The 71848-nt window shown below is 44.8% G+C and overlaps 2 protein-coding genes and 1 pseudogene across 6 annotated transcripts; 1 reads left to right on the forward strand and 2 right to left on the reverse strand.

Moving 5' to 3' along the window:
• The first annotated feature begins 9274 nt into the window (after nt 1–9274).
• Nucleotides 9275–56647, forward strand: LOC147454779 (pectin acetylesterase 8-like). 5 transcript variants are annotated; one of them, XM_086516620.1, is made up of 13 exons: nt 9275–9618; nt 10469–10551; nt 10656–10785; nt 52771–52874; nt 52946–53032; nt 53372–53496; nt 53608–53668; nt 53749–53793; nt 54008–54085; nt 54836–54941; nt 55772–55917; nt 56000–56072; nt 56212–56647. In XM_086516620.1, exons 1-13 carry the CDS (start codon nt 9354–9356, stop codon nt 56223–56225), a joined length of 1317 nt encoding a protein of 438 aa, XP_086372746.1. In that variant the 5' UTR covers nt 9275–9353; the 3' UTR covers nt 56226–56647. The 5 variants fall into 5 exon arrangements, with proteins under 5 accessions (XP_086372746.1, XP_086372743.1, XP_086372744.1 ...); XM_086516617.1 differs by having other exon boundaries at nt 9276–9618; nt 56000–56136; nt 56215–56647; XM_086516618.1 differs by having other exon boundaries at nt 9276–9618; nt 56000–56096.
• On the reverse strand, nt 45362–47209 carry LOC147454780 (uncharacterized; annotated as a pseudogene).
• LOC147454781 (uncharacterized) lies at nt 47951–48759 on the reverse strand. The gene has a single exon (XM_086516622.1). It carries the CDS (start codon nt 48749–48751, stop codon nt 47951–47953), a length of 801 nt encoding a protein of 266 aa, XP_086372748.1. The 5' UTR covers nt 48752–48759.
• Nucleotides 56648–71848: the final 15201 nt, after the last annotated feature.

The following is a 71848-nucleotide window of genomic DNA, read 5'->3' on the forward strand; positions in this document are numbered from 1 at the left end:
ATGGATTCTCTTCTTCTTTCTGAATCGGAGAGAGACCTCTTTTGGAAGTCTCACAAGGAGGCTTTGTAGGTGTTCTCTCATCATGGTGGGGAGCTTGGAGAATCCCATGAGCACGGAGCTGCCGTTGCACTTCACTTTGGAGAGATGGATTGCCCATGGCTTGTTGAAGGCTAGAAATCAACATTAATTTCACTCTCTTTACTATTGTCAACCATTCTAACAACTTTTAGGTGTAAACTTTTTAGGTGTACTTTGGCACTTCAAGCCCTAGTTGCTACTCCTCTTTACCCTGTTAGAAAAAGCACTCAAGCTACTGTACCCGTGGCTCGAATACCATTAATTGCAAGGAATAGAAGAGAGGGTCGTTCAACACCAAAACAGCACCAGCTCTTGTCAAGCTTCTAATAGCTCAATAGTGGTTCAGCCATAGGCAAGCCCCGTAGGACTCCACTATTAAGACCATAGCTCTCGACGGTGATGCCCTGTTAGGTGCACGAAGGCAGGCGCACTGCAAGGCTGAAAATTCCCTATTCTACTTACTCACATGCAATTAATAATACCAACCATTTATAGCTAGCTTGAGGACCTCCCTTCTTGAGCAAGAAAAGAGAAACCTTGTGCTCTGATACCAATGTAACATTTAATGGCCTAAAAACTTGTGTGTAGCGGATTAGAATAGATTCCTAATGAGAATTACAAGAGTGCTTGGGTGGAGAGAGCAACAAAAAGTATAACACCTAGCTAGATAGCATGAACAATACTTTCAAAAGAGAGAGAAATTAAGCTATTGACAACAGTTGAGGACCGGATTTACATGGAGCCGGTCCCCCCTCCAAAAGGCTTTGTATTATGGTTTCTTCCATAAAGAGAGACATTGTGCAATACAATTATTTTTGTTCCTTCAAGACTAGCTAGTGCAATGAAGATGAAAGCTTCATGCACTAAGCAAAACACTTATCAAACACAACATCAATTCTCTCCGGTCTCAGACCCAAGACCTCACACACCTTCGAAGATGGTGAGAGCTAGCGGGGTATGAGAGTAGATTGAGAGGAAGAAGGAGTATTCTTACGAGAAAGATGTACATCTCCTCACATAATCACTCGTATTAGCATAGCTTAGCTTAGTAATTGGCATGGTAGAGGAGATGAGCATGCATTGAAGCTTGGCTCTTGGTTGGATTTGCATCGCAAAGCCAATAGTTGTTGGTGTAGGCCTCCCTTCTCACAAGCTTGGAGTAGGTGGTAAGCTTTCCATTAAAGCTTGAGAAGGAGAGAGAGTCTTCTTTACTTCACACATGAGATTGTGTGAGTGTGTGTGTGATAATGCCTTGCAAAAATCAGCCCCCTCTCTCTCTTGGTCGACCCCTCTTGCTGTTTGCTCATGCTACAGTCTCATTGGACCTCCCTAGGGCTAGCCAATGATAATTAAGCAGTATAGCCTTCTGACATCTGTCCCCCTTTCCCCTTTTGTGAGAGCTTTGTGTAATTAATAAATGCAACTAAACTCTCATTGGACCCCTTTGTCTCCTGGCCAATAGGAATCAGGCAAGCCATTGGGCTGTTGAATGCTCATTGGACCCCTTGGGAGACTGTCCAATAGTCTTCTAGAGAGCTTAATTCTCATTGTTTCTTTTATTAAGTGTTTTTAGATTAATTAAACTAGATTTACTCTAGCCTAATTCTCATTGGTCCACCTCCAAGGCCATCCAATAGGAATTGGGTACACCTTGTGGGCATCTAGGCTAGGGAGCTGACATGTGTCCCTCATTTCCTTTGTGTAAAGGAAGCTTGTGTGTGTGTGTGTGTGAGTTTCTCTCTCATCTTCTACTCCCAAGGCTCGTCCCCCTCCTATGTAGGGATTGATAAAGACTTTTGGGACACACACAAAGCATCCAATTCCCCCCATGCTTGACCTTTGGACACAACCTTTGAATTTTGGAACCTTAGCATTTTGGAAGTCTTAATGGGCTGAACCTTAGGGTCTTTTAAGCCCATTGTTGCACATGGCTCTTTTGCAGATGGCCCCCCCTTTGGATCCCTATTTTCCCTCCTTTGGATCCCTACTGTGGCCGGTCTACTAGCTTAACCAATATTCTAGCTTTTTCTCCCCTAGCACTTCCCCATATTAAATGATCAGTTTAACATGAGAAAATCATTTAGGAGAATTAGATATTGATTATTATGACATAACTTATTCAAGTATCCTCTTCTTATTCTTCTTATTCTCAACACACACACACACACACACACACACACACACAATACAAATCCTCAAGTACATCCTTAAAGGCAACAATAGACCATCAAGATGGTCCCACAAAGGTGATACTATCCCAAATCAAACCCATCGTATTCTCCAACTCCTCACTACAGAACATAGCCCAAGATAATAAGAAGCTTGTGCAAAACTTTTGTGCCAATGGTTTTGACAGAGTCAGACTATGGAGGCTAGTAAAGGGATACCTACTCAACCATCAATCAAAGATCCATGATACCTCAACAATCTTACAATTGCCCAATGGTGGACACTAGGTCCCTTTGGAGGTCTAGTGCCCCCTCTGAGACTTCCTACAATACTTCAGTGCGGGAAGGAAGGAGGGCCAATTTTTTCATAGTAGCATAAAAGAACTTCTTGGTGGGACCTTTAGCTTACCTACTTATAAGGGGAATCCTAAAAGGCTTGTTAAAACCCAATAAGGGAAGCCCATCATGGAGGTAAATGGGTTTAGGATATCAAAGGTACCTATGGACAATATCGCATGTGTGGACCACTCCACTACTTTGCACGGTGGTAATACCCCACTATCTTTCACCCCCATCATCCCACTTATCCATAACAATTGAAGAAAACCGATTGCCCCTCGACTATGGACCTACCAACCATATGCTACTTAAAAGCAAAAGCATGGAACCCTCTGAGCCAACGGATAGAGAAAATTCTCCTTGTCCCTTACACTGCCATCTGCTCTCCAGCCATGGCCAACCAAGTCTCTAATATTCTAAACTCTCTCTATGTGGACATCTATAACACGTGCTTTAATCTATTGACACATGCAATCCATAAACAAACCTTAGTGCTCTTGGTTTATGACGGATGTAGGTAACAGGATTGAAACTTGCATAGCCGAGTGTTTTGGATTACTTGAATGGGCAAACAATTAAGTTTTTGTACACATGAGTCTTTTGAATGAAGAGTGGAGAGAGAGAGAGAGAGAGAGAGAGAGAGAGAGAGAGAGAGAGAGAGAGAGAGAGAGAGAGAGAGAGAGAGAGAGAGAGAGGAAGAGAGAGAGTGAAGAAAGCAATGACAATGGTTTTAAAAAAGAGACCGAAAAACAAGTGGCCAGCCTGCAATTTATAGCAGCATGAACAAGCGGCCAGCTTACAATTTATAGCAACGACGTGATTGCGTTGTTATACTCCTCGCCCAGAGAGAGAGAGAGAGAGAGAGAGAGAGAGAGAGAGAGAGAGAGAGAGAGAGAGAGAGAGAGAGAGAGAGATAGACAGAGAGAGAGAGAGAGAGAGAGAGAGAGAGAGAGAGAGAGAGAGAGAGAGAGAGAGAGAGAGAGAGAGAGAGAGAGAGAGAGAGAGAGAGAGACGTGCAGAGGTGACGTAGAGCAGATTGACGCAAGGCAGAGGCAGAGGCAATTGACATGCAGAGGTGACGTAGAGTAGAGGTAATTCTTTTAATTTGTTTGCTTTAATATCGTTTTGCTTTTCCATGCATCGTCATCACTCCAGGTTGGGGAGAGGGAGAGAGGGGACTACTGCTACACAACATAATCACTCCAAGTCGGAGAGAGGGAGAGAGAGAGAGAGGGGACTACTGCTGCACAACATAATTACTCCAGGCCAGGCCTGTTAATATAGAATCTGCAGGCTCAGCCCCTTGCGTGAATCGTCATTAAGAAGCTCGCACAGAGAGAGGACTACTGTTGCACAACATAATCACTCTAGGCTGGGCATGTTAATATAGAATCTGTAGGCTCAACCCTTGCGTGAATCGTCATGAGGCAAGCTCGTCGCACAGAGAGAGGCGACTACTGCTGGACATCGTAATTACTCCCTGCTACACATCGTTTTTGGCTGACTCCAAGCCGGAGAGAAAAAATAAAAGACTGCTGCATTTTGGCTCATTACATGCCAGAGAACACTAGCTCACATCGTTTTGGCTCACTCCAGGCCGTAGAGAGAGAGAGAGAGAGAGAGAGAGAGAGAGAGAGAGAGAGAGAGAGAGAGAGAGAGAGAGAGAGAGAGAGAGAGAGAGAGAGAGAGAGAGAGAGAGAGAGAGAGAGAGAGAGAGAGAGAGAGAGAGAGAGAGAGAGTCTGGGACGGAAGATGCTGATGCGTGCATGTTGGCTCACTCCAGACCATAGAGAGAGAGAGAGGGGGGGGACTGTAGTCTGAGACGCAAGATGCTGATATACACACAAAAATCAAGGTTAAAAAATTCACGCTGCAGTCTGGGACTCAAGATGCTAATATAGACACAAAAACAAGGTAAAAAATTTCACGATGATATTGTTAGTCTAAGGCTCCTGAAAAGGGATGTTGTGTCAACAAAAAAAAATTCACGATGATATTGTTAATCTAAGGCTGCTGAAAAGGGATGCTGTGCCTCTCTCTAGATGCAACCACCTATGTTTGAATTCATCTAGCTCTATGCAAGATGCTGATGCGAAGCAAGGGCCTCTGTCCATATGCAATCACCTACGCATGCATCTTGAAGGAATGTGACTCTACACAAGATGTTGATATGGGCTTAAAAATTTACTATGATATTATTAGTGAGGGACTGTTGTGAAACATTGTTGTGCTTGGCAATGTCTTGATCGATATGTATGCCAAACGTGGTGTGCTTTGTAAACCAGAAAAAGTTCTTGAGAACCCTTTATCCAGAATGCCGTCTCTTGCAGTGCATTGATTGCGGGATATGCCACAGAGAGAGAGAGAGAGAGAGAGAGAGAGAGAGAGAGAGAGAGAGAGAGAGAGAGAGAGAGAGAGAGAGAGAGATACAAGCCTTGTCTAAGCCAATGTTTGGGTTTTTTCTATTAAAAAAAGAGATCTAAGGCCGTAATCACCTACGCGTGCATCTGAAAGGCATGCGCATTGTGTACGCAAGATGCTGATATAGACACACAAATTCTCAATGATATTGTTAGTTTGAGGCTACTAAAAAGAGATGTTGTGCTCGGCACTGCCTTGGTCGCCGTGTATGCCAAACATGGTGCACTTGAGAAAGAACAAAAAAGTGTTTGAGGAGCTTTTTATCTGGAATGTTTTCTCTTGGAGTGCATTGATTGTAGGATCCGTGTAACAGGAGTAGGCCAAAAAGCTCAAGGCTATTTTCAGTGGATGCAAAGCAAGGGCCTCTCTCTAGATGCAATCACATACGCATGCATCTTGACCAAGGCACTAGGATTCATACCGATATTCGCGATAGTGGGTAGCTTGAAACCAATGCATAATTGGAAAAATGTTGGTCAGTATGTATGTCAAGTGTTGTCAGTGTGCAACAAGTCTTTGACAAGCTTACTGTATGGGACATCGTCTTGTGGAACGCATTGATTGCAGGATACTCAATAGAGATGCAATCACCTATGCATGCATCTTGAAGGCATGTGGCTCTACCCAAGATGTTGATATGGGCTTAAATATTTGCTATGATATTGTTAGCCAAGGGCTGTTCCAAAAATTGTCGTGCTTGGCAATGCCTTGCTCCACACACACACATTTTCTCTCGCAACACCCCCAAGCAAGTAGCAATAAAGGCTAGACAAGCAAAATTGGAGAGCAAGAGACTGAGTCTTTCTTTTGTGAGCTCACTTAAAGACTGTGCTAAGGAGAAGTTATGTACCAAGGCAGTAGCATTCCTACTGATATTTGCGATTGTGGGTTACTTGAAAAGAATGCATACTTGGGGAAAATGTTGGTCAATATGTATGTCAAGTGCGGTGCACCTATCAAGTCTTTGACAAGGTTAGTGTGTGGGATGTCATCTTGTGGAATGCAGTGATCGCAGGATATGCCCAGACAAGGCTAGGAAGCTGTGGGTTGTTTTCAGCTGGTGCGTAGCGAGGGCCTATGTCTAGACTCAATCACCTACGCGTGCATCTTAAAGGCATGCACATTGTGGCTCCACGCAAGATGTTGATATAGACATAAAAATTCACGATGATATTGTTAGTCTAAGGCTGCTGAAAAGGGATGTTATGCCAATCTATTTTCAGTAGAGGGCCTCTCTCCATATGCAATCACCTATGTATGAATTCATGTGGCTCTACGCAAGATGCCGATGCGAAGCGAGGGCCTCTGTCCATATGCAATCACCTACGCATGCATCTTGAAGGAATGTGACTCTACGCAAGATGTTGATATGGGCTTAAATATTTACTCTGATATTATTAGTGAGGGGCTATTGCAAAAGATTGTTGTGCTTGGCAATGCCTTGGTCGATATGTATGCCAAATGTGGTGCACTTTGTAAAGCACAGAAAGTTCTTGAGGACCTTCTATCCAGAATGTTGTCTCTTGGAGTGCATTGATTGCGGGATATGCACAACAAACGTAGGGCCAGAGAGCTCCAGGTTGATTTCAGTGGCGAATGAAAACTGAGGACTCCTCTCGAGGTGCAATCATATACGCGTGCATCTTTAAGGCATGTGGATCTGCAAGATACTGATATGGGCATACAAAATCTTGCTGATATTGTTACTCAAGGGCTGTTGAAAAAGGATATCGTGCATAACAATGCCTTGGTTGACATGTTTGCTAAATGTGGTGCCCTTAAGAGAGCACAAAAGTGCTCCAGGAGCTTTCTGTTTGGAGTGTGGACTCTTGGAATGCACTGATTGAAGGATTTGCCACACAGGGGTAGGGCCAAAAAGCTCCAGTCTGTTTTCAGCAGATGCGAAGCAAGGGCCTCTCTCCAAATGCAATCACTTATGTATGCATCTTGAAAGCATGTGGCTCTATGCAAGATGCTGATGTGTGCACAAAAAAATTCACAATTGTATTGTTAGTTAGAGGCAGCTAGTGAAAAAAGATGTCATACCTCGCACTGCCTCGGTCGATATGTATGCCAAGCATTGATTGTGGGATATGCACAACAAGAGCAAGGCTAGAAATCTCTAGGCTATTTTCAGCGGATGCAAAGTGAAGGACTTTGTCCATATGAAATCACCTACTCGTGCATCATGTGGCTCTATGCAGGATGCCGATATGGGCTTCAAAATTCACTCTATATCGTTAGTCTCGGGTTGTTGCAAAAAAATGTCATGCTTCAAAATGCCTTGGTCGATTTGTACGCCAAATCTGATGTACTTTAGGGAGCACACAAAGTGCTCGAGGACATTCCTGTCTGGAATGTCGTCTCATGGAGTGCAATGATTACGGGATATGTGCAACGAAAGCATGTTGAAGGCATGTGGCTCTACGCAAGATGATGATGTGTGCATAAAAATTCACATTGATATTGTTAGTTAGGAAATGTTGAAAAAAATATCGTTCTTGGCATTGCCTTGGTTGATATGTATGCCAAATTTGGTGCACTTCAGAAAGCACAGAAAGTGCTTGAGGAGATTTCTGTTACATCCTCTCGTGGACTGTATGGATTGAGGAATATGCACAACAAGACCAGGTGAAAAATCTTTACACTGTTTTCAGCCGATGCAAATCGAGGGCCTCTCTCCTGATGCAATCACGCACGTGTGCATCTTGAAAGCATGTGGCTCTATGCAATGTTGGTATTGGCATAAAAATTCATGCTGATATTGTTAGTTAGGAGTCATTGAAAAGATGTCGTGCTTGGCAATGCCTTGATTGACATGTTTGCGAAATGTGGTGCAGCTTAGAGAGCACCAAAACTTCTTGAAAAGCTTCCCGTCTAGTGCTAGAATACACCGATTGCAAGATTTGCCCCACCGGGATAGTTTTTGGTTGATGCGAAACGAAGGCCTCTCTCCTGATTGTAGGACTTGTTCCACAAGGGCGACTCCAGAACCTCCAAACTGTTTTCAACAAATGTGAATTGAGGGCTCTTGGAGAAAGATATCGTGCTTGGGGATCTTGGAGAAAAGATGTCATGCTTGGCCGTGTTTTGATCGACATGTATGCCAGATGGGGTGCCCCAAAGACTGTGAGTTTGTGTCTGTGTATGTGTATGTGTGTGAGCTTATGGACGGACAATCCAGCAGATTCAACCTACCCTAAGACAACAGACATGAAAAGTAATACAGGTAATGGTAGGCATGATAGAAAAACTGAATGTGATAGTCAACATGTTGGCAAAAGTTGGGGAAGGGATGACGATGACACAACACATACTGGTGGGAAGGTGATGCAACAATGCAAGGGAGGTCTAGCAACCGATCCATCCAACATTGTGCTTCAATGTAGATGACCGATAGCAAAGGTAAACTTATATTTCGTGTTTTGATTTCCTCTCTGTGATCTCAAAAGTTCTTAGATTACATCTTGTATACAATAAAGAAATGAATTTATATCATTTTTATTGAAAAGATTTCAGATGAAGGTGGCAAAGATTTGTTATGCCCAACAAAGGGCATACGGACAATACACCAACACATGGCAACGTGGAATGATACATGTTTTTATAAAACATTGGTAATGAGTTCTCCTTGTATAATTATAATATTTTTACAATAAAAAGTCCTTTCGACACCGGAGGAGAAGCATAAGTCCCCCTTTAACATTGGAGGGGATAAAAGTGGCGGAGGAAGGGCACGTTCCCTACGATATCTTTATAAATGTGGAGAACGGTGCCAACTCCACACCATACATACATATGGTTTTTTCTTCTTTTTATGGGCACAAGCATCGCAAATGCATGAAATGCATCTCGTTTCGTTTTTATTATAGTATGGAAATCTTTACATCCATAATCTTTTCATGCAAAATCTCATTTGTGATGTGAGGTCATAGAGTTTTTGGTGAAAGCTTTGAGGAGAGATGTTATGGGATCATCATCACGAGCTATGCCATGCGATAAAATCCACACCACTATCACTTTTTTACTTCTTACCATTTACCATATACATAGTCAAGCAATCAAACATAGCTCATGCGATAAAATCCACACCACTATCACTTTTTTACTTCTTACCATTTACCATATACATAGTCAAGCAATCAAAGCAAACAAGGCAAACTAGTTAATTGTCTTACGCACTCACACACTCACTCTCGCCTCTCCTGAGGAAAAGTTTCAACATTGTCAAAGACCTACCCAGTCTTGAACTCGAGACGCGTTATCAAGAGGGAAATGAGATGATCAATCTGCCACACTTGAGACATGCAAATTGTGAGCAAAAGAGCTTCCGGGTAATCAAAGAAGATGGCGGATCGACGAGGGCTCTCCATTGAGGGCGCCTCAGGGCTGCCAGCAAAGAGGACCTGGAGTTCAGTGGAGTTCGCTCTGGGCTTGCTCGGCTTCATGGTCACCAGTGCTGCTTTTGTGATGATCCTAGACTACAAGCGCATCCAACGATCCAACTCCCTCTGGCCTTCTTTTGAGCAGCCGGATTTCTTCCGCCCTTCCCCAGATGAGCTCTTGTTTGTTCGCAGCACCGTTGTCGAAGACGCAGTTCAGAAAGGAGCAGGCACGTTTTTTTTTTTTTTTCAATCTTGCATTGTGAAAAATTACAATGCAAGATTGAATGAATGTATTCCAGCTTTTCTTATCCAATTAAGTAGCTGGAGCGTTTGCTTTGCTCATTTCTTTTTGCTGGATCAGATCTAGAGTGCCAGCTATTGTGACATTGTTCAAACATGTCTAAACCATCAGCAATGTATTAAGTTTATTATGCAATGCAAGCTACCAACCGTGCAATGTGTGCTGTGTTAGATGGAATAACAACCTTCATAAATGTTCTTTGAACATTCCACATCTTGCAAATTGATAGAGATTCAGGTGGCGGCATATTGTCCAGTGTCTTATGGCTTTGTGTGCGAGGGTGGTGTATGTTGGTTTTACATGGGCTATGTTCAAAAGTCACTTTGCCTCTTACTTGTAACGTCCCTTAGATCTTCTCGAGTCACTTGAGCAAAGCTTCTAGTAGGCACAGAAGTTTTAAAGGCCAGTTTTTCACTGTGGTTCTTTGACAAGGGGTGCTATCAAATGACTGCAGCAAGGTTTTGAGCCCCATCACTTCACATTATGTTTTGTGCTTAGCTCAGGTAGGTCATGATGAGGTACACTCAGTACGTTTCAGTTTCACCCAACCTTTTCTAATGGCAACCCCACTACAACAGATGACAATGCATCTCTTTTTGCTTTCCTCTTTCAGGCATCCATTCTTAGTTAATTGCATGGTTTAATTTTGTCTTGTTCAGTTGCTTTGATGTTTGTACCATGTAAGGGACAAGTGTTGCTTATGAAAAGTTGCGCTTTTTTTGGAATGCAAGTATAAATTTAGTGTTGATCTTGATTTCTCAGCTGTGTCAATGCAGTTTGCTTGGATGGAAGCCCACCTGTTTATCATTTACATAGAGGAAGAGGACTTGGCATCAACAACTGGCTGATACATCTTGAGGTCTTTCATTTTGGCGCATGTTAATCTGACTTTTTAGCATTGCAAGTTTACAGCGATTTGTGCGGTAAGCTATTTTTGGAGAGTAACTCCTCGCTTTGCTTCAGGGAGGAGGATGGTGTTCGACCAGTAATTCTTGCCTTCGGAGGTCTGGAACAAGGTTGGGATCATCACATTACATGGATGAACAGGTTGTTTTTGGTGGCAGCTTAAGTAACTCTCCTTTTAAAAATCCTGGTGAGCATTTGTTTTCAAAATGGCTCAAACTAATCATCATTGATTATTGATTATGTGTTAAAAATGAAATATAGATTACAAACAAAGAACATATGGACTGTATGTTCTCGTGCACTTATGTATCTTGTCCTAACGTTACAGTAATGCAATCTTGTGGCCAATGCTGCGAAAGCAATCTTGCCATTGTTGCAAAAGCAATCTTTTCAAAAGGGAGGGTTGGGTTTGCAGTCTAGATCATTTGTACATATCTTGAGACAACAGGGCACTGTCGTCTTCTTCCTTAGGTCTTGGCATTAAGGACATGCCCGATTTTTTTTTTTCCAGAAATAGATCCTTCTATTAGTTGATAAAACTGCCCATAGGGCTACAACCACCTCTTCAAGAGAGGGCTACAACAACCATGATGGGGAGACTCTCCCAATGAAAAAACAGCTGATGGGAGGAGGGAAGAGCCACACAGGTGGACGGTAGTGCCATCTGAGTACACCCTGGACCATGGTGAAAAAAGGCCCAGGACGCCAGAGTGGAAGGAAAGCCTCTCTGCACTCCCGCATGCGGTCAGAGCTGCCCTGGAGTCTCTCGAGCCCTCCTTTGAGGGTGTGGATAAGCTCTAGCCAGAGATCACGAACAGTCTCTGCTGGTGGTACAGGGCGACCCTCATAGATGCGAAAGCAGCAGGCCTGCCAGATGAACCAGAGTGTCAGGCCACCGATGAGCTCCCAACACTCCTCTCTCTCATTGCACCACTCCTGTGGAGTAAGCTCTGTGGTGGCATGCTAGAGTGTAGGTCGCCCCCCCTGCATCACTATCATCCTACTGGTGGAGGATAGCTCAAACTGAAGTGCCTGGCCCGTGAGGGTGGACCAAGCAGTTGTCCCCCAAGTGTATTGCCGAGCCACGAAAAGAGCAGGCATCAGCCGAAGAACACGAAGCCACACCTGCTGTGCCAAGGGACAGTCCCAAAGATAGTGGCTCTGACTCTCTACAAGATAGTCACAAGCTGCACATACGGCCAAGAGACCACTATGTACAAGCCAACTCCCAACTGTAGCTCTGTGTGCGACCAGCCACTGAAACAAAGCGACTCGCCTCGGCTGTCTGGAGTCCCACAATCTCTCCCAAAAAGCTGCCAAGAACTCAATTGTGAGACCCTCCTCCTGCCAATGAGGTGCTGCAGCAGAGCGAGCCTCTCTGTGCTGCCAGTATGTGACGTCCCAGTCGAACAATGTACTGAAAGAAAGGGACACCTTGGTGGTCTGCAGAGGAGAAGGGGTCCCTCCAAAGTCACTCTACAGGATTCCACTGTACTCGTGCCAGTGGACAACTCTCCCAAGCCCACAGCCTCCAGTGTCCAGTCTCAAGAGTTGTTGGGCCTGGATCGATGACACAAGTCCTCCCACAGATGCCCACCACTCGGATCCTCTAAAAACAGCACTGCCATCTGCGGGGCCTCTACTGCAACTCGCTGTCACCCTGTAACTCGAAAAATAGGAAGGGTACAGTCTCTGAGCAAGCCCGAACTGAGATGAGAACCTCCAGTCGCGTGAAGGCTCCCATCCACGCAGTTGGTACTGCCTCGGAGATGTACTGGCACCTATTCTGCACCCCTCTCATGCCCTGTAGCTGAAAGCCCTGCAGCTCCTCTGACAAGCCTAAAAACTGTAACCAGTCACCTAAAGAGCGTGCTGGACCCATTGCCATGGGACCCTAGGAAACATGAGGCCGACTACCAACCAAGTGGCCTCTCTGAGTGCTAACCATGGGGTTCCAAACAAGGGGCTGTCTCAGACACTCCTCCGTGCAAGTAGGCTAACGCTGCTCCAGGCCTCGCCGCAAATGCTCCCAAAGAACGAAGCAAACTCACAGCGAAGCGGTCCTCCAGTGTCCTGCTCAAGCCAACTTTACGCATCTCTGTGAAGATCCATCTGGTCGAAGGTCGCCAGGGGCCTCCAGCCTGAGGCACCCTAGCACGAAGCCGTTGAAGCAAGAACTTCTTCCAGGGCTCCTCACCTGGAAGAAGTCCTCTGACGATGAACTTCCCAAGAAGGGCTCTGCTCTGATGTGCTGGGTCTATGATCCCAAGCCCTCCTTGAGAACAAGGAAGAGTGATGACTTGCCGAGCCACTTTGGCCCGCGCTATCAGAGTCACGCCCTGACCAAAGAAAGTTCTTGATCAGCCTCTCTACCTGGCTGATACAAGAACTCGAAAAGATCCAGCAAGAAGTGATGTACCACATAGTAGCCAGCAATACCTGGTTGGCCACTACAACTCTGCCAGCTAGAGAAAGTTGTGCGGAGCTCCAATGTAACAACTTTCTCCTGATAGACAGGAGGAGGGGAGCAATTTGCTGCTCGGGAGACAAGTCCAAACCAACCTGACAGCCCAAGTACCGAACTGCAATCCCTGGGGGAATCCACCTGAAACCCTCACTTGGCATCCAATCGGACCTAGGAGCACTACCAACCGAGAAAGCCACTGTCTTTCTCCAGTTGATCAGTGCGCCATATGCACAACAGAAGGTCTCTAGAGCCTGCTCACACCTGTGAAGATTGGCCTCTTGGCCATCCAAGTACAAGGTTGAGTCGTCTGCAAACCCAACGTCCAATAGCTCATCTCCCCGTATAGGAAGTGCTAAGCCCCGTAAACCAACCTGCCGCAACACCAAAAACCTGCTCATCGCCTCAGCATAGAACAGAAAGAGGAAGGGGGCAAGAGGGCAGCCCTGTGTGACTGAACGTATGAGCATGAAACAATCACCTCTACCTTCTGACAAAAGTACCTGACTGTGTGCCCGTCTGTACAAAGCTGACACCCCCTCTGATCCAAGCATCTGAGAAGCCCATCCTGCGTAGAGTGCCCTCCAGAAAGTCCCAGTCAACTTTGTCGTAGGCCTTCTCAAAATCAAGAAGAAGAATCACCAGATCCTCACCATGGAGCCGCGTTAGGGCAGAAGCCTCCCAAAAAGTAAAGATGTTGTCAAGGATACTATGCTCCTCGACAAAACCTGTCTGAGTCCCATGTATAAGGCTCTCTAGAAGTGGCTGAATCCTCAAACTCAGAGCCTTGGCAAGAATTTTGTAGACTGAGTTGAGGATGGTGATGGGGTGCCACTGTTGAATCTCATCCAAGGAGCCACCCTCCTTGGGAATGAGGTAGATCAGGCCCTCACTCATGCTATCAAGCATCTCTCCTATTTGCAACATGTATTGAAAAGCACTACAGAGAGCTGGGCCAAGCAAGTCCCAGTACTCCAAGAAAAAACTGGGAGTCAAGCCATCCTCACCTGGACAGCCTACCACGGGGGAGTGTGTTACAAAGTGATGACGTGGCTGCCCGCTCTGCAGAAAATCAAAAACCCTAATTTGTTGAAACCCTAACCCTAAATGCAGAAAATCAAAAACCCTAATTTGCTAAAATCCTAACCCTAACTACATAAAATCAAAAACCCTAATTTGCTGACGTGGCCTGACACGTGGCAACTCTATAGCAACCCACGATTTGCGGAGGATTTTCCGGAAAGCAGTTACGGCAGTTTTTGGGCATGGGTTTTGGTATTGCTTTTCCACGCAATGGGAAGAGAGAGAAAGCCTCTGCTTTATTTTATTGAGAGAGAGAGAGAGAGAGAGAGAGAGAGAGAGAGAGAGAGAGAGAGAGAGAGAGAGAGATCTGCTTTATTTTTTAGAAAGCTTTTGATTTTCGGGGCTTTGCTTTTGGCAACCCTTGTACCTTTAAATATGTGAGCAGGCCTCTCACAACTTAGAGCATGTGGACGTAGAGTCTTAGTGTGAGCGCCTGCCCGCACTCTTGTACTTTGAACTCAGATTAATATAAAAAGAAATACCGAAAGGGGCACCAGTCTTTGGGGCCAATATCTCTAGGCACGGAACTCTGCCGGGCCAATGTCGGATTAATTGTGAACTGTGAATTGTTTTGAAGTGGTTATTTGGTGCTGTCGCGGTAGATTCTTGACTTGGAGTGTCCAAGTCCGTTATAGTGGTATCAAAGCACGGCCGATTTCTCTTCTACGGGAAATCTGATCCCAAATCTTTTTTCCGTGGCACCTATGGCTTCAGGCAAAGATCAGTCGACTCCCTCTGCATCCGGAGATGCGGGAAGGGATCACAATGAAGATTCAGGGAAGGAGTATGGCCCGCCTCGGCCTACTCAGGCGGAGCGTCGAGAGATGGAGCGTCAACGATTGATCGGCGACGCAACAAAGATGATGCTTAATTTTGCCAAGGACCCGAAAATGGCAAAATATATGAGCAAGACCTCTTTGGAGGAGGTGCACACGTAGTGGCAGAAAACCATAGAACCACCCCGAAAACCCGCTCTCAAGAAACCTCCTACTCCCAAGAAGTACACAGAGAAGGAATTAGAAGAGGTGGTTGATGCACGAATTGCTCAGCTTTTTGATGCGCAAAACAAAGCTAAAAAGCATGGCAAAAAGCAGAAGAAAGGTGCTGACTTCTCGGGTTATTTGGGTCGTCAGTCTACTTTTGAAAAGGCAAGAAAGCAGAAGAAGCGTGTTCGATTTGAAGGAGTACCCAGTTCTTCTTCTTCTGACAGTTCTTCTAGCTCATCTGATTCGAGCGAAGAAGACCGAAAAGGCAAAAAGCGAAGCAAGAAACAACGCTTTGGAAAGGGCAAGAAAAAGGCAAAGAAGTCTAAATCTCGCCCAGTGAGTGACAATTCTACAGAGGACTTGTCTACAGACAGTTCAGACTCTGATGACAACAACTTTTATGCAAAGAAGAAGAATTTTTACAAAGCCAACCAGCATGACTTTCTGGAAGACAAAAGCAAGAAAGTCCGAGAGTTTAAAGAAGGTGGACAGCCAATTAAATTTGACACGTTTTCCGGATATAGAGATGCTTCGAAGGCTTTGTCTTTTGTACAACAGTTTGACATTGCTTTCGCGGGAGGACGTTACTCAAAGCACTCTAAGATTCGGAGAGTTGCCTCTTATTTTAAGGGGAATGCTCGAACTTGGTGGTCCACGCTTCTATTAAGCAAGACTGCGCCAGTTAAATGGCTGAAATTCAAGAGGCTTTTTATTTCTTCTTGGCTGACTCGAGAGTATGAACATGATGTACGAATTGCTTGGAACCATCTTCGGATGACCAAGAAAGATACAGTGGACGCTTATTGCGAGAGATTCTGGAGCTCTTTTCTACCCGCCTCTTCATTTAAGAAGATCTCATTCAAGGAACAGATTGAGCGGTTTAACTTGGGTCTACCTACAGAGATCCGAGATCACTGCTTGGAACAGAAGTCAGCTTCTATTCAGGAGTTGATGAGTCGTGCGAAACGGGGTTTTGCCATCCAGTCTAGCAGTCTGATGTCACAAAGTGATGACGTGGCGAACAACAAAAACCCTAATTTCTGCCAGAAACCCTAAAATTCTTGCAAACCCTAATTTTTGCCAAAAACCCTAATTTTCGGAAATCGCGGAGGCTTTTTTTTTTTTTTTGTGGTGAAAATGATGAGCGACGCAAATTTTGCTTTTTCTCTACAATATGAGAAAGAGAGAGAGAATGCTTTTGCTTTCAAGTTTTGACTCTCTCTGTGAGAGAGAGAGAGCAATTGCTTTTGATTTGAAGCTTTTGGGGCTCTGCTTTTGGGCATCCTTTGTAACCTTTAAATTAGTGGTGAGGGCCTCACTTCTCAGGGCATCTGGACGCAGAGTCTGAGAGTGAAACTATCACAAAACGGGAGCGTACACGAGCACTTAAAAATCTGTAACTCCTTGCTCGGAAAAGCAACCTCCGTACTCAGTCGTCACACGAACACTTGCTGAATTTCCTTTGCAATGACTGCTCCAAATTCTCAGCGCTAACTCCTCCTGCTGCTCCTGGTGTGTGTAAAACTGGAACGCTAACTGCCCTTTTATAGGCCCTTGCACCCGGCGGGAATAGGAGCCGAAAAGCAAAAGCCTGGCATTGCTTTTTTTTGTTATAAGAGGGCTGGTCACTTAAAAGTGACCCGCCACTTTATAAAATAAAGTGGAACTTTTTGAAACTTTAAAAACTCACTCAGTTAGTGAAAACAATGCTACACGAACACATTCCAGGCGTCCCCGGGTGCAGAACACGGGCACAGATGCAATGCAGACACAGACTCCTCGCGGGAAAGCATCTGCCCTCCCGCGAATGTTCCTGCTTTTTGTAAAAAGCTTCATTGAACCCATCTTTATTCTTGTGCTTGCGTACTTACGCGTATTTTCTTACTCAGTTCGGATTTTCTCCTTAGCCTACGGAATGCCCCCTTTCTGATGCACCCGTCACCCATCATGTGATGCATCAGGGGCACTTGTGACCTGGCCCTTTCCACCGAACTTACGGAAACTCCTTCGCGATGTTTTACCGTCACCCATCAAATGACACATCAGAGTTGTCCGTTCTTGATGGCAGTTCCTGTAGCTACAATCTTTTAACAGTTCTTAGTGTACACAATAAAATATCCTAGAAAAAGAAATTAGTCATTAAAAATAAGAAAATAGTCCAATTAGCAACGTCCCTCTGGCTTCTAGACAGTTGACCTCAACTGTAGTGCTTGAACATATACCTCCAGTATCTCGGGATAAGCTGCTAATTCCTCCTGTGTCATCCACTGAGCATCTAGATTCGTATAGTTCTTAAACTTAACCAAATACTTCCATGTTATTTTTCCGGACTTGAGAGGCCGCTCCTGATGACTTACTATCTGCTCCGGTTGGAGTATTTCTTTTGTTTCCTTAACCTCAGGAGGTTCCTCAGCACTAGGCTGACTCGGAGGCGGTCCCACATACGGCCGGAGTAACTGACATGAAAAGCATTATGGATTCTCCAATTAGGCGGTAGCTCTAATCGGAATGTGACATCATTCACTTGCTTAGTGATCTTAAACGGCCCATAATAACGGGTAGAAAGTTTTACCACCTTCCCCTTATGAGACGCTTGTTTCTTAAGTCTTGCCTTCTCAAACTTGAGTAAGACTAACTCCCCGACTGTTAAGTCTAGATTCCTCCTGTGCTTGTCTGCAGCTTTCTTATGCTTTTCCTGAGAGCGTAGAATAGCTCTCCTAACTTGCCCGTAGGCTGTGTCCAAATCCCGGACAAATTCATCTGCTGCAAAGATCTTATCCTTAGTTAAAAGGATCCGTGGAAGCAAAGGCTTACCATAGAGAATCTCAAAAGGTGCTTTCCCCGTCGATGAGTGTGGTATTGTTATACGCATACTCGACAAGAGGCAAATATTTCTCCTAGTCAGATTGCCGGTCTGACACATAAGATTTTAACATATCCAATACTGTGGAATTGGCTATCTCACTTTGCCCGTCCGTTTGAGGATGGTAGGCAGATGAAAAATTCAACTTCGTACCAAGATTATCCATCAAGGCACGCCAAAAATTTCCTGTCATGCGGGGATCTCGATCACTCACAATAGACTTAGGCATTCCATGACGCTTAAAGATCTGTGCCAGAAAAACCCTAGCCATATGATCTGCTTTGATCGTTTTCTTGACTGGTATAAAGTGTGCTTGCTTGCTAAACCTGTCCACAATGGTCCAGATCGTGTCATTTCCAGTCTGAGTTCTAGGGAGGTCCATGATGAAGTCCATGGCAATACTTTCCCAAGGTTCATTAGGCACAGGCAATGGTTGTAGCAACCTAGGCGTCTTATGCCGATCATACTTCACTTTTTGGCAAACCAAGCATTCCCTGACATACTTATCAATGTCTGCTTTAAGGCTAGGCCAAAAGAAATATCTTTCCATTGCTAAGGTCGTAGGGAGAATACCCCGATGACCCGCATAAGGCGAAGCGTGTGCTTCATCCATGATCTTCTTTCTTAATGGTTCCACCACACATATGGCGTGATGGTGGTAGAGATAACCATCCTGAATGGAATAGGGAAACTCATTCTCTCCACGATGTAGCTTTCCCCAAACGGTGGAGAAGTCTGGATCATTCAGATACAAATTCGGTAGTGCTTCTAATTCTTGGTGATACACCGAAGTGATAGCGTTCACCCTTGGCCGCCTAGACAATGCGTCCGCGACCACATTCTTACTCCCAGCCGTGTGAAGGATCTGGAAGTGAAACATAGACAAAAAGTTTGCCCATCTCATCTGCTTCTCAGATAGTTTCCTTTGCATAAGAAAATACCGCAAACTCTGGTGATCAGTCTTGATCACAAAATCCGCTCCTAGAAGATAGTGCTTCCAGTTGGATAAGGCGTGAATCACAGCCGTAAGTTCCTTTTCGTAGATTGATGCATGCAACTCTGCATCCTTAAGCCGTCTGCTTTCGTAGGCCACTGCATGGCCTTCTTGGTTTAACACTGCTCCGATGCAATCGCCTGAAGCATCGCAGTGAACCTCAAATGGTTTCCTTAAGTCAGGCACTATCAAAATAGGTCCATGGCTTAGCAAGTACTTGAGCCGATCAAAAGCTCCTTGTTGTCTCGATCCCCATCTGAAAGGAATCTTCTTCTTTGTCAAATCATGAAGTGGTCCTGCTACATGGGCAAATCCTCGGACAAACCTTCGATAGCACGAACATAATCCCAGGAAGCTACGTACATCATGTACCGTAGTGGGAATAGGCCAATCTTCTACCACTCGGATCTTGGCAGGATCCATACTCACTTGATTGTGAGAGACTATATGGCCGAGATAGTGTATCTCTGAGAGAAAGAATTCGCTCTTCTTTGCATTCACATGCAACTCATGTTTTCGCAATTCTTAAAACACTAGGTCCAAGTGCTTCCGATGTTCCTCTTCTGACTTAGAGAAGATGAGTATGTCGTCCAAGAATACTCCTGTAAAAGCTCGATACGGGCTGAAAATGCGGTCCATCATGCGATTGAATGTCGCAGGAGCAATGGTCAAGCCGAAAGGCATTACCAAAAATTCATATAGTCCAAAGGTTGTGCGGAAAGCAGTCTTATGGACATCCTCAGTGGCGATCCGTATCTGATGATACCCACTCTTTAAGTCTATGCGACTAAAGACACTTGCACCCTGCAACTTATCAAGTATATCATCAATCCGAGGGATCGGAAAGCGATTCTTGATCGTGATCTTGTTTAAAGACCAATAGTCTATGCACATTCGAAACGTGCCATCTTTCTTCTGCACCAGTAGAACTGGAGAGCAGTAGGGTGAAGCACTTGGCCGTACTAACCCTTTTTCTAGAAGCTCGTTGACTTGCTTCAAAATTTCCTCTTGTTGAGCAAGACTCACCCGATAAGGGGGTTGATTGGGAGGCGAGCTACCCGGTATGAGATCTATGCGGTGATCTTCCGGGCGTACCGGAGGGAGTTCATCAGGAAGTGTTTCCGTGAAACAATCTTTGTACTTTTGAATAAATTGAGAACGCTTAATGTCCAGTGTAACAGACTTGGACACTCCAAGTCAAGAATCAACCGCGACAGCACCAAATAACCACTTCAAAACAATTCACAGATCACAATAGATTTGCACTGGCCCGGCGGAGTTCCGTGCCTAGAGATATTGGCCCCAAAGACTGGCACCCCTTTCGGTATTTCTTTTTATATTAATCAATCATCAAAGTACAAGAGAGCGGTTAGGGTTTCACTCTCAGACTCTGCGTCCAGATGCCCTGAGAAGTGAGGCCCTCACCACTAATTTAAAGGTTACAAGGGATGCCCAAAAGTAGAGCCCCAAAAGCTTCAAATAAAAAACAATTGCTCTCTCTCTCTCTCACAGAGAGTCAAAACATGAAAGCAAAAGCATTCTCTCTCTTTCTCATTTAAGAAAAAGCGAAATTTGCGTCGCTCATCATTTTTCAATTTTTTTTTAAAAAATTTAAACTTCAGCTTCCGCGATTTCCGGAAATTAGGGTTTCTGGCAGAAATTAGGGTTTCTGCTGTCCGCCACGTCATCACTTTGTGACATACCCCCCTCTTGAAAGCATTGTAATCGATCGCGATTACGCCTGCAAAACCGACAAAAGCCATAAACCGTCTTAGCAGACATTGACTGTTAGTACCTACATACTAGGAACACACATCTAGCACATGTACAAAATCGACAGTCACATCACCAGACATCACAGGACATCACATGACATTCAACATTCATTCGGATCTTAGACCATGATTTATCGGCAATGTAGCTAGCAATCACATCTAGGTCCAATCGGGACCTCATCGATGTCCGATTGACTAACCCCTATTGCAACCATGTCTATTTGAGATCAATCAGACCAAAATGCTGCAGTCATTTCTGCTATCAGTTCCTGCACTCACAAGAAGTCAAGAACAAATCAGTATCATAATCAGGAATTCCATTTCATAAAGTCATCCAACAGAATACTGTCAGCTCTCAGTATCCCTGAAGCTCAAAGAGACATCAGTGACTTTAGTATCAAAATCGAGGCATCTGTTGACAAAGGAGCGGAGTAACTCCCCTCTTGTGCATCCCACTGCACCAGATCTTCGGCCAAGCTGAGTTTCTGGGTTCCGTTTGGAGTAGACTATGCTAAACCAAAACATCGAGGTAAAGTTTCACAATCCGAGGAGTATCTGCTAGGTCCTCCTCCTCCATCCACTTCTCATCAAATGCAGGAAAGTTCTTGAACTTAACCAAGAACTGCCTTCGGACTTTACCTTTCTTCGTATCATTATGTGCCAAAATCTGTTCAGGAACAAGGATCTCCTCGTTTTCTTCCACTTTGGGTTGCTCATCAGGCTCCCCATCATCAGGCACATCACCCTTAACAGGTTTCAAGAGACTCACATGCAATGCATTGTGAATCCTCCAAGTATCTGGCAGTTTCAATTGGAAGGAGACATCATTTATCTTGTCAGTAATCTGGAAAGGTCCGTAGTATCACATACTAAGCTTTGGATAACTCTCCTTTCCCTTTTTCTTTCTTAGGCGTGCCTTCTCAAAAGTAAGAGCACCCAATCATCCTCCTTCAGTTTCCAGTCGCGACGATGGCGATCCGTTTCCTTTTTCTGTCGTTCTTGAGACTCCTGCCAAGTCTCGCGAACCTTGGCAAAAGCCGTATCCAAATCTCGCGAATATTCATCCGCTTCCAATATCTAATCTTTCGTGCTCAGGAAGGATGGAACCTTCGCAACACTTTCAACAATCTCACACGGCGTCTTCCCCGCCGAAGAGTGTATCGTGTTACTGTAGGCAAATTCCACCAAAGATAGGTTCTTTTCCCATTGAGTCTTCTGATCCGAGATACAAGACTTCAATAAATCTAAAATCACTGAATTGGCAATCTCAAATTGCCTGTCAGTCTGCAAGTGGAACGATGGCGAGAACTGCAACCGCGTGCCAATGTTCTCCCAAATTGCCTTCCAAAACAAACTCATAAATCTGGGGTCTCTGTCGGAGACAATCGTCTCAAGCGTGCCATGTAATCGGAAAATCATCGTGATCATTCTGTATTCTCGGGAGATAAAAAAAAAAAGAAATCCATTTCAATATTTTCCCAGGGGCGGGTGGGTATGGGTAAAGGCTGTAACAATCCCTGTGCCTTATGCTTGTCAAACTTGACCTCTGGCATACCAAGCAACTGCGCACAAACTCTTCCACATCCTTCTTGAGTCTCCGCCAAAAGAAATATCTCTCTACCCCTTTCATGGTGGTAGCAATACGGCGGCTCAACGGCTGTGTAATGCACAACATAGTCTTTTTCATCAAGTAGCCTTCCCGAAGGGAGTATCCCGCTACTGTCTCCCCATCTCGTATCCATGTGAAAATATCTGCAAAATCTGTATCTGTGGCATACTGATCGACCATATCCTCGAAGCTCCTATGATGTATCGCGGAAATAGCCAGAACCAACGGTTTTCGAGACAAAGCATCTGCCACCACATTTTTCTGTCCCTGCACATGGACAATCTGGAAGTGGAACTGTGACAAGATGTTCACCCACCGCATCTGCTTTTCCGAAAGCTGCTTCTGTGACAAGAAGTAGCGCAAACTCTGATGGTCTGTAAAGACAGTAAAATCCGCTCCGAGTAGGTAATCCCGCCACTGAGTAAGAGCGTGGATAACCGCCAAAAGCTCTTTCCCATAGATCTGTGGTGTCATCTGCGGCCTAGAGAACAAACGGCTCTCGTAAGCTATGACATGGCCTTCTTGCATCAAGACCGCACCCAGACTACGACCACAAGCATCACAAAATACTTCAAATGACTTCTGCAAGTCCGGCAAAGTCAAATCTGGTCCTGTAGTGAATTTCTCTTTCAATGTCCGAAAGGCAGTCACCTCTGTGGGTCCCCACGAAAAAGGTACTCCTTTCTGTGTCAAGGTATGCAAAGGGGAAGCAACCTCTGCAAACTTTCGTATGAACCGCCTATAGTACGAACACAGCCCTAAGAAGCTTTTAACTTCATGGACATTCCTCAAATCGGGCCAATCACGGATAGTCTCTATCTTGGCCGGGTTCATTTGCACTCCTGCTGTTGACACAATGTGTCCCAAAAAATGTATATTCACTTTTCTTAGCATTAATCACTAATGTGTGATCTCGTAATGCCTGAAAGACTTGAAGCAGATGATCTCTGTGTTCTGCCTCATTCTTGGAGAAAACAATGATGTTGTCAAAGAAAGTGCGAACAAATAGCCTGTCCTCTCGAAAAATCCTATCCATCATCCGGTTAAATGTCGCAGGAGCATTGGTTAAGCCAAAAGGCATCACCAAAAACTCAAATAACCCAAAAGTCGTCCGAAAAGCTGTCTTGTAGACATCTCCTGGCGCTATCCTGATCTGATGATATCCACTCTTCAAGTCGATCCTGCTAAAGCACGAGGATCCCTGTAACCTGTCGAGTATATCATCGATCCTAGGAATCGGAAATCTGTTCTTGATGGTGATTTCGTTGAGAGTGCTATAATCGACGCACATTCTCCAAGATCCGTCTTTCTTCAAAACCAACAACACTGGAGAGCAATACGGTGTAAGTACTAGGCTGGACAAGACCCTTTTCCAAGAGGTCTTTCACTGAGTTCATAATCTTTTCATTCTGTACTCGGCTCACACGATAAGGTGGTTGATTCGGTGGCGTGCTTCCAGATATCAGATCAATGGTATGATATTCAAGCCCTCTCAAAAGCAATCGGCATGAGCGTGGAGAAAAAAATCTTGGCGTTCTTTTCTTCAGGTCAAAACATATTCAACTTTTATCCATCGTTCAGTTCTCCCAAAAGAATGAGTAAGAAAACTGAAGTTCATCAAGTACAATCTCTAAGCCCTTCATTTATCAAAGTCGCTTTCTCGGCCCGGTAGTCAACCACGGCGTAGTTCTTGTGGTACCAAGGGATCCCGAGTAGAACGTCACTCGCGTACCATGAACACCCCTGTCATTGCAAACAAAGTTTGCCAATGCTCGGTGTAATGGCAACATCCCATCCGGGTGCCAGTCGAACTACCTCCGCCTGCGGCGTCAGTCTGTCGGGCGTAGTTCCAAATCGAGCCGCCAATTCCAAGTGAAAAGAAGTTGGCCTTGGCTCCTTCAAAAGAGCTTCCTGATCCTTCACTTTGCCCCGAAAGCGGCAAAGTTTGTACTTTCATTCATTAGATTCGGTGCAGGTCCTACGCCATGTGGTACCAATTCTGCTTTTCTATCTGCCTTTTCTGCCACATTCCTCAGCTGCTCTCGAACTCTCAGACCTGTCGTCGTCTTTATCATTCTGTTCTTTCTGTGCCTTATCAGTACACTTCGCGGAAATATGTCCATGTTCCCCGCATCCAAAGCATTTCCCCTCTCTGATGAAGCGAGCTCTCTCCTCGGGAGTAAGCTTGGGTCGTGCATCCTTTTTTTTCTCTGGGTTGCTCTTTTTCATTCTACTTTCATTCCCAGAAGTCTGTTCGGCTCGTTGTGTCATGGCCTCATCTGTGGGGTAGGTCAGACTGCCAGAGTGAATGGCAAAGCCCCGCTTCGCATGACTCATCAACTCCTGAATGAAAGCCGACTTCTGTTCCAAGCAGTGATCTCGGATCCCTGTAGGTAGACCCAAGGTAAACTGCTCAATCTGCTCTTTGAACGAGATCTTCTTGAATGAAGAGGTGGGTAGAAAAGAGTTCCAGAATCTTTCACAATAAGCATTGATTGTATCTTTCTTGGTCATCCGAAGATGGTTCCAAGCAGCTCGTACATCTCGTTCATATTCTTGCGTCAACCAAGAAGAAATAAAAAGCTTCTTAAATTTCAGCCATGTAACTGGCACAGTCTTGCTTAATAGAAGCGTGGACCACCAAGTACGAGCTTTCCCCTTAAAGTAAGAGGCAGCTCTCCGAATCTTGGAGTGCTCTGAATAGCGTCCTCCCGCGAAAGCGATGTCAAACTGCTGTATAAAAGACAAAGCCTTCGAAGCATGTGAGTATCCTGAAAAGTATCAAACTTGATCGAGTGGCCACCTTCCTTAAACTCTCGGACTTTCTTGCTTTTTATCTTCGAGAAAGTCATACTGGTTGGCTTTGTAAAAATTCTTCTTGTTCGCATAAAACTTTCCGTCATCGGAATCTGAGCTGTCTGTAGACGAGTCCTCAGTATAACTGTCAATCTCTGGGCGAGATTTAGCCTTCTTTGCCTTTCTCTTGCCCTTTCCAAAGCGTTGCTTCTTGCTTCGCTTTTTACCTTTTCTGTCTTCTTCGCTCGAATCCGAGGAGCTAGAAGAAATGTCAGAAGAAGAAGAAGAAGAACTGGGTAGGTCTTCAAACTTGACGCGCTTCTTCAATTTCTTTGCCTTGTCAAATGTCGACTGACGACCCAAATATCCCGGGAAGTCAGTTCCTTTCTTCTGCTTTTTTCCGTGCTTTTTGTCTTTCTTTTGCACGTCGAAAAGCTGAGCAATCCGTGCATCAACCACGTTCTCCCGTTCCTGCTCCGTATATTTTCTTGGAGGCAGAAGGTTTCTTGAGAGCGGGTTTCGGGAGTGGTGTTGTGGTTCTCTGCCACTCCATCTGTACCTCTTCCAAAGAGGTCTGGTTCATATATTTTGCCATCTTCGGATCCTTGGCAAAATTGAGCATCATCTTTGTTGCATCGCCAATCAATTGTCGACGCTCCATCTCTCTTTGCTCCGCCTGAGTAGGCCGAGGCGGGCCATACTCTCTGTCTAAATCTTCGTTGTGATCCCAGCCCGCATCTCCAGATGCAGAGGGAGTCGACTGATCATTGCCTGAAGCCATAGGTGCCGCGGAAAAAAAATTCGGGGATCGGATTTCCCGTAGAAGAGAAATCGGCCGTGCTCTGATACCACTGTAACAGACTTGGACACTCCAAGTGAAGAATCAATCGCGACAGCACCAAATAACCACTTCAAAACAATTCACAGATCACAATAGATTTGCACTGGCCCGGCGGAGTTCCGTGCCTAGAGATATTGGCCCCAAAGACTGGCACCCCTTTCGGTATTTCTTTTTATATTAATCAATCATCAAAGTACAAGAGAGCGGTTAGGGTTTCACTCTCAGACTCTGCGTCCAGATGCCCTGAGAAGTGAGGCCCTCACCACTAATTTAAAGGTTACAAGGGATGCCCAAAAGCAGAGCCCCAAAAGCTTCAAATAAAAAACAATTGCTCTCTCTCTCTCACAGAGAGTCAAAACATGAAAGCAAAAGCATTCTCTCTCTCTTTCTCATTTAAGTAGAGAAAAAACGAAATTTGCGTCGCTTATCATCTTCCAATTTTTTTTTAAAATAAATAAATAAATTTCAACCTCCGCGATTTTCGAAAATTAGGGTTTCTGCTATCCGCCACGTCATCACTTTGTGACATCCAGACTAGAGAGTGAATCCCCACTAGTTTTATCCTTCTCACGTGCAAAAATCAAGTAAGCAGAAACACACTTCTTCATTTCTTTCTTAATGGAGATATGACTTACAATTGGGAATCGCCAATCTCCTACATCAGCATGAATCTTTATTTTCTTACCCCCATGATCAAAAGTGAGGGTCTTTTCCACATAATCGGGGACAGGTGTCATGTGGAAGTGCCATGGCATACCCAAGATGATATCACATCCCTCGATGGGTGCCATAAAAAATGATTCGTGGTCCTTGTACTCGCCAATCCGAAGATTGAGCTGTCCTTGCACGGGAGTTGCATTGGTTGTCAACCCCTCGAATGCCGATCCGGATGTAATTGGTGTGCCAAGCTGAGCCGGTGTGAGGCACAAACGTTCTGCAGTATCCAGGGAGATGAAGTTATCCGTGGATCCTGGATCATAAAGAATCAGTACTCGCTGGTTGTTCAAAACTCCCAGCCCTTCAGAAGTTGACGCTTCCCTTTCTCCGTTTCTGTGTTTCCTTGAACATCTGGAATAGAGTTCGAGCTTGGTGGAGCGGGTTCCTTCCTTGCTTTATCTTGCCTCGTAGAGGCTTGTTCTTGCCGTTGCTGCTTTAGCGGGCAATCCGGTTTCATATGTCCTTTCTTGCCACAGTAGAAGCATCTTCCTTCCTCTCTGAAGGTTTGAAGTTGAGTAGGAGAAAGATACTTAGTTCGCTTGTCATTGCCCTCTGGCTTCTTAGAATGATCATAGTCCCTAGATGGAGGACGTTTTCTTCCTTGGCCCCCTTGGTCATCGTAGACCCCTCTTTGTCTCGCACGGTAAGTGCTATGCTGCATTTTTTTGGGCGTCCCAGTTGAGTGCAAATCCTCAGCAATGATTGCTGACTCCATCATCCTCTGAAGAGTGTCATGCGGATACACTTTCATACTCTTTCGAAGCTGCGGTTGGAGACCCGCTTCGAACTTTCGTTTCTTTTCCTCGTCGGCAATCTTCATGAAGGGAGTGACCTTCAGAAGAACCGACCAATACTTGTCCACATAGGTCGTGACTCTCTCATGTTCCTTCTGGGCGAGCTAGTCCCATTCCTTCCGTATGTCCTGCTCGAAGTCAGGCGGAAGAAACAGTTCATAAAATTCAGATTTGAATCTCTCCCAAGTTCTGGCCTGAGAACCTTCCAGAATCTTGGCTAACCACCAATTACTTGCCGTTTCCTTGAGGTGCATCCCCACATGGCGCAATTTGGATCTTTCTGTGAAGTGCCCATTGGTAAAGGCGACTTCAAACTGTCTGATGAAGGACAGTGCTTTGGAGATATCTCTCCGTCCGTTGTAGGTTTCGAACTTGATGTCCTTGTCGCCCGATTTGAAGACTCTCATGCGATGTTGAGACTTGCGACCATGCTTCTTGAATCGAGGCTTATCTTTGGGTTGATGTAGGGTAGTAGTAGTAGCGGCTTCCTTCTTTTGACGAGACGATCGAGAAGTAGAAGTATAATCAGGAGAGTAAGATGGAGATGAGATAGAGATGTCCTTGCTCTCGTCTAGCAAAGAGAGCGCTTTTTCCTGGCCCTTCCCTTGGAGTAGGCCGTTCATTCCGATCCGAAGATCCTTTGTGCACCTCGGCACGTTCTTCTTCTCTTTCCTCCTGTGGTCTCACGCCAATAGTGTGGTCTGGATGCCCGGCTGCATCGGTTCCATTCGTTCTCTTCATTCCGCCCAAGAGCTTTTGGACATCTGGCAATAGTAAGATTTGTTGCAAATCCGCAAGCTGAGCTTGCACTTGTTGAAGCTCCTCCTCAACGCTTCTCCCTTGGCTCGACATGGTTCTTCCCGTTCTTCCCGGAATCGTCCTTCTTTGCAGAGAAAGAGAGGAGTCCGAGCTCTAATACCACTGTCACAAAACGGGAGCGTACACGAGCACTTAAAAATTTGTAACTCCTTGGTCGGAAAAGCAACCTCCGTACTCAGTTGTCACACGAACACTTGTTGAATTTCGTTCGCAATGACTGCTCCAAATTCTCAGCGCTAACTCCTCCTGCTGCTCCTGGCGTGTGTAAAACTGGAACGCTAACTACCCTTTTATAGGCCCTTGCACCCGGCGGGAATAGGAGCCGAAAAGCAAAAGCTTGGCGCCCCTAGCGAGAGGAGAGAGAGAGATCGCTGAATTCAGTCAGCCTTGCGTAGGCTTTTTTTGTAGAGTTTTAACGTAGGATTTTTAGAGCATTGCTTTTTTTTGTTATAAGAGGGCCGGTCACTTAAAAGTGACCGGCCACTTTATAAAATAAAGTGTGAACTTTTTTAAACTTTAAAAACTCACTCAGTTAGTGAAAACAATGCTACACGAACACATTCCAGGCGTCCCTGGGTGCAGAACACGGGCACAGATGCAATGCAGACACAGACTCCTCGCAGGAAAGCATCTGCCCTCCCGCGAATGTTCCTGCTTTTCGTAAAAAGCTTCTTTGAACCCATCTTTATTCTTGTGCTTGCGTTCTTACGCGTATTTTCTTACTCAGTTCGGATTTCCTCCTTAGCCTACGGACGGCCCCCTTTCTGATGCACCCGTCACCCATCATGTGACGCATCGGGGGCACTCGTAACCCGGCCCTTTCCACCGAACTTACGGAAACTCCTTTGCGATGTGTTACCGTCACCCATCAAATGACACATCAGAGTTGTCCGTTCTTGATGGCAGTTCCTGTAGCTACAATCTTTTAACAGTTCTTAGTGTACACAATAAAATATCCTAGAAAAAGAAATTAGTCATTAAAAATAAGAAAATAGTCCAATTAGCAACAGAAACCCTAGCCACTCTCTTGTACTTTGATTTGATTAATATAAAAAGAAATACTGAAAGGGGCTCCAGTCTTTGGGGCCAATATCTCTAGGCACGGAACTCCGCCGGGCCAGTGTAAATCTATTGTGATCTGTGAATTGTTTTAAAGTGGTTATTTGGTGCTGTCGCGGTTGATTCTTCACTTGGAGTGTCCAAGTCTGTTACAGTGGTATCAGAGCACGGCCGATTTCTCTTCTACGGGAAATCCGATCCCCGAATTTTTTTTTTCCGCGGCACGTATGGCTTCAGGCAATGATCAGTCGACTCTCTCTGCATCTTGAGATGCGGGCTGGGATCACAACGAAGATTCAGACAGAGAGTATGGCCCGCCTCGGCCTACTCAGGCGGAGCAAAGAGAGATGGAGCGTTGTCAATTGATTGGCGATGCAACAAAGATGATGTTCAATTTTGCCAAGGATTCGAAGATGGCAAAATATATGAACCGGACCTCTTTGGAAGAGGTACAGATGGAGTGTCAGAGAACCACAACACCACTCCCGAAACCCGCTCTCAAGAAACCTTCTGCCTCCAAGAAAATATATGAAGAAGGAACTGGAGAACGTGGTTGATGCACGGATTGCTCAGCTTTTTGACGCGCAAAAGAAAGCCAAAAAGCACGGCAAAAAGCAGAAGAAAAGCACGGACTTTCCAGGTTATTTGGGTCGTCAGTCAACTTTTGACAAGGCAAAGAAACAGAAGAAGCGTGTCAAGTTTGAAGGCTTACTGAATTCTTCATCTTCTCTGACAGTTCTTCTAGCTGTTCAGACTCGAGCGAAGAAGATAGAAAAAAACAAAAAGCGAAGCAAGACACAAAGCTTCAGAAAGGGCAAGAAAAAGGCAAAGAAGGCTACATCTCGCCCAGAGACTGACAGTTCTACTGAGGACTCGTCCATAGACAGCTCAGATTCCGATGACGGAAAGTTTTATGCGAATAAGAAGAATTTTTACAAAGCTAACCAGTATGACTTTCTCGAAGATAAAAAGCAAGAAAGTCCGAGAGTTTAAGGAAGGTGGCCACTCGATCAAGTTTGATACTTTTTCAGGATACTCACATGCTTCGAAGGTATTGTCTTTTATACAGCAGCTTGACATCGCTTTCGCGGGAGGACGCTATTCAGAGCACTCCAAGATTCGGAGAGCTGCCTCTTACTTTAAGGGGAATGCTCGTACTTGGTGGTCCACGCTTCTTTTAAACAAGACTGTGCCACTTAAATGGCTGAAATTTAAGAAGCTTTTTATTCCTTCTTGGTTGACGCAAGAATATGAACGAGATATATGAGCTGCTTGGAACCATCTTCGGATGACCAAGAAAGACACAATCAATGCTTATTGTGAAAGATTCTGGAGCTCTTTTCTACCCGCCTCTTCATTCAAGAAGATCTTGTTCAGAGAACAGATTGAACGGTTTACCTTGGGTCTACGTACAGAGATCCAAGATCACTGCTTGGAATAGAAGTCAGCTTCTATTTAGGAGTTGATGAGTCATGCGAAGCGGGGCTTTGCCATTCACTCTGGCAGTTTGACCTACCCCACAGATAAGGCCATGACACAACGAGCCGAACAGACTTCTGGGAATGAAAGTATAAAGAAAAAGAACAACCCAGAGAAAAAAAGATGCACGACCCAAGCTTACTCCCGAAGAGAGAGCTCGCTTCATCAGAGAGGGGAAGTGCTTTGGATGCGGGGAACATGGACATATCTCTGCGAAGTGCCCTAAAAAGGCACAGAAAGAACAGAATGATAAAGATGACCACAGGTCTGAGAGTTCGAGAGCAGCTGAGGAATGTGGCAGAAAGGGACTGTGTTCGTACTACAGGCGGTTCGTTCGGAAGTTTGCAGAGGTTGCTTCCCCGTTGCATACCTTGACACAGAAAGGAGTACCTTTTTCGTGGGGACCCACAGAGGTGACTGCCTTTCGGACATTGAAAGAGAAATTGACTACGGGACCTATTTTGACTTTGACGGACTTGCAGAAGTCATTGGAAGTATATTGTGATGCTTGTGGTCGTAGTCTGGGTGCGGCCTTGATGCAAGAAGGCCATGTCATAGCTTACGAGAGCCGTTTGTTCTCTAGGTCGGAGATGACAGCACATATCTATGAGAGAGGTTTTGGCAGTGATCCATGCTCTTACTCAGTGGCGGCACTACCTACTCGGAGCGGATTTTACTGTCTTTACAGACCATCAGAGTTTGCGCTACTTCTTGTCACAGAAGCAGCTTTCGGAAAAGCAGATGCGTTGGGTGAACATCTTGTCACAGTTTCACTTTCAGATTGTCCATGTGAGGGACAGAAGAATGTGGTGGCAGATGCTTTGTCTCGGAAACCGTTGGTTCTGGATATTTCCGCGATACATCATAGGAGCTTCGAGGATATGGTCGATCAGTATGCCACAGATACAGATTTTGCAGATATTTTCACACGGATACAGGATGGGGAGACAATAGTTGGATACTCCCTTCGGGAAGGCTACTTGATGAAAAAGACTATGTTGTGCGTTACACAGCCGTTGAGGGATAAGGTTATGACTGAATGCCACTGTCCACCTTTTACGAGTCACCGCGGCATTGCTACCACCATGAAGGGGGTAGAGAGATACTTCTTTGGGCCGAGACTCAAAAAGGATGTGGAAGAGTTCGTGCGCAATTGCTTAGTATGCCAGAAGGTCAATTTTGACAAGCATAAGGCACAGGGATTGTTAAAGCCTTTACCCATACCCACCCGCCCCTGGAAAAGTATTGAAATGGATTTCATTTTTGATCTCCCGAGAACCCAGAATGATCACGATGATTTTCCGATTACATGGCACGTCTGAGACAATTGTCTCCGAGAGAGACCCCAGATTTATGAGTTTGTTTTGGAAGGCAATTTGGGAGAACATTGGCATGCAGTTGCAGTTCTCGTCATCATTCCACTTGCAGACCGACGGGCAATTTGAGATTGCCAATTCAGTGATTTTAGATTTATTGAAGTCTTGTATCTCGGATCAAAAGACTCAATGGGAAAAGAACTTACCTTTGGTGGAATTTGCCTACAATAACACGATACACTCTTCGACGGGGCAGACGCCATGTGAGATATTTGAAAGTGCTGCGAAGGTTCCATCCTTCCTGAGCACGAAGATTAGATATTTGAAGCGGATGAATATTCGCGAGGTTTGGATACGGCTTTTGCCAAGGTTTGCGAGACTTTGCAGGAGTCTCAAGAACGACAGAAAAAGGCAGCGGATCGCCATCGTCGCGACTGGAAATTGAAGGAGGATGATTGGGTGCTCTTAGGTTTTGAGAAGGCACGCGTACGAAAGAAAAAAGGGAAAGGAGAGGCTTTTTCCAAAGCTTAGTATGTGATACTACGGACCTTTCCAGATCATTGAGAAGATAAATGATGTCTCCTTCCGATTGAAACTACCAGATACTTGGAGGATTCATAATGCATTGCATGTGAGTCTCTTGAACCTTGTTAAGGGTGATGTGCCTGATGATGGGGAGCCTGATGAGCAACCCGAAGTGGAAGAAAACGAGGAGATCCTTGTTCCTGAACAGATTTTGGCACATAACGATACGAAGAAAGGTAAAGTCCGAAGGCAGTTCTTGGTTAAGTTCAAGAACTTTCGTGCATTTGATGCGAAGTGGATGGAGGAGGAGGACCTAGCAGATACTCCTCGGATTGTGAAACTTTACCTCGATGTTTTGGTTTAGCATAGTCTACTCCAAACAGAACCCAGAATTCAGCTTGGCCGGAGATCTAGTGCAGTGGGATGCACAAGAGGGGAGTCACTCCACTCCTTTGTCAACAGATGCCTTGATTTTGATACTAAAGTCACTGATGTCTCTCTGAGCTTCAGGGATACTGAGAGCTGACAATATTTTGCTAGATGACTTTATGAAATGGAATTCCCGATAATGATACTGATTTGTTCTTGACTTCTTGTGAGTGCAGGAACTGATAGCCGAAATGACTGCAACATTTTTGTCTGATTGATCTCGAATAGACATGGTTGCAATAAGGGGTTAGTCAATCGGACATCGATGAGGTCCCGATTGGACCTAGATGTGATTGCTAGCTACATTGCCGATAAATCATGGTCTAAGATCCGAATGAATGTTGAATGTCATGTGATATCCTGTGATGTCGTGTGATGTGACTGTCGATTTTGTACATGTGCTAGATGTGTGTTCCTAGTACGTAGGTACTAACAGTCAGTGTCTGCTAAGACGGTTTATGGCTTTTGTCGGTTTTGCAGGCGTAATCGCGGTCGATTACAATGCTTTCAAGAGGGGGGTAGGTCACAAAGTGATGACGTGGCGAACAACAGAAACCCTAAAATTCTTGCAAACCCTAATTTTTGCCAAAAACCCTAATTTTTGGAAATTGCAAAAGGCTATTAAATTTTTTTTTTTTGAAAATGATGAGCGACGCAAATTTTGCTTTTTCTCTACAATATGAGAAAGAGAGAGAGAATGCTTTTGCTTTCAAGTTTTGACTCTCTGTGAGAGAGAGAGAGCAATTGCTTTTGATTTGAAGCTTTTGGGGCTCTGCTTTTGGGCATCCCTTGTAACCTTTAAATTAGTGGTGAGGGTCTCACTGGGCATCTGGACGCAGAGTCTGAGAGTGAAACCCTAGCCACTCTCGTACTTTGATTTGATTAATATAAAAAGAAATACCGAAAGGGGCGCCAGTCTTTGGGGCCAATATCTCTAGGGACGGAACTCCGCCGGGCCAATGAAAATCTATTGTGATGTGTGAATTGTTTTGAAGTGGTTATTTGGTGCTGTCGCGGTTGATTCTTGACTTGGAGTGTCCAAGTCTGTTACATTTGACTTACCCCACCGATGAGATCATGAAACAAACAGTTGAATAGACTTCGACTAATGAAAGTAGAAAGAGAAAGAGCAACTCAGAAAAGAAGGATGTACGACCCAAGCTTAGTCCTCAAGAGAGGGCTCTCTATATAAAGGAGGGAAAGTGCTTTGAATGCGGGGAAATTGGGCATATCTCTGCGAAGTGCCCTAAAAACACACCTAATGAACATGATGAAGAAAGGCCAGAAAGTTCTAAAGCAACTGAGGGATGTGGCAGAAAAGGCAGATGAAAAGCAGAACTGGTACCACATTGCGTGGGGCCTGAACCGAATCAAATGAATAAAAGTACAAACTTTGCCGGGGAAAAGGAAAGATCAGGAAGCTCTTTTGAAGGAGCCAAGGCCAACTTCTTTTGAATTGGCGGCTCGATTTGGAATTACGTCAGATAGGCTGAGGCACAGGCGGAGGTAGTTCGAGTGGCACCCGGACGGGATGTTGCCATTACACTGAGCATTGGCAAACTTTGTTTGCAATGACCTGGGTGTTTAGGGCAGGAGGAGTTTTACGTATTTGCCTTGGAAGGTTGTGACGCTCTACTCGAAATCCCTTGGTACCACACCAACAATGCCGTGGTTGACTACCGGGCCGAGAAAGTGACTATGACAAACGAAGGTCTCAGAGATTGTACTTGATGAACTTCAGTTTCTTTACTCTTTTTTTTTTTTTGGGAGAGAACTGAACTATGGATAAAGGTCGAATATGTTTTGACTTGAACAAAAGAACGCCAAGATTTTCTCCACACTCATGCCGATTGCTTTTCAGAGGGCATGCCAGGCGAGTTACTATCTGCTCGTCCTGAAGATCATACTGTTGATCTGATACGAGGAAGCACACAACCGAACCGGCCACCTTACCGTGTGAGCTGAGCATAGAACGAAGAGATTATGAACCAAGTGAAAGACCTCTTGGAAAAGGGTCTTGTCCAGCCTAGTACTACACCGTATTGCTCTCCAGTGTTGGTTGGTTTTGAAGAAAGACGGATCTTGGAGAATGTGCATCGATTATAGAGCTCTCAACAAAATCACTATCAAGAACAGATTTCCGATTCCTAGGATCGATGATACACTCGACAGATTACACGGATCCTCGTGCTTTAGCAGGATTGATTTGAAGAGTGGATATCATCAGATCCGAATCGCGCCGGGAGACGTCTACAAGACAGCCTTTTGAATGACTTTTGGGTTATTTGAGTTTTTGGTGATGCCTTTTGGCTTAACCAATGCTCTTGCGACATTTAACCGGATGATGGACAAGATTTTTCGAGAGTACAGGCTATTTGTTGGCACTTTCTTTGATGATATCATTGTTTTCTCCAAGAATGAGGCAGAACATAGAGATCATCTGCTTCAAGTCTTTCAGGCATTACGAGATCACAAGTTAGTGATTAATGCGAAGAAAAGTGAATTTTTCCTACTAGAGATACACTTTTTGGGACACATTGTGTCAGCAGTAGGAGTGCAAATGGATCCGGCCAAGATAGAGACTATCCGTGATTGGCCCGATTTGAAGAATGTCCATGAAGTTAGAAGCTTCTTGGGATTGTGTTCGTACTACAGGTGGTTCATTCGAAAGTTTGCAGAGGTTGCTTCCTCTTTGCATATCTTGACACAGAAAGGAGTCCCTTTCTCGTGGGGACCCCTAGAGGTGATTGCCTTTTAGACTTTGAAAGAGAAATTGACTACGGGACTAGTTTTGACTTTGTCGGACTTGCAGAAGTCATTTGAAGTATATTGTGATGCTTGTGGTCGTAGTCTGGGTGTGGTCTTAATGCAAGAAGGCCATGTCATTGCTTACGAGAGCTGATTGTTCTCAAGGCCGGAATTGATAGCACAGATTTATGAGAAAGAGCTTTTGGCGGTTATCCATGCTCTTGCTCAGTGGTGGCATTACCTACTCGGAGCGGATTTTATTGTCTTTACAGACCATGAGAGTTTACGCTACTTCTTCTCATGGAAGCAGCTATCGGAAAAAGCAGATGCGGTGGGCAAACATCTTGTCACGGTTTACTTCCGGATTGTCCATGTGCAGGGACATAAGAAATTGGTGGCAAATACTTTGTCTCAAAAGCCGTTGGTTCTGGCTATTTCCACGATACATCATAGAAACTTCGAGGATATGGTCTGTCTGTATGCCACAGATACAGATTTTGCGGATGTATTCAGTTGAATACAGAAAAGGGAAGATGGTAGGGGACTATTCCATTTGGGATAGCTACTTGATGAAGAAAACCATGTTGCGCTTTACACAGCCGTTGAGGGAAAAGGTTCTAACAGAATGCCACTGTCCGCTTTTTACGGGTCATCGTGGCATTGCTACCACCTTGAAAGGGGTAGAGAGATACGTCTTTTGGCCGAGACTCAAGAAGGATGTGGACGAGTTTGTGTGCAGTTGCTTGGTATGCCAGAAGGTCAAGTTTGACAGGCATAAAGCACAGGGATTGTTACAGCCTTTTACCCATACCTACCTGCCCTGGGAAAGTATTGCAGTGGATTTCATCTCCCGAGAACACAGCGTGGGCACGATTGTTTATTGCCGAGGTGTTCAGATTACATGGCATGCCTAAGACGATTGTCTCTGACGTGGACCCCAGGTCCACGAGTTTGTTTTCGAACGGCTATTTGGGAGAACATAGGCAGGCAGTTGCAGTTCTCGTCATCGTTCCACCCGCAGACTGACGGGCAATTAGAGATTGCTAATTCAGTGGTACTGGATTTGTTGAAGTCTTCTTGGTTGGATCAAAAGACTACTTGGGAAAGGTTTTTACCTTCGGTAGAATATGCCTACAGAAACACGTTTGACTCTTTGATGGGGAAGATGCCATTTGAGATTTTTGAATTTGCTACGAAGGTTCTACCCTTCCTTACCGCGACAGAAAAGATTTTTCTTTGAAGCCGACCAGTTCACGAGGGACTTGGTCTGGAAGGCTCTACAGAAATTTCAGGAAAGATAGAAAAAGGCAGCAGATCGCCATTGTTGCGATTTGAAATTGAAGGAGAAGAATTGGGTGCTCTTACATTATGGGAAGGCACGATCGAGAAAGAAAACAAAAGGAAAAGGAGCGGCTTCTTTGTAAGCTTAGCATGACATAGTGTGGACGTTTCCAGGTTTTCCGAAAAGATAAATGATATCTCCTTTGGACTGAAGCTGCTAGAATACTTGGAGGATTCACAATGTTTTTCATGTGAGTTTGTTAAAGCCTTTTGAAGGCGATGTGCCCGATGATGGGAAGCTAGATGTGCAACCCGAATTGAACGAACACGAGCAGATACTCGTTCCAGAATAGAAATTGGCACAGAAAGAAAGAAAGAAGGTAAAGCGAAATGACGGTTCTTGGTTAAATTCAAGACCTACTTTGCAATGGATGCAAAGCGAATGGAGGAGGAAGACCTAGCAGATATTCCTCGGAATGTGAATTTTTACCTTGAAACTTTTGGTTTAGCACAGTCTACTCCAAATGGAACCCAGAATTCAGCTTGGCCGGAGATCTGGTGCAGTGGGTTTGCACAAGAGGGGAGTTACTCTGCTCCTTTGTCAACAGATGCCTCGATTTTAAATACTAGTCACTGATGTCTCTTTGAGCTTCAGGGATACTGAGAGCTGACAATATTCTGCTGGATGACTTTATGAAATGGAATTCCGGAATATGAAACTGATTTGTTCTTGACTTGTTTTTAAGTGCAGGAACTGATAGACGACTTGACTGCAGCATTTTGGTCTAATTGATCTCGAATAGACATGGTTGTAATAGGGGTTAGTCAATCGGGCATTGATGAGGTCTTGACTTGATCTAGATGCGATTGCTAGCTACATTGCTGATAAATCATTGTCTATGATCCGAATGAATGTTGAATGTCATGTGATGTCCTGTGATGTCTAGTGAGTCCTGTGACGTCGTGTGATGTGACTGTCGATTGGTACATGTGCTAGATGTTGTTCTTAGTACGTAGGTACTAACAGTCAGTGTCTGCTAAGATAGTTTATGGCCTCTGTCTGTTTTGCAGGCGTAATCGAGGGCGATTACAATGCTTTCAAGCGGGGGGTATGTCACAAAGTGATGATGTGGTTGCCCGCTCTGCAGAAAATCAGAAACCCTAATTTGCTGAAACCCTAACCCTAACTGCAAAAAATCAAAAACCCTAATTTGCTAAAATCCTAACCCTAACTGCAGAAAATCAAAAACCCTAATTTGCTGACGTGGCTTGACACGTGGCAGCTGTACAACGGATTTTCCGGAAAGCAGTTGCGGCAGTTTTTGGGCATGGCTTTTGGCATTGCTTTTCCACGCAATGGGAAGAGAGAGAGAGCCTCTTTGCTTTATTTTATTGAGAGAGAGAGAGAGAGAGAGAGAGAGAGAGAGAGAGAGAGAGAGAGAGAGAGAGAGAGAGAGAGAGAGAGAGAGATACCTTCTGCTTTATTTTTTAGAAAGCTTTTGATTTTCAGTTTTTGGGGCTTTGCTTTTGGCAACCCTTGTACCTTTAAATATGTGAGCAGGCCTCTCACAACTCAGAGCATGTGGACGTAGAGTCTGAGTGTGAGCACCTGCCCGCACTCTTATACTTTGAACTCATATTAATATAAAAAGAAATACCGAAAGGGGCGCCAGTCTTTGGGGCCAATATCTCTAGGCACGGAACTCCGCCGGGCCAGTGTCGGATTAATTGTGAATTGTGAACTGTTTTGAAGTGGTTATTTGGTGCTGTCGCGGTAGATTCTTGACTTGGAGTGTCCAAGTCCGTTACAGAGTGCACTAAGAGCCGTGTGCAACTCCTCAAGCTGAACGGGCAGCTCAAGCCTCTGACGCATCTCCTTAGTCACAAGACAAGGCATCTGTGCCCACACTTTCTCTCTGCATGCATCCTGACGCTCTGACTGAGGCTCTGCAGACAGTAACTCACGGCAAAAGTTAGTAGCAACTGCACGCATGTCATCTGGCTCAGAAGCAACGGACCTGTTGGGCCTCCTTAACTGACTGACCTTGGCATGTGTATGCCGAGGTCCCACTGCCTCAAAGAAAGCACCAGTCACTCTGTCACCTACTTGCGTCCACTCAGATGCCTATCAATGGAAAGCAAACTCATGGCGCCGCTCCTTTGTGCTAACAAGCTCCTGGCGAGCTTGCTGCAACTGCTCCTCCAACCAAGGACTGTCTGGATGCTGCTCTTGCATCCTCTGCAAGGAAGCAACGCCCCGTCGGAGACGTTGCTCCTCTCTTGCTGAAGCCAGCGAGCCAAAGACTCCTGAAGAAAGAATCGACTAAGCTGAGCTAGTCTTGAGGCCACTCTGTCAGCAAGAGACTCCTACATGTCTAGGCTCTATCCAAAGAGCCTCCACATGCTCTTTGAGTGTAGAGTCCAGCAAGACTCTCTCAGGGATGCGAAGCATCGTGCTAGCCCTCCTCTGCCTATCTGCCACTATGAGGATGACTGGTGCATGGTCCGAGAAGAAAGTCCTTGCCAGAATGCCAACTGTCCCACCCAAGTCACAGAAGTGATCACTAGTGTAGAAGCGATCTATCCGCGATAAATTCACTCCTCCCACTCTACGGTCCGAGCGAGAGAAGGCCAGGCTGTCTGGGGGCCTCACAAAGCTAGAATGCTGCCACACATCCGAAACCCTCAAAGTCATACAAAACCTCTCCCAAGTTGCCAGCTCAACTCCCTGCACAGTAGCATGGCTACCACCAACCCTGTCAGAGGGATCCTCCAACATGTTGAAGTCACCCCCTATGCACCATTGCTTTGCCTGCGGCAGAGACTCAACAATCTGTGACCAAAACTCTGCTCGTGCACTTGCCACATTGGGCGCCAAGATGTTCAGGAAGCCCACAAGGCAACCCTGAACCTGTATAGTGATCCACTGAGCCCTGATTGGCACAATAATCCCTCTGCCCACAATGGCCTGCTGCAAAGCATCCGCAATAGTCATACATACCCCACCCTAGATGCCTCCAGGCCCAAAAGCAGACCAAAAAGTATCATATTGTCCCTGCAAAAGCTGACCACAACGTCTAATGCGACTCTCACACAGATGATGCTCCTGTAGCATAAGGAGGTCAATCTCTCCTCCACAAGGCATCGTTGAAGCTCCTGACTCAGTCGGCCCCTCTGACGCTGAAACTGAGGCCCACCTAAATCCTACACATTCCACGAGACAATCCTCATGGGGAGCGAGAGAGAACAGATGCTGCCGCAACAGCTAAACGTGCTATCTTCGAGGCTGGCTTGGATGGGGAGTAATCCGCTTCCGAGCGTCCTCTAGATAGGTGTGACTGCAAAGAGTGCGTGGCCCAAGCCCAAGTAGACCGAGCCGTGCGTAAAGCAACCTCCTCTGTCCAGGAGTCCTCATGAATGTGTACATAGCAAGGCGGGCACTGCGTATCAGCAAAGAAGTGAACCACAATGTGCCTGCATCCTGCTGCATCTGGAGGGGTCACCGCAAACTTGGCCAATGGCCAAAGAGTCTGAAGCAAGTCTGTAACTCCTAGGTCTCCCATGTGGTGAGAGAACTTTAGGGCCTGTGTCTATAGCCACTCCAACACTGAGTCGAGAGTCCCGCAAAGGGGAAAAGAGAAGCCAACCGCTGAGTCCAAGGCCTCTATCCCCCTAGCTGCAAGGAACAGAACATGAACCCTGAAGCAGGCTGCCTCAAGGTCTGATGAGAAGTCGTGGAGAAAGCGTGTAAAGTCGTAGGCAAAGAAGTCCCATCGGCGCCGAATGTCGAAGCTCGTCAGACCACGAGGGACTGCTGCAAAGGGAGACGTCTGTACCAAGAGAGAGGGTTGCAAGACAGGCTGTCCCTCTCTCGCCAAGCGACTTGTGGCAAAGGCGCTGCCAAGAGATCTCCTAGCAGTCGAGGATGGCCCTGCCTCTTGGGTCAACTGTGGGACTGGAGCGGGAGGGGGAGGGGGGGGAGAAGAGAGGCGAGGGAGATCGACAAAGGTAGGGGGGCGAGGAGGAGAGGCGGGGGGGGACTCGGGGGGAAGGGGGGCTGTCTAGGGTGAAGCTGAGGTGGAGGCTGGAGCAGGGACCTCGTCTTGCTCAAGAGGACCGAATCGATTCCCCGTGGGAACCCAATACTGCTGGCAGGCGCCTGAGGACCACTCTGAGTGCCATGTTGTCGTTGTGGCCCTTGCCGTCGTCGACCACGAACTTGCTGCCAACCATCCTCCGCTGGAGCCCCAGGCTCGGAGGGTGGCTCTGCGTGTGTGCTCTTTGTCTCTGCCTGCTGCTACTGGCCAGCCCTTGAAGGCTGGGGTTGGGCCTGTGGTGTAGGTCGGGGCCACCTTTGTGGACAGGCCTTCGCAAGATGGCCCATCTGTCGACAAGTTTGTTCTGGAGAGGCTTGTTTGAGAATATGGGCACCACGCTCAAATTCTCTTCGTCATTTCATCCTCAAACAGATGGGCAGTCAGAAGAGGCAAATTCTACTGTCCTAGATCTGCTGAAGTGCTATGTGTCAGAGCATAAAGGAAAGTGGGAGCAGTATTTGCCATTGGTGGAGTATGCATACAATAATACAGTGCATTCATCAACTGGCAAGGCACCCTTTGAGATAGTTGAAGGTGGCAAGAAAGTTCCTCCCATACTGCATACAAAGGACAAGATATTTGAAGCAGATAAGTATGTTCAGGACATGGATGAAATGTACAAGAAGGTCAAAGTGGCCTTAGAAAGGACTCAGGCAAAGCAAAAGAAAGCAGCTGATCGTCACCGTCGTGAAGTGGTATATTCACTTGGTGATTGGGTGCTTTTACGCTTTGAAAAGGCAAGGTTAAAGAAGATGAAGGGCAAGGAAAGACTGTTTCCAAAGCTCAGCATGCGTTACTATGGGCCTTTTCAAGTATGCGACATAATCAGTGATGTTGCATATAGGCTGAAATTGCCCGACAGTTGGAAGATTCACAATGCGTTTCATGTGAGTCTTCTCAGACCCTATGTGGGTGATGTGCCAGAAGATATGCCAGCTGAAGATCAGCCGGAAGTCGAGGAACTTGACGAGATCTTGGTCCCTGAACAGATTTTGGCACACAAAGAAAGGAAAGTGAAAGGCAAGGTTGCTAGGCGTTACTTGGTAAAGTTCAGAAACTATCCACCAATGGATGCGAAGTGGATGGAAGAAGGTGAACTTGCAAAGTCACCAACTGTGTTATCACTTTACCTTGAAGCCTTCGGTTTTGCAACCTACCTTGACCCCTTGAGTTTCAAAGCTACATGGATTGTCAGTGTGACAATGGCTTCTGAAACAAATGATGTACATGGTATTTAAAGCGAGCTCAAATGAAATACCTGTTACATGAATGTTAGAGCTGTACAGATTGTCAGTTTGGCAATTGCTCTTATGGAATGTCCAAAAGTTTGGTTAGTGCTATAGAAGTGAGTATTTCTTGTCAGTTTGTCAAGGATACAGTGATTGCTTCTATTGAAGAGTACATGTGTAACTGCATTCTTAATTTGTCGGTTTGGGTATGCTCGAAAGTGTTAGGGGATCCAACGTGTACTATAAGACAGTGGCAAAATGTGCAGCTACCATTTTGTCATTGGAAAGTTAGTGACTCAAAGCAATGGCAGAGTGCGAAGCTACCACTATGTCATTGGGACAGGGTTCACACGCAGGCAATACATCAGTCGACGAGGTGTTGAATACACCAGGGTTGACAATGAGCATGTATGTGTCGTATATGTGTCGACAGGTGTTGAATACATCAGTGTTGACAGTAAGCATGTACGACATAGATGCAAACGAGGACGTTTGAGATTTCAAGAGGGGGGTATGTCACCAGCGTGTGACTACTATCTATCCTTTTTGTTGATTTCTTTCTTATTATCTATTTACTTTCACTTTTTGGAAACACCCCTCGGGAAATCTAACTGCCCTGCATTGCATAGCTAGTGTGGAACTGTCCAGAGGGAGTCCAGGCCTGAGGGCAAGAGAGCACTAAGGTTGGACAAGGACTATGGTTAGCCAAGTGGGGTCATTGACTAGCCAAAGTGGAATCCTTTGCTACAGAGGCTACATTTCAGTTCTGGATGTGGCCGCAGTGTACAAAGAGGGTCGGATGACCTAGAAAGATACAATGGCAGCATCTCCTAAAATTTAGGGAACTGCTATTTTGGGACCTGAAAATGTGTTGACGTCATTACCTCCGGAATGACAAGGGGAACATTTTCTTACTCTGCCGTGAAGTCAACTGGGCAACCGGTTGGGATATTTTTAGGCGGCAACCCTGAAACGGGAAAATGCTTATAAATGTGCCAAGTGGCACCTTCTGGTGCACTTGCCTCATGCAACAAGAAGTGGCGCTGAATTTTAAGCTGGGAGAGCCTCATTTTCAGATGTGTCACAGGTTAAGAGCTATGGAGTGCTTGCTTTCCCTCTTATGCACAGTGCGGTGCCAGGAGTGATGCCCTGCACGCTACGCACTGCCCTCTCTCTCCCCTTTGGCAGTATGTTATGCCCCTCTAGTGGGCTCTTCATTTCACCAATGTACAGTTGTGTGGGTTCATGCGCGATTGTCGAGGCAAGAGCCTCTTGCACAGGTACTGGATTAGCTAGCGGCTAATCCCCCCGCAGGTACAGGTGAATTCGGAGAGGTTTCACGCCAGAAATCTCGTCCGATTCAAAGGGCAAGTAGCCCTACAGGTGCGGGAGCTCGAGGACTTGCTACGGATGGGACCGGCACGCGAAACAGAGCCCGAAACAGTGAATTACAGCCTGCTGTGTATTTTTGCAGGTTTAGGGTTTTGGCCCTAAACGGACCCTAATACCCCCAGGAGGTTCGGGGACGCAAGGGGACCGCTGTACAGGTGATCTGGCGCATTTTCATGGTTGAAAACAGAGAATTCAGCGTGCTGCAGATTCTCGCCAGGTTTTGCAAAGTGATCGTATGCGTCGGGAAAGTCATCCAATGCGTGGGAATACTGACTGTGGAGGGTTCTAGTACAGTTATGCTGCCGAAATCGGGCTGGAACAGTGGAAATTCAGCCGAGTTTGTGCGGGGCAGCTTGTAGGGAACCACAGTGTTTAGTCGACGGTAGCATGGTCCATGAGCTCTTACATCGTGGTGACTTGCTTTGACAGACAATACTCTTGGAGCTGGGAGGCAATCCAATAGTATAGCCGACACACTGATCCTCCAATGTTAAATTTTTGAAGAAAGATATTGGGAGATATACATCCCATAATCTTTGATTGTAATCTTCCATAGTCTCAGTGGCTATTAGCTTCAAGTTCTCCCATTTTGCTATAAGTTGCACTTCAAATAAGGATGTGAGATAAGTGTGAATAAAAACATTCTTGAAGGCTTGCCAAGTCTTTTGTATTTTGGATTCTTCAGTATAACTTCTAGGTGAATAAATGTTGTCGAATTGTTGTAGAAACTGTGAAGCTTTCTTCTGATCTTTTACATCAAATGTACATCTGAATTCAGTGTAATGGATGGAAATGACAAAAGTATGAAGGTCTCATTAAGTCATTTGTCTCTATGTGTTGCAACCTTTCTTGGGGATACATGCGATGATAAAAGAGTGCTAACAACACAAGATCATCAATGGCGTGTATTTATGGTATGCAATCGAGGACGTTTGCGATTTCAAGAGGGGGGTATGTCACGAGGACGTGGCAATTGCTAACCTTAGTTGTTGGTTTCTTTCGAATGATTTTTGTTTTATTTTTGAAACCTTCGTTTTGAAGTTGCAAATGGTTGGACATTGTATGGCCAATGTGAACGGTAGTTTCACCTGCAGACGGGAAGTTGGTCGGCACTGGAATTCGTATAGTAAGAGGATGTCTAGGCTCAGTGCAAGGTCATGTAGGTCCTCCCGTCGTAGGAAACTATCCCAAGAGACCTTAAAGATCTAGCCAACGAGGAGTTGAACTCAAGACTTGTTATTCAAGAGGGAAATGGCATAACCAATCTACCACACTTGGGTGATAGAAAGGTTATACCATTTTCCTCTTTTTATTAACACACACAACCCCCCACCCACACACCCGAGAAGAAGAGAGTTTTAACGTCGTAGGAAACTATCCCAAGAGACCTTAAAGATCTAGCCGATGAGAGAGAGAGAGAGAGAGAGAGAGAGAGAGAGAGAGAGAGAGAGAGAGAGAGAGAGAGAGAGAGAGAGAGAGATGAAATGTTATATTAACGTCTTCAAAAGGCCAAAATGACCTATGAGACTAGAGCATTACAATGTGGTGGATCTGATACAAAGTTAGAGTAACAAAATGAAATGACAAAATGATAAAATATAAATACTATGAAATCCTAAGCTAGTAGGTGTGAACTAAGCAGCTAGCTAAATCACAAGTCACAAGAGATCCAACATTGGTCGCTGGCGGATCTCATCAATCTCTTCCATGGTCAGCAGTCTGACCGGGCGTCGTGCATGTCGGGCCAAAGTGATCGGAATCCTCTGATGTAGCCTCCGTCAATGCTGTGTAGTCCTCCGTTGTCGTGGGCGTCTGGATCTCCCCAACTCAGTCGCTAGCGTCGTAGGAAACTATCCCAAGAGACCTTAAAGATCTAGCCGAAGAGAGAGAGAGAGAGAGAGAGAGAGAGAGAGAGAGAGAGAGAGAGAGAGAGAGAGAGAGAGAGAGAGAGAGAGAGAGAGAGAGAGAGAGAGAAATATTTTTTAACGTCCATAGGAGGCCGCTATTAGACAAATCAAAGTACATGGGGTGGGGGTCCTCTGGATATCCTGTGAAGGATGAAAAGGTACAAAGCAAAAATAGCTATCCTGTGTAAGGACTGAGGGAGGAGGGAGGTGGTACAAGGGTGGGGTTCTAAAAACAGGGGAGAGATGCAATCCTATATGCTCGGGTATATACAATCATGAAAGAAATGCTATCATATCTCTAGCTCCATCCAGTCCCGTAATCAAGGTGTAAGACATGATGCATGGGTGGGTAAGGTGTGAACAATCCCCGTAGGATGGCGGTTGGATCTGCAAAATCTCGGATGCGTCTCTCCTCTAGAGATCTGTAGTAGCGCTCTTGGATCTCCTGGATCTCTCTCTGGTAAAGTCGGGGTGCCCTACGCCCATGGGGACGTGGACGTCTGCGAGCTCGGACCTCCTCAGCCTGCTGTAGAGTCACTCCTCTCTGAGTCGTCTGGGATGGTGGTGCTACTGTGCCTCTCTGGAAGAAATTTGTGTTTGGCGCTCGTCTCTCACGACTGATGATGTCTGAAGGAGAGAGTCCCGGTCCTGCTGTGCCTCTATGAGGAAGCGGCCGAAAAGTTGCTGGTCTCTAGACTGAAGAATCTGGTGTAAGGTGGGCCGATATGCAAACAAAGTCGGATATCTGCCTCTGATCCCCTCATATGCTCTACATCTGCACACAAAATGCTCCTCACTCTCAATGTCTGCTGTGCAAAGTCTGCATATCCTCTCTGCCCCGGGGGACATGTGCAGCTCTCCCTGCCTCAGTCTCTAGCTGGTGTGATGATACTCTGAGCTGTCCAATGGCGACCCGTGCTCTATGTGGCATGTGGACATCCATGTATCTCGGTCTCTGGATGAAACCATCTGCTAGGATGGTTAGGAAGTGGTCTCTGTAGTATTGCCTCTTCGTAGGAAGAGGCTCTCTGGGTGTGATCCATGTCTCTCGGATGTATAGCTGCCAGAGATCCTGTCTGAGAACTCGATTTCTCTCATGGTGTGAGAGGCGTATGTATGGGAAGTCAAGATCATACTGAAAAGGGGGCAAGTGTGTGATGTCCAAGCCATGGGATGTGAACCACTCTGTGACCTGTGAGTACCATGCTCTGGTGTCCCCCTCCTGATGTAGCTGTATCGATGCCTCGAAAGCTCTGCGTGTGAGTCTGTCTGATGGAAGCTCTCGCATGGGTTGGATGAAGCAAACTGTCTGGAAGAGGGCGTCTACTAGCATCGGGGGTGCCGCTAGCTCTGCTCTGATGATGTCGTGTGGTACTGATGGTTTGCTATGGAGCAAATGAGAGATCATAATGATCTGTGGGCGCTCTATCTGTGTCCAGAGAGATGCTGAGAGTCCTGGTGCCCATACTGCGCGGCAGCGTACATCATGGCAGGTGTAACTAAAGTGTCAAAAAGCCACCCCTTTGTGCGGGGCTCCTAGAAGTGGGCCTGGTGGCATCTGCGCTCTAAGGTGGCCAGTGCTGCATATCCTCGTGTAAGCTGGTCTCTGGCTGCCTGGGTCATGGAAAATCTGCCCGTGGTGCAAGTGAAAGTCGCCCCCAAATATACATATGAATCAACTACCTCAACCTGTCCACCTGCTACCATGAGCACTGCTCTACTCCGGACTGTCTTGGAGGTGTGGAAGATCATGACCTTGGTCTTGCCAAGGTTCACTGTGAGCCCTCGATGTGTGCAGAAATCATCCAAGGCGTGTAGGTGGCTTTGTAGTCCCTCTTGTGTCTCAGAAACTAGAATAATATCATCTGCATAGAGCATAATATGAACTGGTGTACCTGCCAAGTCGGAGCCCGCCCCGCTTGCTCGTAGGATGTAATCTGCTATCTCGTCGATGTAGAGGCCAAATAGGGTCGAGGAGAGGGGGCATCCTTGCTTCACACCAATGGTGCTAGCAATGGGGTCTGATACTCCACCTGGGCACCGCACTCTACCTATGACCTGTGCATACAAAGAATGAATGGCCCATATCATCTCAGATGGTATCTGTAGCTCATGGAGACGCTGAAAGAGTCTCTCTCTTGGGATGGTGTCAAAAGCCTCGCGGAAATCCACAAAGCAGTAGTAGAGTCGTCTCTTCCGTGCTTTCGCTCCGTCGATCAGACAGCGAAGCACGAAGATGTGATCGATGGTCGAGAAAGTGCGTCGAAACCCTGCTTGTCCTGGTGCACGTCCCTAATGCCTCTGCGCATGTGTTGAGCTCTGCCTCAAGAACTGCCCCATATAGTTTGGCTAATGTGTGGCCAATCATGATAGTCCTATAGTTCCCTGGGTCCAAGGTGTCGCCAGATTTGTGGATCGGCACAATGGTGTGCATGGTCCACTCCTTTGGTAGTCCCTCAACCAAAGCATGGTTGAAGAGACGTGCTATCAAGGGGGAGAGGGTGTCTGCTGCATAGATGAGGTGCTCGCTTTGTAGTCTAGTGTGGTCTGCTGAGCGGCCATGCTGGAGGCGTCGAATAGCCCTCTTCACCATACTAGATGTGAAAAAAGTCGAGGTGGTAGGTCGAGGGTCGGGTGGCTCCGGGATCAGTGGCTGCCCAGGTATTTGGTATAGGCGCTCGGCGTAATCATGCCATATCTGAGGATCCTCCAGGGGGGTGGTAGGACGTGGCTCTCTGAGAATCCTCCATGCGGTGGCGCAGTCTGTACTCATGAGAAGGTGGTATAGCTCAAGCTCTTGTGCCTCTTTGAAGGCCCGCCGTTTACGGCGTGTGATGGCCTTCATCTGTCGCCGGACCTCGCTCTCAGTGATCTCCTCCAAGGCTCGTCGAGCCCGTAGCTGCCTGTGTAGATCCCTACACTCCTCGTCGTACCACCGGTTTTGGGGCATCGTCCCAGAGGGTGGAGGTCTACCAGTGTGGGTAGTATGTGGAAAGCAGCTGAGGGCTGAGGTGTGTAGAACTGCGGAAAGCTGGCTAGTGAGTGTAGAGAGTGGTGTATCTGGGTCGAGAGTGTAGATCCCCTCGTAGACATGTGATGAGTAAACTCTGGCTAGCTCATGTGTGAAATGTTGGTGGTGTGTGGTGTGAGTGTGGGTGGTGTGTGTGAGATGGGTGAGCCAGTGAAAGAGAGGGCAAGATATGCATGGTCAGCCCCAATAGGTAGTGGTGGGATGGTGAAGGATGTGAGCAGGTGAGCTGCCTCTCTGAAGCCGATGATGTAGTCCACTGTGCTGCCGCCGCTGGGTACTGATGGTGGTATGCAAGTCAGGCCTCCAGATGATGGCCATTGTGCCATCCCGTTGTAGATAACGAGACGGTGCTGTGATCCCAAGCGAAGTAGATGTCGCCCGTATGGTGTCGGTGTGGTGGTGTCTCTGGAAAACCTCTCTGCCTCTGTGTTCTCCATGGTGGAGAGTAGCTCTGGGTCGTCAAAGAGAGAGAGAGAGAGAGAGAGAGAGAGAGAGAGAGAGAGAGAGAGAGAGAGAGAGAGAGAGAGAGAGAGAGAGAGAGAAAGAAAGAAAGAAAGCTTTATTAACGTCTTCGAAAGGCCGAACTCGACCTATGAGACAATATCATATACATGTGTTGATGCTCTAGGCATCGGAAAATAAAAAAAGGGTACAAACTGAAATGAGCCTATACTATGCAAAAGGGTGTGGTAGGGTGGTGCATGTGGTGTACAATGTATAGTGTGGGTCCTCGTGCCGAGGTGTGCTCACGCATCATCAGGCTCAACTAGGGGCTGCAAGGTGATACCACCATGAGATGATAGGGAGGGTATCTAAAAACAAGCAACATATGTAGGGTAGAGAATGTGGTACATCGGTGGTGGCTTGCTCAGGTATCTCTGGAATGCTGGATCTCCTGGTGCTGGTACATGACTCTGCTCTAGATACTGATGGTGTAAGGTTAGTATCCTCGAGATCTCCCTCTGGTGACACCCATGTGTCCTGTATCCTGGGAGCCTCGGTCTCCGACGTGCCCTCTGAGACTCTGCCTGCAGAAGGGTAAGCCCTCTACTCTGTGTAGGTAGTGTGGCCCCGGGGGTCTGGCCCTGCTCGTCGGAAAAACTGTGTGATGGTAGTCTGTGTCCTGCTATCCTGACTCTGGCGTGGCTGTAACAACTGCTCTCGAACCTCTAAAGCCGCAACCAGAAACTGGCCAAACCTCCTTTGCTCTCGGCCTATCATATGCTGCTGTAATGAGTCTCCAATGCCATATCTCTCTCTCAGCTCTGTATATGCTGGGCATCTCATGACAAAATGCTCCTCACTCTCCACCTCTGTCTGGCAAATCCGGCGTGTACGCTCCTCTCGTGGTATGCCTCTGGCTCTGCCACTCTCAATCTCTAGCTGATGTGATGACACTCGTAGCTGGCCAATGTTGACCCGAAGTCGGTGTGGCATGTACTCTTGCATGTATAATGGAATCTCAATGAATCCCTGCTCTGAGAACCTCAGAAAATGCTCATAGTAATATAGCATTTTAGGAGGTAGGGTGTCTGTGGGCCTGCGCCATGTCCTCTGAATATATGTATGCCATATCTCCTGTCTGATGACCCGATTCCGCTCAGAGCGTGAGAGGGTATAGGTCGGGGCCTGGGTGTCATACTGGAGTGGTGGTAGTATATCGATATCAAAACCGTGCTGAGCTAGCCAATCTCTTGTCTGGGCATACCATGAGCTAGTGTCCCCTGCCTGTGCCATCTCTCTAGATGCAATGAAGGCTCTATGAGAGATCCTATCTGGATCCATATCTTTGAATTTGCGAAGAAGGCAAATAGTCTGAAAGAGTGCCTCTACCAACATCGGTGGTGCAGCCAGCTCAGCTCTAATAATGTTGTGTGGAACTGATGGCTTGCTGCGAATCATCCTGGAGATCATAATAATCTGTGGCCTCTCTATTTGTGTCCATACTGAGTCTGCCAGTCCCGGTCCCCAAATGGCCGAGGCATACATGAGTGCAGGTGTGACCAGTGTGTCAAAGAGCCACCCCTTCGTCCGAGGCTCCTGGAAGTGGGCCTGGTGGCACTGTCTCTCCATCAGAGCTAGTGATGCGTATCCTCTGGTAAGTCTATCTCTGGCTGCCTGTGTCATGGAGAAGGTCCCTGATGCTGCGGTGAATGTAACCCCCAGATATACATATGAGCCTGTCACCTCTATATCCCCTCCAGCTACTGTAAATCTACTCTGTCGGCGAATCTGAGCCGATGTATGAAATATGAGAACCTTGGTCTTGCCAAGGTTCACCGTGAGTCCTCTCTGTGAGCAGAAATCATCCAGGGCCTACAAATGTAGTTGTAGTCCCTCTGCCGTCTCTGACATCAGGACAATATCATCTGCATATAAGAGTATGTGTACAGTAGTCCCTGCAATATCCACACCCTCTCCACCCCTGTGCAAGATGAAGTCTACAATCTCGTCAATGTATAGACCAAAGAGTGTAGGTGATAGGGGGCAACCTTGTTTCACACCAATGGTGCTCACAAGGGTGTCAGATAATCCACCCGGGCATCTCACTCTGCCAGATACATGCTCATACAATGCATAGATCCCCCATGCCATCTCCTCTCCAATCCCAAGCGCAGCCAGACATCGGAAAAGTCTCTCTCTCTCTCTCACCTTGCCCGCCTGCCGCTGGCGCAGCACCTCCTGCCACCCTGCCCGCCACCCTGCCTGCCCGCACAGCATCTCCCGCCAGCCATCGCCCAACCTGCACCATTCGTACCACTCGCCTCCTCAGCAGCGCACCACTCGCCTCCCGCCCACCCCTCGCCTTCAGTCCACCTCTCGCCCCTGCACACCTCTCGCCTTGTGCTGCAGCTCCACCATCACAACAACCCAGAGACGGGCAGCCCAGGCCACGCTCATATCCATTAGTATCTCAACATTCAAGGGGATGGGCTGTAAACACTAGGCTTCCCGTGCGCTCAGCCTCGCCTCCTCGAGCTCGACCATGGCACCTCTTGACAGGAAAGAAGTGGAGGACATGATAGCCAGAGCTATCACACAGGCCAAGAAAGATGCGGACACGGCACTGAACGCCGAAGTAAGGAGGATGACGGAAAAGATGAAGCAGATGGAGGATAACATCAGAGGCCTCACAGAAGAAAAGGAGGCCTGGAAGAAAGCATTCGAAGAACTCCGTGACACCTCCAACACGGAGATACACCGTATACAAGAAAAGCATCAACCACCTCCGGATCTCCAGGGAAGAGGGGGAAATCTCGAGCTTCGAAGACATAGAAGTAGAGATCAAAAATAAATGGAAAGCAGACATCAAAGAAGAGATCCAGACAGAAATGGAGGCCAAACAATCGGGATGGGTGGAAGTAGTTAAAAAGAATATCAAGAAGGAGGTATGCGAGGAGGTTCACATGGGAGAGCACTTGAGGGTTCAGCTTACTCTGGAGGAGGAGCGATTGCGCCAGATGAGGAAACACAATGTTAGGATCACTGGCCTTAAAGAGGGACCTTCAGCAGAGGAGGATGCACGAGAGCTTTGTAGCCAACTAGGCTACAAAGAGACTATGCCTTTTACAAAGGCATGGCGAGCCGGCCGTGACACCACTCGAGCTCGCCCGTTGATCATGCAGTTACGAGGAGATGAGGACCGCACCACCTTTTTTCGCAAAAGGGTGCTCTTACGAGGCCTCTAGGGCGGCCATATCTTTATGGACGAGGACCTCACTAGGATGCAGATCGAGCACAGGAAATCATGCATGCCCAGGGTCCTTCAGGCACGGAAAGAAGGTAAAAAGGCCTTCTTTCGAGATGGTAGAGAGAGAGAGAGAGAGAGAGAGAGAGAGAGAGAGAGAGAGAGAGAGAGAGAGAGAGAGAGAGAGAGAGAGAGAGAGAGAGAGAGAGAGAGAGAGAGATATTAGATTGATTGGCAAAGCTTCTTTCAGAATTCTACAATTGGAACCGTGTGAAAGTGAGATATTGTGATGGTGGATCTTTTAGTGGAGATGTCGAGGCTCCATTGGAGATGATCCTGGAGAAAGTAAACCAGGTTTGATATTATTTTTGTATGTTTGTCTTTGCATTATTGAAGGTAAGATTCAAATATTTAATGTGCTGCAGTCAAAGAAGATCCATTTCCGCGGGCAAAGGGTGTGGCAAGCTGTTATGGATGACCTTTTATCGAAGGGCTTGAAACATGCTGAGAAGGTGCGAGATTCGTCCTATCGTATTGAAGGCCATGCTCCTTTTAGGATGTTACAGGGGAAATTGTTTTTTAACTCTCTGGGAAAAGAAATACTCTACCTTAAAGTACCCTCTAGCAATTTCAAGCGTGTTGTTTTATTATGGTTTCTGATTTAAAGTCTGGGCCAGATTAAAACAGGGTTAGTGGGCATGGCCACTTTGCACTGTCTTTGCAACAATAGGAGTCTGTCAACCAATTAACTCTAAAACCATGCTGCTTGAACTCGGTCTTTTATTCTAGGATGGCGCTACAATTTGTTCTTTAGAGATTTTCTTGTTGATGTACAAGGGGTATCTTTACAGGCCCTGCTTTCGGGATGCTCTGCAGGAGGCTTGGCATCTATCATTCACTGTGATAATTTTCGAAGCCAACTTCCAGAAAATGCAGTTGTAAAATGTTTGAGCGATGCAGGATTCTTTCTTGATGCGTATGTGTTGAAGAATTTTGATTTTTAAAAAATCTATACACTTGACTTAACGGACATATCAATCACATAAGGGTGTCTGCAAGCTAACTGTGATATGTCATTTTTGAACAGAAGGGATGTGATGAACAGATCATTTATCCAGTCATTCTACAGAGATGTGGTTTCTCTGCATGTGAGCTTCTTGGCTGAAAACCATTAGTTGCTAGATATGAGCAATTGATAGAAAGATCTCAATTTCTTTCAGTTTTACAGGGAATTGCAGCTCAACTTCCTTCTTCCTGTCAAGAAGGTGTTAAGGTTGGTCGAGAACTTCATTTTTCAGTACATGGTGTTTCATATCCTAAAGGGATATTTGTTTTGAAGTATGTCACTAATTACAAGAAGCCCCTGTCATAGAGGAACAGCTTCTGTGCAGATCAGTTTTGTATTGATCATAGGAGTGCTAGTGCATAGAATATTTACCTTAAAGTTTTGTGGCATATTCAAGTAACTGTCTTTTTTGGATTTTCAGTGTTTCTTCCCACAATATCTTCTGAAAGGAACAAAAACTCCACTTTTTATTCTCAATCCAGCATATGATACATGGCAGGTAAGTCCTTTAATCCACAGCTAAAGACAAATCTTGGTGTTGGTAAAGAGCTCGACACCTGCTGAGAAACTAAGAGGAATGGAGGTCTTCCATTGAAGCATGTTGAAGTTCTCGTTTAAGGACTACTAGTTGGAGTGTATCTTTTGTGGCTGTTCATCAGAAATGGGTGTTGGGTTGCTGGACTTTACTGTGCATTTTAGCAGTCAAAGAATTTTGTATCTCAGTGCTTTAGTCTTTTGCTAGCTCAATTGGCTCTCTCAAGCATGCTCTCATTATAGGAAAATGAAGTAGTGAGGGGGGTGAGCGGAGCTGTGGGAGTTTATGCATCGGTCTTGTATCAGTGACAAACTTTTATGTAACTGTTTGCTTGCTAACTTCTAGCCTGTTTGTATTCAACCACCTATAATATAAGCAAGAAAGGCAAATTGGACATGCTTCACAGATGGCCAAAGACATTTTCCAAAAACTCACTGAGCTCGCAGAGTTTTTGAGGTGTGCCTGGATCAGCTCGATTTGTATTTGGTAGTTTATTGTAGCATTCCTTGTCGGGTCAAAGTCAACTGTTTTTAGCAATGGAAACAAAACATGGAACACACAAATGGAGATTTTTCAGTGTTTCTAAGGATGGAAGAAAGTTTGATGAGGATTAAGGAATCATTAAAGATGTTGATGGCCATTAATAACATAGGTTTGAACTTGTCTCTCCTCACAATGAGTGTGTTTGCTAATATATCTCTTTGCTTGTTTTAGATTGAAAATATCCTTCTTCCTGGTCCTGAGGAGCACTTACAAAACTGGAGTCTTTGTATGAACGACCCAGTTGAATGTTCACCAGAGCAGATGAAGGTTCTACAAGGTTCTGAGCAAAAACCTTTATCATGTCAAGTTTATAGGAGTGCACAGACAACGTAAGCCCATGCTGATTGCTGTTGCACTTAGTCTGAAATGTAAGTTATCCTTGTGAAGGAGACATCGTAACCGGCTTCAGTTTGATGTGTGCTTGTGTGTGTGCATGCGTGCATGCGCTGTTTGCTTGTCAGAGGATATATTGACTGCTAGTTATACACACACTTTTAGGCATTGAGCAATGACAATAGTTGTTGAGCAAATGCTATGCATGATGGAGCTAGTTGTTGTATTGTCTTGAATATTGGACTGGTTCAGAGGTCTTGATTGCAATTGGCAAAGAGAGGGGAGCATCATTGTTTATTAACCTGATTGATCACTGATTTGTTCTTTATTGCCTTATCTCAACGTGGCTAATGTTGCATTTTCAGTGGAATAGTCCTCCTTTGAATCCTTTCTAATGTATATTCTTTTAGGAGACCAGCTTTGTATATCCTTCTTCAAGAGCTTAGCCGCCTTGAACTCAGTAATAGTCTAATTTGTGACATGCTCAACTCGCCCCCATATTGCAGTTACATGACCATAGATAGTGAGTCTTTGTCTTATATAATTAGGTCATCAGGGTGCAATGTTCGCTCCTCTGGTATCTACATAACAGGCATCCCTGCTTTCTCATTATTGCTGGTTTTCCCCATAATGCACATTTTAGCGGTGATAAGGCAGATGTGCTAGATTTATATCTATGGAGTTTTAAGAGCATGAGGTGACTACTTAACTGTTTATGCAATGGTGGTAACCAAACGGATGCAATCATGTTGTGATTATTTTAAACTTACGCAGGTTTTAGGGTAAAAATGCTAGAAGCATTGGATGCAGTAGAGGGCTCAGATGAGGGTGGCCTTTTTATTAATTCATGCTTCATTCATTGTCAGTCTGAGATGGATATGACTTGGCATCGAGAACGGACTCCACTAATAAATCAAAGGGTACTGTTAGTATGGTTAGTGACTAAGTTTACAAGGGCTCAAATTATTTACTTGACTAACTTGATTATTGCATATGCAACAGACAATTGCAGAAGCAGTCGGGGATTGGTTTTCTAAAAGGAGGCCAGCCAAAGACATTGATTGTGCTTATCCCTGTAATCCATCATGCTTCAAAATAGGTGCCTGGGGTTCTCCACCTGCACATTGATGAGAAAGAAGGTCACTTGATGCATGCGTGCAAGATTATCGTGCAATGCTATTTACATCGCTAATTTGGTCTATAATTTTCTTTAGCAGGAGAAGTGTAAAGATTTGGGCAGTTGAGTGCTTGATGCAGTCAGACATGGGTGCACAAGTATGTTTGCATCGAGATATGCCTTTTGCGGGATTGTAAGTCTTTTGTGCGAGCTTGTATAAGGTACAACTCTTCAGGGTTGTAATGTCTTTACCTTAAGTGGTAAATGGAGGTGAGACTGGAGTCCAAATTGTTCACACAAAATCAAGGGTTGTCCCTGATATATCTCGTTGTGGGGGCTATTGACCCCCTTATTCTTTGATGTTGTTCAGAGGTTGTGAAATATAAGGTGGAACTACGATTGCACATAAACAAGTCAATTTCCATAAATTGTAATTTCAGTGGACTTGGAGATGTTTAAAGGAGCGTCAGCATCGTGCTTATTACATTTATAAATGGACCAATGCTATCAGGGTGTAATGTTTCATTTCACCAGAGGACTCTTGTATGACTTTTCTCATAGTGCAAAAGCAGTCATAAAGAAGAGGCTTAGATTAGTTGGATTTGAAGATAAAACAGTATGCTTCTAGAGATGGAGATTCCATACAGATGAAAGAACTTAAGAATTGTTGCAGATGCCAAGTTTCAAATACTAGATGTAGCAAAGTTTTAAGCTATTTTAGATGCATGTCTTTTGCAAGATGACAAGCTGTTGGCTATTAGTGATGACATAGTGGAAGTTGTGTTTGCAAGAATGATAAATGTAATTCTTTACAACTTGCTCAACATAAAACTAAACTTATATTTTGTAGGCTTTTGCCCTTGTATTCATCCACGGTACCACACATGTGATTGTTTGCACCACCTTTTGTATATACACCACTTGAATCTAGACTAGTTGGTTGGAATCCCAAGATCAACTCCAATTATCAACTACCTATTCTCTTTTACACACTTTAATTCAAAAGGTCCATGTTCTTAAATTTTTTTGTAGTGAAGCACTGAGAAAGAACAAAAAGACGGAAACGTCCTTGATTATAGTTGGTGTGAGGCGGCATGTCAAATGCTAGATTGCCAATGCTCAAACTCAAGCCAACAATTGAGAACATGATACTCCCAAGTAGGTGGGGTGTATCTCAAAAAGCCCAAACAACACAAGGAAATAAGTGTCTTGTCACAGGTAGGTAATATTTAGCATCATTTCCCAAGGAGTTGAGTATTGAATTAGTAGATGGTACACTTTTTTGTGAGCAAGCACTTCGCAAACAAGGGAAACAGACTTCGATGTGCCAAAAGAAAGACCTTTGGTGAAGTGGGATTATGTAGGCCCAATGCATGAGATGCCAAAACAAGTGTTGCTAATTAACTAAACAATGTATTTGTGCTCATTTTTGTGGTGCATTGCAACTCTGGGTACATTGAGTACACTCATACTTGTTAAATGGGCAAGTAGTCTTTATTGGAGTAATTCAAATGTAGAGAAGTGGCGACGTAGGCTTGCATGCATACACCCACACCACAGGATCAGTCATAATTGAGGATGCCAAATGTTATAGGAGACATCAGTGTGAATCCCTTCGTATTGATGTTTGTGTTATGCCTTCTTTACTTCCTTGTTGGGTTCATTAGAAAATGTGAATGTGTATTGAGGAGCGCGTTGAAATTCTATGCGTGATTTTCTGTGTGCTCGTGTCACTTGACTTGGCTACTACTCTTGAGGTTGACATTACAAAGCATAAGGTCGAAAATGTCTTACATCACTTGAAAAAAAACAAAAGTATGGACTTGCTAATGAATTGTTCTCTTAGTGTACTATGCTTTAAAGTAGCCATTTACAATGCCTTATTGGCATGTTTGGCTTCTGGCATTGTGCACTGACAAAAGAAAATGAACATAGTTGGTGTCCTCTTCTCTCTATCTCCCAACAGGATTCTTTCCCTACATTATGCCCTCCTTGACTTGCATTTGAAGTGCAAACCACACCAGCAATAAAACTAATTGCAACATTCGAGCATGAAAAGGATGAGATTAGAAATAAGCATGTCTAGTAAAAGGAACACGATCAAGAAGATCCTATTCTCACTATACAAAGACGTGCACTTTTATATGAACTTCATTTACAATTATACCAACCTACCAACGCTTTAGTTTTGAATGTTTATATGTTTTCCAATGATCATTATTTTTCCAAAAATCTAGACATACTCACACTCTTCATCAACTTATTCATTACTATTTAAATGAGGCCAATAAACCTAACTACTTTGACATCTAATGAGTGCCATTTTGCATGGCAAGAAATTGTGCCAAAATGCACCCATTTGCAAGAAAATTTTCCACTTTGTCAGAGATTATTGGGTCAAAAATCTCAACAATATGAAGTGCGACAAATGTAAACAAACAGGGCATACCACATCTTTGGTGTCCTACCATGATTGAAGGCTTCCGAAGCAAAACCCCTTGAGACATTGATTACAACCAAGTGCCCATGAAACCGTTGCATACTCCAACATTAGATTAACGGGGGGAAAATAGTTTTGTAAGGTCCAAAATAATCTATTTTATGTTGTCCCATAATGGCATTGAAGGGAAGAGAGGGGGGTTTAATTATGGAGTGTGTGGGCTTGTTGATCGAAAGCATGAGTCTAAATAGGCTCAAGCGGAGATGTGTGAAAATGGTGACGTATTTCAACCTTATAAAGGACCTTTGAGAGACTCTACACACATCAAGTTAGAGAGCTCTACTAGTATTCAAAGCAAAATAGTTAAGCAAGGAAAATGCTCTGCTTCTTTGCAAAATTGACTCTCTAATGTCTTTGTTCTATCCATATAATTGAGAACTTAGTATGAAAAGCGCTATGTGGGGTTATCACTATGTTGAAAGGCTTGTAAACACTAGGATTCTGCAAACACTAGCCACTATTGTGACCATAAGCAAATTTTGTGTTCTTGTTCTCATAAACCACAAAAAATCTTGTTAGAACTTTTCAGATATTTATCCTCAATGCATGTAGGGAGTAGGTTAAAAAAATAGAAATTTCATATAAAACTGCATTATTAAGGGCCATCGTTTAAGTACAATCAAACAAAAATTGCTCAAGAGCCCACATAGGCCCCTTAAAAATAATCAAAGCACAATGAAATGTTCAATGCAACATGCATACAATAAGAATCCATGCATATATTATTTTTAGGAACAAGATTGTCAACTTGTTTTAGGCCTCAAAACCATTTTTGTTTTGCAAATTTTTGGGATATGATCCTATGTTCATCAATTCTTAAAAATTTATCAATTTAAATGGGTTAAACATAAACCTAGTGTTAACTTTAAGCTTGTCATTAAGTAAGTGGTTATAGAAACATATTGAGAGCTAGCTTGCTTACAATAGCTACACTCTTTTCCATCTCTACACATGGGACAATCTCCTCCTATGCTTAAAAGACCGAAAATCTATGACAAAATAACTTGAGTGCTGCTAAAATCCAGCTTGATTATATTCGCAAGCATGATAGAATTAACTAGAGTGCTTCATTAGCTCTGTTCGCATCGAATTAAGATCGAGCAAAATATTGGAAACTATATATGCCATTTCAATACTTCTCAAGTGAAAAAATTCAATTATTTGATGCTGTTAATTATTTCTAAGATATTTATTGATTGGGAGGAGAGACATCAAAATGAAGGGAGAGAGACAGCGTGTTTTCATCAAAGGGTGTTAGATTTTTTTACCACAGAGAGAGAGAGAGAGAGAGAGAGAGAGAGAGAGAGAGAGAGAGAGAGAGAGAGAGAGAGAGAGAGAGAGAGAGAGAGAGAGAGAGAGAGAGAGGCTACCGATTGCCGTGGTTCAGAGGTGTACCTCGCAAGAATGAGATATCGATCATAGTGCTTCAGAGGGGCACCTTGCAGAAAACCACGAGGAGGGTTAGAGGTTTGTCACGATTGACTGTCTGTCATCGATGCATTTTGCAACAACGATGTTGGGCATCTCGTGCTCTTAACCCGCTGCAAGAGACGACATCCCATGGAGGATGAAGGAGATAGGCTTGTGACTATTTGGGTGGAGGAACTTTAGGAAGAAGCGGGTATTCTTATATTTCAACTTGTGCCAATTCAGAGCCTATCAAATTCACTCGTTGCTTCATATGTCCAAATCTGGTGGAAGCAAGAAGGATGGTGCTTAGCTATGAAAGGCACATTAAAAGTGGGCGATCAACATCAACTGGTGTAGATTATTTCTACCATCTGCACTATATGTACTCTTGTTCTGATTAGTCCCAAACTGAAGTTTGGAATGTTGACAAGATCATTGCAAGCAATAATTACATCAAGGAAAGCGGGTCTAAAGCTTTACAATCAGAATGAGTCGTGTGAGCGAGGACCTTGCATGTGGCATAGTGCACGTGAGACAGAGCTGATAGAATTTTGCTTATATGCAAAGCAAGCCGTGGAGATTTGGCTATGCAAAGCCAATTGTGCAGATTTGCTTTATAAAGCTGTTGCGTGCTTTTTCCATTGAAAAGTGTCGTCACATGGACGAACCTCCAACCATAATTTTGAATCTGTGTCTATGCTAATGAAGGTATGGCAAGAATTTCTCAATTTGCATATGGAAAAAGTAGTCAGGGCTTTGTTGGCACATCCATGTTGCACATATCTTGGAATCAATGCATTCCAAGAGACTAACATAGAAAGCTCATCAAGAACTTGTTGTGCTTTCATAAGGGCACCACATTTGGCACACACTCCAAGAGACATCGCTTAACAATCCTCACTTCCATTTAGTTGAAGCAGCCCGAAGCTTCCCAAACACAACAAAGTCGTGCTATAAGAGACCTCCAAAAAATGTCTGGCAAGAATCTCTCAATTTGCATCGGGTAAAAGCAGTCACAGCTTCATTGCCACATAGATTCATTGCCATATGCATGTGGAACATATCCAGGAACCAATGCACTCCAAAGACTAACATAGAAATCTCATCAAGAAAATTTTGTGCTTTCATAAGGGCACCATAATTCACATACATGTCAGCCAACACACATCTTTTTCCATGACTTCTTGGGCAACAATCCATACATTGAGCAAGAATCTTGACTTTGCATATGGATAAGACAGCCCAAAGCTTCCTTGCTAGAGCCATGTATCTCATATTCAACAATCAACGCACTCCGAAGGCGACATTTTGCATAGAAAGCTCATCGAGAATTATTTGTACTTTCATACGGACACCTCATCTGGCATACATATGGATCAAAGCATTTCCTGAATGTTTCTGCAACAGCCCTTGACTTGCAACCACATCATGAATTCTTTCACCCATTCAAAGATCTTGTATAAGGCCACAAGCCTTCCAGGTGGAAGCGTAGGTGATTGCGATTAGAGACAGAACATCCCTTCGCATCTTGTAAAAAGAGCCCACACCTTCCTTGCCACGACGAGGTTGACCATATCCTACAATCCACTAAGTCCAAGAGATGACAGCCCAGAGAGGATCCCCATCAAAAACTTCTCATGCTATTGTGACAGCACTACATTTGGCATACATATAGATCAAAGCACTGACGAGCATGGCATCTTGATCCAATAGCCCCTGGCTAGCAATCTCATCATGAATTAAGAAATCATACATGTGAAGGTCTTGCCTAAGCTTGCACAACCAGGTTGACCATATCCTGCAATCCACTCACTCCAAGAGACAACATCCTAGAGAGGACCCCATCAAAAACTACTCGTGCTTTTTGACGGCACCACATTTGGCATACATATAGATAAGAGCACCGCAGTCAATGTATTCCAAGAGATGACATTCCGGATAGAAAGCTCTTCAAGCACTTTTTGTGTTGTCTCAAGCACACCACATTTTGCATACGTATCGACCAAGGTAGTTCCAAGCACGACATATTTTTTCAAGAGCCTCTGACTAGCAATATAATTGTGAATTTTTTGTTACCATATACATGTGGTAGTGATGTGTGTGAACACACTAGGACCGCCGGGGCATTTTTTCCCTCTTTAGGAGGTTTTTTCCCCCCGTGCATTGTATATACGTCCATCACTCTAGGGCTATCTAACTTTCCATTGCACACTAAGTAACACACTCTCTATTGTGTGCCTTGAGCTTCCTTTGTCTTCTCCAAGCTGTGTGCGTTTCTCTGCAACCCTAACTCCAACAATTGGTATTAGAGTAGGTTGCGTCCTCTCGGGCTTAGTCGCCAGGCTGCTCCAGTACACGCCTGCTCATTTTCTCCGATTTTAGTGAGGTTTGGCGAGCATTTGCACGTCGACAAATATTTCGGGAGTACTCGTAGAGCTTAGTCTGCTCAGATTTTTGATTCGGGCTCATTTCAACCTCCGTCTCCAATACAGGCAGGTTTGCACATGCAATTTCATCATTTTGTGCAAAATTTCTGTCAGTGCTGTTTTCTGCATAACAGGTGCCTTACAATCTTCCACGATTTGTGCTATATAGCATGTGTTGTTTCCGCTTCATTTCTCCTCTTTTCGGGCAGTCTTCACATCAGGTGCAGCATTTACCATGGCTGACAACAACACATATGTGTTTAAGATGTTTACTGCTGGCTGAAGACAGGTTGGATGGGGACAATTACCCTATGTGGGCTTATATGATGCAACACGTTCTTGTGTCAAAGGGCGTCCGGAATATTGTGCAGGGCATTGATGTACGTCCTGGTTTTGAGGATGTAGGCGATGTTGAGGATGTTGCAGGTCTTGCTACAAGGATTGCTGCTATTAGAGTTGTTTTGCCTACGTCAGAACAAGCTCGTTGGGATGTAAAGGATGCGCATGCTCATGCATTGATTGTGTTGTCTGTGAAGCGCACCATTGTTTCTCACATTCGTTCAGCAAAATCTGCAAAACATGCATGGTATATTCTAGCAGGTCTTTATGCAAGCTGCAATGAGGCTAAAATCGCTTTGCTGCGTAAAGAGCTGGAGTCAAAGATTATGCATGAGGAGGATGATGTGGACACTTTCCTTGCTGGTGTGAAGGATATCAATGAGCAACTTATTTCTGCGGGTGAAGTCATTTCACACAGTTCCCTTGTGCAGATTGTTCTTGACGCCTTACCAGATTGCTATTGGCTGCCTCATTTATGTATGCAACACAAGGCCAGATATACAATTTGCCGTCTCACAGGTCAGCAGATTTATGCATAGCCCAGGGTCTAAGCATTGGCAGACTGTCAAGAGGATTTTTCGCTACCTTAGTGGCACTTTACATCTTGGCTTGTTTTATCCCAAGGGGGGATCATTGCCGCCAGACTTACATGCTTTTTCGAACCCAAATTGGGCTGGTTGTTTTGACACGCGAGTGTCCACAAGTGGTTTTTGTTTCATGCTTGGCAGTTTATGTATATCATGGTTGAGCAAGAAGCAACCTACTGTGGCCACTTCGCGCCGTGAGGCTGAGTACAGGACGGTCTTCACAACTACGGTTGAGTGTGTATGGCTCAGACGCCTTATGGCTGATTTGGGTGTTGGACATGACACTTCCAACACTATCTACACTGTCAATCAGAGCGCATTGGCAGTTGCGAGGAACCCAGTTTTTCATGCTCGCACAAAGCACATTGAGGTGCATTACCACTATGTCAGGGAGAGGCTCTCAACAGGAGAGATCAGCTTAGCTTGGCTTATGTGCCAACACAAGACAACCTTGCAGATCTTTTCACAAAGGCATTGTCTCGTGAGAAGCTCGAAGCTTTCTGCAAAGCTTTGGGCTTACTCCCCTTTGTGGATTGATCATGTCCTCAGAGCATGGCACTTCCCTTTACTCATGTGCCAGCTCTTGTTCACCGCATCACTCCAGGGGGGATTTGTTACCATATACATATGGTAGTGATGTGTGTGGACACACTAGGACCGCCGGGGCATTTTTTCCCTCTTTAGGAGGTTTTTCCCCCCGTGCATTGTATATACGCCCATTACTCTAGGGCTATCTAACTTTCCGTTGCACACTAAGTAACACACTCTCTATTGTGTGCCTTGAGCTTCCTTCGTCTTCTCCAAGCTGTGTGCGTTTCTCTACAACCCTAATTCCAACATTTTTGTGCGTATATCAGCATCTTACATCTTGCGTAGAGCCACATGCCTTCAAGATGCACACGTAGGTGATCGCACTTGGAGAGAGGCCCTCACTTTGCATCTACTAAAAATAGACTAGAGCTTTCTCGTCCTGCCCCTGCGGGGCAAATCTTGCAATCAATGCATTCCAAGAGTCCACACTCCAGACAGGAAGCTCCTCGACCACTTGCATAGAGCCACAATGAATTCTCTCACCAATATGAAGGTGTTACGTCAAGCCACATGACCTCAAGGTGCAAGCATATGTGAATGCATTTGGAGAAAGTCTTTCCCTTTGCATCTGGTTAAAACAAAGTTTCCTTGCCACAGCCATATTGGGCAATATCCTGCAATCAACACGTTCTAAGTGACATTACCGAGAGGATGCCAATCAAGTCTTTTTCATGATTCCCTGATGGCACCACATTTGGCATACATATAAACTAAAGCACTATCAAGCATGCCATCTTTCTCCAATAGACCTTGATTGGAGATCTCGTCGTGAATTTTCTCACCCATGTTTATGTCTTATGTAAGTAAGGCCACAAGGTTGAAAGGTGCAAGCATAGGTGATTTGCATTTGGAGAGAGCTCTTCCCTTTGTTGCATCCGCCAATGAAGGCAGCACAAAGTTTCCTTGCTCATGTAAGTAAGGCCACAAGGTTGAAAGGTGCAAGCATAGGTGATTTGCATTTGGAGAGAGCTCTTCCCTTTGTTGCATCCGCCAATGAAGGCAGCACAAAGTTTCCTTGCTCATTAAGAAATTTATCTTCCCTTCGTCGCATCCACCAATGAAAGCAACACAAAGTTTCCTTGCTCATCAAGAAATTTATGTGCTTTTATAAGGGCACCACATTTGACATACATATAGCATTGCCAAGCACAACATGTTTCTTCAATAGCCGTTGACTAGCAATCTCATCATAGATTTTCAGCCCCAATTAAAAATCTTGCGTAAGCCTAGTGCTTTCTTGAGGGAGGCCTTCCCTTTGCATCCAATATCCCGCATCAACACGCTCCAAGTGACATTACGGAGAGGATGCCAATCAAGAAATTTTCACGTTTCCATGACGGCACCACATTTGGCATACATATCAACTAAAGCACTACTAAGCATGCCATCTTTCTCCAACAGACCTTGACTGGCAATCTCATCATAAATTCTATCACCCATGTTGACATCTTGCGTAAGTAAGGCCACAAGGTTGAAAGGTGCAAGCACGGGTGATTTGAATTTGAAGAGAGCTCTTCCCTTCGCATCAACTAGTAAAAGCAGTAGAGTGTTTCCTTGCCACATCTATAACAGGCATCCTGCAATCAACCTGTTCCAGGAGACGACGTTTCAGATTTACATGTCCAGGAGCACACCACCCCACCCAGCATGATATGGATTTTCAAAAACCCCTGCCTTAGAATCTCATCACCCCTGCCTTAGAATCTCATCATGAATCTGCTTCCCCCTATCAATAGCTTTGCTTGTGGCACAAGCTTTCAATGTGCAAATGTACGTCACTGCATTTAGCGAAACACCCTCACATTGCATCTACTCAAGACAATTTAGAACAGATCAATCTCGTCCTTCATGTGCATAACCTGCTAACACCATAGTCCATGTTGTCAAGTAGTGTTTTGGACTCATAAGGCTTGCCACATTGCCAAGCATAAAATGTTTCTGCAACAGCCCCACAATAGCCCCTAATTGCATAGGTGATTGCATTTGAAGGAAGGCCTTTCCTTCGCATCTGCTAAAAACATCTCAATGCTTCGTTGACACAGCCATGTTGTGCATATCTCATCCTAGCCATGAAAAAGGACCCTTCTTTTGCATCTGGTGAGAAATCTAATTGCTTCGTTATTGCCACAGCCATGTTGGGTATATCCTATAGTGCACCACATTTGGCATACATATCAACCAAGGCAGTGCCAAGCATGACATCTTTTGCCACGAGCCTTTGACTAACATATAATTGTGAATTTTTGTGCCCATATCAACATCTTGCCTAGAGCGACATGCCTTCAAGATGCATGCATAGGTGATTGCATCCAGAGAGAGGCCCTTGCTTCGCATCTGCTGAAAACAAATGGAATTCCTTGCCCTGCTTTCTGCACCCCACTTGGCATACAAATTGACCAAGACAATGCCAAGCACAAAATCTTTATTCAACAGCCTCTGACTGAATTTTTTGTGCCCATATCAGCATCTTGTGTAGAGCCAGATGCCTTCAAGATGCACACATAGGTGATTGCATTTGGAGAGAGGCCCCCGCTTTGCATACATATCGACTAAGATAGTGCCAAGCACGTGATATGGCCACAACATCTTTTTTCAACAGCCTCTGACTAACAACGTAATAGTAAATGTTTTTGGCCCATATCAACATCTTGTGGAGAGCCAGATGCCTTCAAGATGCACCCGTAGATGATTGCAAGATGCACCGAGCCAGATGCCTTCAAGATGCACCCGTAGATGATTGCAACTGGAGAGAGGCCCTTGTTTCGCATCGAACAGAAGTTGTGAGCGCTGCTTTCAATCCGATAAAAAAGCGCGTGCAGTTTCTCTCTCTCTCTCTCTCTCTCTCTCTCTCTCTCTCTCTCTCTCCAACCGTCTGAAGCCAACGAGCTTGTAAGAGTAGCCACGTGGGTTAACCAAAGGGCAGCATTGTGATTTTGCCTTCTATGCTAATGCTAATGCTAATGAAGTAACTATTGATGTCGACTAACCTATAAAACTCTCTCAACTTTGATAAAAGGTGGTTTTCCCAACTTCATGCTTGATCTGGCTGTGTGCAAATAAATGCTGCAAGCCTATATTTGAATTGCTCCAACAGAAAAAAAAAAAAAAAAGGGCTCCTTGGCCATTTTGCAAGTTGGAATGTATTTAATTTACCTGGAAGACGAATCCATAAAAGGAAATATCCCTATCTCAAATAAAATTAATACAAGGTAATATGTTTTGAATTCTTCCATTGTAATATAGCACCCAACCTTGATAGGAGCATCATGAAATGCCCAAAGAACAAAAAATTGGCAGCGTCCCTAATCATACTTGGTGAGAGGAGACTTGTTTGTCAAAATCTAAGCCCATAAAATAAAACTTGATACTACAAGTAGGAGGGGTGTATCCCAAAAAGCCAAAAGGGACTTCCAAAATATGTAAACATTGCTGCCCAAACAACTTGGCACATGAAGGAAATATTTATCATTTCCCATGAAGTTGAGTATTGAATGACCAGTAGATGGCACTCTGTGTCTACAAGATAGCACCTAGCAAACAAGGTAAACATACTTTGATATGCCAAAAGAACCACCTTTGGCGAAGTGGGATTTTCTAGGTCCAAAGGTTGTGCGACGATCACGCATGTGTGGTTGTGCACACACAGAGTACATGAGTACAAGGTCTGTGTAAGTCTATGGGAAAATACATCAACATCAAGAATGAAGGATACTCATCAAAAAATTACTCACCTAATTTATACGTCAAGTGTAGGTAAGAACAAGCTCCTTCTCATACAGAGCATAACAAATATGCAAAACAATACTACAATTCCAAAGCATGTAATGCACATAGTCATATCAAAAGCCTTCAAAATAGAAGTGTTTTTCTTTGTTGAGCAAGTTATTCCGACTAGTTAGAAGCTAAACTTGCCAATATCAATATGAACACAAATGAGAATATCATATGAGAGTCCTTTGTTGGTAAAGTGAAACATTACACTCTGATAGCGTTCGTCCTATACATGTGATAAGCACAATGCTTGAACGTTTGACCTCTAGTGGCCCATCAATGGTTAGACACATGTTGAGAGCCAACATGCTTACAATAGCTAATGATTCATGTGCATTTGTGATCTTGTCCATCTCTGCACATGGATTGGTCTCCTCCTATAATCAAAACACCAAAAATCCGTGACAAAATAACTAGAGTGTTGCTTAGAATCTGTCAAAGTCGACGATGTGGAAGCAGAGAGCGAAGAATGCGAGAGAGAGAGAGAGAGAGAGAGAGAGAGAGAGAGAGAGAGAGAGAGAGATTTTTTGCTAAACCAACCAACTAGGCAATGTTTTCATAGGCATCACAAGATTCAAGTCAAGATGGAAGCAATGCATCTACAAATTAATGTCCAAAAAACGGTAATAGCATTCACTCTAGCTTACTAATGGCCAATAAAAGGCCTCCTTAGACTTTCCTGCTTACCATGATAAAGAATTGGACTCCTAAAGGGTGCTCTCACAAAATGGCATGCAATGTTTTTGAAGAATAAGTACCTAAACTTATTCTAGAATAGGTTACAAAAATATTTGCAACCTAGAAAAAAAATGAAGACTACTTGTGAAGCCAATAAACAAGCTTCATGCCTTTCAGCATGCTTGTAATTAAACATACCATTTTGAATCCAGCCTCATGTGCTATCTAAGAAATACTTTTAAAAAAAAATAAAATCTAAGAAACATTAGAAATTTTTGTTTTTCATATGAGAGACATTAGGTATTAAAATGGACATAATTTCAGAAATTTTCTAAATACCAATAGAACAACACAATTGCAGCATCTATAATCTCCTTTGCAGCATCAAGAAAAATCTACATCGGGGAGCTGTTAGGAAAGACCTCTCTAGTTGAATCTTGAGATATTCATTTTATCGATTAATGCATCCATCACATCCTCCTCCTACAAGTAAGCAATCTGTGATCTCTAAACGAAGTAGTTAGGATATCCCTTCCCTGTTTTGTTGTTTTGATCTATGCAGTCTAAGGTTATGTTGCAAACACTAACTTAGGCCTATATATGAGCCAGTGAGAAAAAACTCCTAATGTGGGAAAAAAGTGCTTAGGTGATCCTAAGCTCAAAGGGGGGGGGGGGATTCACCTCTACTCCCCCCCCCCCCCCCCCCCCCCCTTCCCCCTTTTCATTTCTTGCAAATTGGGAGAGGCCGTCCTCCCGCCCCTCTTATGGGGGTAATTTTGGTGGCGTTTGTTGATCGAAAGAGTCGCTTGAATGGTGATGGAGCTCATAGATCCCCTCTTAATCGGTAGTGTATGATCTTCTCAATTTGTAGTTTGCTTTGTTTTCTCTGCTAGGGTGGCACCTTTATTAGCCAAAAGATGTCCTTTTTGAGATTTGTATCGGATATGGGCTCTTTGTAAAGCCCATGACTTTGTGGTGTTTATGTTTCTTCTGTCTTGAAGGATCTCATGGCACTAGAGGTGCATGAGTTGCTGTCTAATTTTTTGGAGATTTAATTTATTTTCATAGCTCACAATTGTGAGCATTGAAAAAAATATTTAAAATTATAAAATTACATTTACAAAAAGGGTTTTTAATTGCAATTTGGAAACACCCTAAGATTTTTTTAGGAAAAGGATATATTTTATCAGCTCATAGTATGTAGGGAAGGGTTCTTTTAAATACCCTTTGGATGGATATTGTATGGGCTGATGTCTTACAGATGAACCCATCTAGGTCCTAAGTGAGTTCACACACATAAGTACCACATCATGAGGACAATATTAAGAGGCTAAATATTAGAAAAGTCACATCCAAGCTATAGTAAAATGGTGGAAGATGTATATAGTATAGTGTCTTAGGCTTTCATGGGGTTCTATGCGGTCCATAGTTGGTGCATAGTTCATCTTTTGGAATTGACTAATAAGGAATGCATGAATGTATTTGCTTAGGTCTAGCTTTGAAGCATTTATGTACTGAAAACGAATTTTAATTTTGGCTGAAAATGTATCATTATTCTATTGAAACCCTCCATTTTGATTTAGAGGAGAGGAGTATACCCTAGTGGGCTATGGACAAAGTTCGGAGCAAGATGCAAACTTTGGGAATATGTGCTCCTTCAATTCCACAACACGATGAAGGTGATTAACTCATTTATGGTCCCACATCTATCCTTTGTTGACACCTCCTCAAGATAGCAAAGTGCAATCGGGAATTCTAAAGGGTAGTATAACTCATCTACTCATAGTTGTATTGCAAAAGAAAAGAAAAGGAGAGGAGAGGAGTACAGGTCATATTTTTTTAATGCATTTCTTTTTTTATTTAATGTTTTTTCTTTTGGTTGATCTCACAAATCCCATGCGAAACAACAAACACGTCTGTGAGCGCTACAGGGTCGCTTAGCCGCACTCGAACCCATGATCCGGGTCATGGCAGTTGAGTGCTCAACCAAACAAGCCGATATTAAGCTGAGACACTTTTTTCCCGAACATTGTTCCAATGAAATCTTTTTGGTGATGGGTGTATGGTATTATACATGAGTTTTTTTCATCCCACGAGTAAGAAGAAATTGCATTAAGGACAGTCAACAGATAGGGGAGGTAATTCCTACAAGGTACAGAGCAAACACTAGAACCTGTACATCCATTAGCACTACTCCAACCACCATAAAGGATTTTTCTTGGAATCAAATTAAGAGCTGAAGTATCACTCCAGAGCTAAAGAAGGTTATTATGAAGTCCTCAGGCATTTAGCCAAAATCCTCAAGTAACAACCCCACTCCAAACCAAAATTTTATCTATTCCTTAACCTCATGATTAGGACTCCCTACAATCACCAGGTGCTTTAGCACCCAACCAAGTTATAAGACCAATATTTGACCAATTTAAACCAATAACTAAGTCAGTTAAAAGTTAAAGGATTATACCCTGGAAACCTTTGTATGAGTTACATCCGATAACCTTTGGTCCTCCAAGCTACACCATGTAGCTATGCACTTCCAAAAATCAGCTCATTAATGGTGGGCTAGCCTTCTGGCAACGGCGAAGCCCCAAAGACTTGGAAAACTCTACGAGTTTCCATCATGAGAAGCAATTCCTTGCAAGCGATGCAAAGGACAAAGTGCTCACCGAATGACGGAGTTTGAAGCTTCTCTCTCATGAGTCTATCCACAAATATGTGGACAAGTTTTGGGATTTATATCTCAAGACTATTGTCTTTAAAAAGATAGACTTTATCGAGCAAAAGCAACAATTCTGTGCGGGATTACCCAAAGAGATGGCCGAGTATGTCAACTCTCAACGGCCTGATTCTATCACCGAAGTAATCCACCACACCATGGTTGCTTCGCGCATCAATTTCCAACAAGGGGCTAGACGGAATGTCAAGCCCATGGAAAAAGTGATGCCAAGAGGAAACCCAATGCCCAAAATTCTTACCAAGGCTATTCCAACAACAACAACAATAGGTCCAAGGAGAAGGGAGTTTACAAAGGTAAATATAAAGTCTCTCCTAAAGAGCTAGAAGCTTTTTGTAAGGACCACAAATGTTTTAAGTGTGGGGAGCAAGGCCATGGTTATCGTCCTTGCCCGAAGAGAATTGCCTGCAATGAGACTTCTAGAGCCTCTATGTTTGAAGCTCCAAAAGAGGATGCTCATTGCCAAGGATTTCTCCGTTCCTATGCTTGGGGAAAGATGCAAGAGCATGATGCCTTTATTTTGTTTGAATCTGGTTTAACGCACAACTTCATATTCACGGAGTTGACCACTAAGCTAGGCATACAAGCCCACAAGATGGGAGATGCATTGAAAGCCAATGGAGTTATCAGGGACAAGACGTCTCAGTTACTTCCTTAATTTAGAAAATTAAGGCTTCATGTCCAAAGTTATGGGGACA

Source organism: Adiantum capillus-veneris, chromosome 7 (assembly GCF_014529385.1).
Source record: "Adiantum capillus-veneris isolate H3 chromosome 7, ASM1452938v2, whole genome shotgun sequence".
Lineage (NCBI taxonomy): Eukaryota > Viridiplantae > Streptophyta > Polypodiopsida > Polypodiales > Pteridaceae > Adiantum > Adiantum capillus-veneris.

Bases quoted from the DNA above. Each gene is read 5' to 3' on its own strand.
- LOC147454779 (XM_086516617.1), top strand. From the start codon at position 9,354: ATGGCGGATCGACGAGGGCTCTCCATTGAGGGCGCCTCAGGGCTGCCA. The intron at 54,086-54,835 runs GTAAGTCCTTTA...TGCTTGTTTTAG, and splicing joins CAGCATATGATACATGGCAG to ATTGAAAATATCCTTCTTCC. The intron at 55,918-55,999 runs GTACTGTTAGTA...CATATGCAACAG, and splicing joins CTCCACTAATAAATCAAAGG to ACAATTGCAGAAGCAGTCGG.
- LOC147454781 (XM_086516622.1), bottom strand. From the start codon at position 48,751: ATGCCCCAAAACCGGTGGTACGACGAGGAGTGTAGGGATCTACACAGG.